This window comes from Malania oleifera, chromosome 1 (genome assembly GCF_029873635.1).
Source record: "Malania oleifera isolate guangnan ecotype guangnan chromosome 1, ASM2987363v1, whole genome shotgun sequence".
Classification (NCBI taxonomy): Eukaryota; Viridiplantae; Streptophyta; class Magnoliopsida; order Santalales; family Ximeniaceae; genus Malania; species Malania oleifera.
The window spans coordinates 31,528,862-31,600,950 of record NC_080417.1 but is presented as its reverse complement, the minus strand read 5'-3'; the positions used below and the strand labels follow the sequence as shown (position 1 = coordinate 31,600,950).

At 35.6% G+C, this 72,089-nt stretch overlaps 2 protein-coding genes across 5 annotated transcripts; one reads left to right on the top strand and one right to left on the bottom strand.

The window, feature by feature from the left end:
* Window positions 1-37,661: 37,661 nt before the first annotated feature.
* LOC131149249 (uncharacterized) lies at window positions 37,662-58,389 on the top strand. 4 transcript variants are annotated; one of them, XM_058099569.1, is made up of 16 exons: window positions 37,662-38,053; window positions 38,218-38,379; window positions 39,076-39,255; window positions 39,465-39,522; window positions 41,968-42,018; window positions 43,894-43,976; window positions 44,441-44,528; window positions 45,035-45,076; window positions 45,174-45,248; window positions 45,406-45,474; window positions 47,158-47,273; window positions 55,674-55,786; window positions 56,492-56,571; window positions 56,867-56,987; window positions 57,691-57,757; window positions 57,880-58,389. In XM_058099569.1, the coding sequence occupies exons 1-16, from the start codon at window positions 37,785-37,787 to the stop codon at window positions 58,013-58,015; spliced, it is 1,710 nt and encodes a 569-aa protein (XP_057955552.1). In that variant the 5' UTR covers window positions 37,662-37,784; the 3' UTR covers window positions 58,016-58,389. The 4 variants fall into 4 exon arrangements, 2 of the variants coding, with proteins under 2 accessions (XP_057955552.1, XP_057955635.1); XR_009135207.1 differs by lacking the exon at window positions 57,691-57,757 and having other exon boundaries at window positions 56,492-56,575; window positions 57,880-58,006; XR_009135206.1 differs by lacking the exon at window positions 57,880-58,389 and having other exon boundaries at window positions 56,492-56,575; window positions 57,691-57,755.
* A 1,104-nt stretch (window positions 58,390-59,493) lies between these two features.
* LOC131149189 (AP-3 complex subunit sigma) lies at window positions 59,494-64,860 on the bottom strand. Its single transcript, XM_058099451.1, has 7 exons — window positions 64,607-64,860; window positions 64,425-64,467; window positions 64,136-64,197; window positions 63,695-63,791; window positions 60,854-60,924; window positions 59,842-59,933; window positions 59,494-59,763 (listed from the first exon to the last, which is right to left on the bottom strand). Exons 1-7 carry the CDS (start codon window positions 64,673-64,675, stop codon window positions 59,700-59,702), a joined length of 498 nt encoding a protein of 165 aa, XP_057955434.1. The 5' UTR covers window positions 64,676-64,860; the 3' UTR covers window positions 59,494-59,699.
* Window positions 64,861-72,089: the final 7,229 nt, after the last annotated feature.

The window sequence follows — 72,089 nt, the reverse complement described above, 5'->3', positions numbered from 1 at the left end:
TACTTGATGGACCTGAAAACATTGTACGTACATTCGGGGTGAGATACCTCTCAGTAAGGAAGAAAGCAGGTTATATCAGTGTGTGGCATACCAGTGTTATTTTATGCAAAACATAACACTATACAATACGATATAGGTCGAAAACATTTTCATACAGCTCTATACAGTTCCAGTATTTTCACAAATGCATTTCAGTACATACGATACCCAAAACATACAATCAGTGTCGCCACACTAATACGCAACTACACTATGAAACCCATAGCTTCACAACGATTATATTGCCAATACGATGTAGCTCACAATAGTACCCAACTACTCCATGAATCCAAAGTTCCACAGCGATTACATTGCCAACACACAACTACTCCATGAAACCCAAACTTCGTAGTGATTTCATTGCCAAAACCGTGTAGCTCACACACCTCGGTAACCAGTCGGGATACGTAGTGATATTTCACACCCTCGGATATCAAGTCGGATACTCTCGCCCACAGTTTTTACACCAGTACATGGCGCAGCGTACGATAATTAGCCGCCACAAAGCTATTTCAGCGTACGGTAATTAACCACCACTAGCCGATTTCATAAAACCTGGAATCATTTTTTAGATCATACTCCTATTCATATTAGTGTATGGTAATAAGCCGCCACATAGTTGTTTTACAACATACCTAGAACAATTACATACAACCATACATACCACACTTATTTGGTTTACGGAAAATCATATCGTTTTCCATTTCAAGTATATAGTTTATGCAAATATGGATAACAGTCATCTTAGTAATAAAATTTAAACAAAATGAATAGTTTTCTAAACAAAGCAGAGATGATACACGAAATCCCCAATTTTCCCGAAAACTGTAACCCGAAAATCCCATATTTTTACCCGATAGATTTCCCCAAATAAGTTACCAAAACATTTGTGACGCCCTGATTTTCGTATAATTTTTTTTCTCAATAATAAATAAATAATCACATGTCATCCATAACATTCACAAATCAGTCAAGTCAACAATCCTACTATCATTCGTACGACTCGACCCGCATTGGGTACCGAGTAAAAAGTTATTTTATTATACAACCTAACAGCGGAAGACAATATATACATATTAGTCAGAATACAATGCCCAGAGTATCAACGTACATAAATACACAATACTATCTTATACCCAAAAATAATACCACCCTAGGAAATTACACCTCCCTATTCCAAACTCACCCTGCATATCAGGGTTCCAGCTCCTTACTATCATGTAGCTCTATCACCCGGTCGATCTCTGTTTCCTGAAAATTTTAGATAAATTGGGTGAGAAAAATCTAAGTAAGAAGGAATAAATTATTTACAATGTGTGGCCATATGAGTTCAATTATAATACACTTTACTTTTCAAATCATCATTTCATCTGAGAAAATACACTGATATACACATTCTTATAATCATATAGATATATAACACAAGCTTTTATAAGCTTTAAAAATCATTTCTCAAAATCAATCATTCCAACACATTTTTACCTGCGAAGTTCCTTAGAATATGGAAGACTACCCGCCCATACAGGTAGCTTCCCTCTGCCCTAACACGTTATGCAGCCGGGTATGGCCACATCTGATACCTATCGAGGCACTCACCTTACTCAGCAAGCCCTCAGGCGAAGAGATTCACTTCGCCTCAAATATGTATATTATCAACTCACATGGTTCCATTTCTCAATTTTATCATTCTTTATTTCTCAATTTTCATTCTTTCTTTCATTTCTCATTTTAGCTAATTTTATCATTCTTTCACTTTCCATTTTCATTTTACTTTCCGGCTCATGAGTATCCTTGGTATTAAATACCAACATCGCATCTGTAACTCATGGCCACCCTGAGGATCTTTCTATCCACGCCTATATGTAGCATATAATACTCTCTACTCATCGATGCAGTGAAGTACTGTCAGAATCTTTTCCACTTCCTGCAACAAATTCTTTGCAACTGCAGGGTCAGCAACTCTAGAGAATGTCGATGGGTTCATCTTCATAAATTTCTCTATGGTGCATCCCTGAGCTGGAGATCGACCTCCCTGCTCCCTAGAGCTCCGCGCTATCTCAGTAATAACTTGTTGAGCCACACTACGTAGCACAGCATCTGAATCCCCACCTTCTATGCCAGAAGGACCCGCTCCATTATCACCACTGGCGTGAACGCTACTACCTCCTGGTTCCATCCTGCAAATATATATAGAACACCGTTTCAGAATCTTATTTCCCATACAGACCTAACTTATCTCATTTAACTAGAATTTCAAATGTTTTATTAATCATCCCTCCTGATCCTAATCCCAAAATCCAATCCTGCAACCCAACTACACAACTCGTTGATAGTTTACTATGGTTTTCCTGAAATCATCACCCCAGGAAAAACACAGAAACCACCACAAAATCTTGTATCCATATCATAAAACAAAACCTCAAATTCTTTTTCCTATATTCTAGTATTGTTTCCCGCTACACTCTAGAGTCTATAAAACCTAGCAACCTAGGCTCTGATAGCAAAATTGTAACGTCCTCAAAATTCATATAATTTTTTTTTTATAATCATACCTATGCAGCAGAAACATAAGTTATACAATCATATTTACTATACAATACCAGAATTCAGTTCATACAGACTATAGTCATAGAACATTTCTTTCTAGTATCATCTACCCTAAAAACACAAAACTCTGTCACAAACTCACCCTATAACCAGGGTAATCAAGAAATCTCTATCCGCGAGCCTCATCCGCTCGCCTAACTGGCTCGCTTGAAAAATGTTAGAATAATAGGGTGAGTTGACACTCAGTAAGTGGAAATATACTATTACTAGTGTGTGGCGACTAAGTTACATATATACTTTGAATAACATCTGAGCTGTAATAAAATGATAAGTCTGTAAAGCATATCTTACATTTTTCGCGGTTTAAAACATAACTGTATCATCTGAATTTTTCTACTTTTCATAATGCTAGTATCACACTATATTTATCAAATACTGTAAAATTGTATACATATACATAATTTTGCTTTTATCCCTGGAAGTCTGTATGTCATGATTTGACTCCTCATGACAGGGTTGTGCGGCCCGTAGGTGGGACTTAACCTAGTCGGCCCTCTAAGAAAGTCACTATACTCTACTCTACCTCAGCCTGACCAAACTGCATACTCTCCTAGGTGCGGGACTGGCTGCTACCTCGTCAAGCTAGCCCCCTCAACCCAGCAAACTGGGGAGCTGCATACTTTCCGAGCACAGTTGACAGTACCCACATACTATCTAAGATATGTGGTTGCACTCTATCTGTATTATATAGAGTATCAGATCCCTGTGAAAAGATTACAAACAGATACATATACAGAATACAGAGCACGGTACCATTGCTAATACAGATAGAGTGCAACCACATATCTTAGATAGTATGTGGGTACTATCAACTGTGCTCGGAAAGTATGCAGCTCCCCAGTTCGCTATACTTTTTTACTGTTTTCATCATGTTTCCAAAATAACCATAACACCATTAATCTGTACTGTAAATACTGTAATATCTATAGCATCTTGATGCTATAACTGTATAATTTGTCTGTACTTTCTATCTGTATAATATGTCTGTACTTTCTATCTGTATAGTCTGACTGTATACTCTGAGTGTTATGGCATTTAGGAAAACATGGCATACTGTAAATACTGTATAAATTGATCTGTATAACTGTAATGTACTAATTCTGAATAAACTGTAATATACTAATTTGAATAACTTCTGTATATGTATACTAATCTAAATAAACATTCATAATAGAATGTTCTGAAATATACTGTGATATACATCATTCTTTATCTATAAATACTGTATAGCATGATATGCTGTAAAAACTATATAGGTTCTATATCAAATAAATATCTACTCAGGTCACACAAGCTTTGAAAACTCTTATTCTATAAATACTGGATAATAACCTAGTATATTTAAAATCTATGCTAATATTATAAATCTCATAGCATAACATATTTCCCTTACCTAGTTTCTGAAAAGCCTTCACTGAACTCTGGCCCTACACCTATACGGTTCTCCACTTAACACCCTGAAAACGACATCCCCCAGAACAAAACATCAGTATTTTCTTGCATACAACATTTCCTATAACTGCAAGGAAAATATATTCTAAATAAAACACCTTATCCTAAGTTTCAGATGAATTCCAAACTAACTCCACCAACGATCAGCTCCAGCAGACTTGTAGACAACTTCGTTAGGAGGGTCGTGGTGGCCTCAGATCTTCAATCCGGCGAGCAACAGACACAAAATCAAAGGGAGAAGGAGTGGGAGACGTTTTAGAGAGAGAGGGAGAGAGAGGAAGTTTTTACGCAAATTTTCTGTTGAAAAAATCGGGTTTCCACTGTTTATAGCCATGGATTCGTCGATGAGACACGTCATCTCATGAACGAGTCCTTAAGGAATTTCGTCAACGAACTTCCTCCCTCATCGACAAATTTTAGACTACCCAAAAACCTCTCTCAATATTTTCTCATTGACGAAACCTGTCCTCGTTGATGAGCCTCTTATATTCTCATCGACGAATCCCCTGTGTTCGTCGACGAGATGCTGAAAAATTCCTTGGGTTATTGCAGAGCTTTAAGGTTCCATACCAGATTGCGCATGCCTATAGATGTTGTGATTAGGAGGACTATCCTAGAGGAGGCTCACAGATCCCTTTACATAGTGCATCCTAGTAGCACTAAAATGTATCAAGAACTTCAAAAATCCTTCTAGTGGAGCGGCATGAAGGGGAAGATAGCTGAGTATGTGGAGCAATGTTTGACGTGCCAGCAAGTAAAGGCTAAGCACCAGAGATCGGCGGGAAAGTTGCAGCCACTTAACATCACTGAGTGGAAGTGGGATCATATATCCATAGATTTTGTTACAGGGTTATCGCCTGCATTGCATGGACAGAATGCTATTTGGGTGGTCGTTGATAGATTAACAAACACTGCTCATTTTTTCCCTATTAAAGTCAACTGCTCTATGAACAGACTAGCAATGTTATATATTCAGAAGATAGTTCAACCCTATGGTGTGCTAGTATCCATAGTTTCATATCGAGACCCACGATTTACATTACGATTTTGGAAGAGTTTATAGGAAATTATGGGATTTCAGTTATCATTTAGCACAACCTTCCATCCTCAAACTGATGGGCAAATAGAGAGGACGATCCAGATATTTGAGGATATGCTACAAGCATGTGTGTTGGATTTCGGGGGCAGTTGGACCCAGTATATGCCTCTGGTAGAGTTCGTGTATAAAAATAGCTACCAAACCATCATCGGGATGGCACCTTACGAGGCATTATATGGTAGGAGGTGTCATTCTCTACTATATTGGGATGAAATGGGTGAAAGGCGAATTTTGGGACCAGAATTGGTACAGCAGGCGTATGATAAAGTCCGACTTATTAAAGACAAAATCAATGCAGCTCAGAGTTGGCAGAAAAGTTACGTAGATATGCGCTGCCAGAAGTTGGAGTTTTATGTGGGTGATCAGGTGTTTTTGAGAATAGCACCGCTGAGCGAGGCTATGAGGCTTGGGAAGAAGGGTACGCTAAGCCCTAGGTTTATTGGCCCATTTGAAATACTTGAAAGAGTGGGTTCAGTAGCCTACAGGCTAGCTTTACCACCAGCTCTATCTAGGATTCATGACGTATTCCATGTTTCCATGTTCAGGAAATACATCCCAGATCCTTCCCATGTAATCAGCTATCAGGAGATAGAGCTTAGAGATACTTTAGTATATAAGGAAACACTAGTGCAGATTCTAGATAAAAAAGAATAGGAGTTGCGCACCAAGAAAATTTAACTAGTAAAAGTCCTATGGAGGAATCATGTGGTGGAGGAGGCCTCGTGGGAGCTAGAGGAGGAGAAAAGATAGAAACACCCACATCTATTCTGTGGGGACCAGCATTAAACAGAAAAAGAAATGATAATAATTCAGGTAAAGTAAATATAGTTTGGTTTTATATTGTGTAGAGTAAGATAATGTATGTATAAGTTGTACTTTAGATTATAGAATAGGTAGAATATTTGGTTTTGAGAGAATTTTCTTTTATGTGTGTACTTGTAATCTCTCAAAGACCGTATGTGTAATCACGGTATTCCTCTGCCATAAGTGAGGGTAATTAATAAAACAAGTAGCAAATATTTCTCAAAGGATGGTATATAGCTCAGATAGCAAATTTCGATGACGAAATTTTTTAAGGAGGGGAGAATGTAGAGACCCAAAAAATATTAGCAATTAAATAATAGAGAGAAAGGGGGATAAATGGGAGCAAAAAAGAAATCCAAAAAGGGACAAAGCAAGGTTTGTCGATGAATGCCTTGGTTTCATCGATGAACGCCATTGTATGATTTGTGGACGAGTCTTAGTGTCTCTTTGACGAAGAGATACCGAGAAGGGGAAATTTCAGACCTTGGTTCGTCGACAAACTCATAACCTTTGTCGACGAACTCCCTTCTTCAGTTCGTCAACAAGTGCACGTGTCTTGTCGATGAAGCCACGTGGACAGTCACCTATAAATACAAAAAAATTGGGTTTTTAGCGAGAAAAACTCTCTCTCTCTCTCTCTCTCTCTCTCTCTCTCTCTCTCTCTCTCTCCATTTTTTCTCTCTAGAATTTGGATCCTCTGCCTTCTCTCTACGATTTCGACTTCGTTTCGACGATAAAAAGTCACCACGATGATCCTAGGGAAATTCTCTACAACTTAGCCAAAGCAAAATTTTTATTTGAGTAGTTCAAGCATCATCCCAAAATCAGGGTAAGTAGGTTATTTTAGGGGTTATATGGTTAGTAGGTTTTTTTGAACCCAGATCTTGTGATAGATGAAAATATACTAAAATTTGAATTGATTAGACTATAGTATTGTGATTTCAAGGTTGGGTTTCCAAACACCACAGGCGCGGGTTGAAGACCCCGGTGGGTGTTTTCTCAGAAACTCAAGTAATATTGATAAATAAGTAGTAGTTTAGAATTTTATGGATAAAAGAGATATGTGAGCCCGGGGAAAAGGTGAGTATAGTTATTATTCTGAGATTGGGTTGATTGAATTAGGAAATGTACATTATTTCAAGGCTTTGGAGTTTGGTACGCTGTAGGCATAAGAATAAAGTGGGAGTCATGCTTCTCAGTCAGTTAGGTAAGGGAAATATACTATGCCAATTAAATCAGAAATTTTTACCAGAAAAGTGTAGTATATATTTATGGGTTCTAGAGGAAGAAATTATATAGTTTTACATATTATAATTAATGAATTTATTTAGTGGCATGGCATGAGAAATATTGGTATAGTACAGTATTCTACACAGATTCTACAAAATTACGATTATATAGTTTTATAGAATTATGTTACATAGAATATACAGTTTTATTTACAGAGCTACGGCTATACAGTGTTTTGCAAAACTATGATTTACATAGTTTATACAAATATTACAGTTTTATTCAAATATATAGTTATATTCAGATATACAACTTTATTTAGATATACAGTTTTCCTAGTACCATGATATATAGATTAAAGAACCATGATATACATATATTATAGAACCATAACATACAGTTATTACATTTTATGCAGATCAGTTTATTACAGCGTTATGGTTAATATAGCTTTACAAAATCATGGTTATCACAGTTGTACAAAATCATGGTAAATCAGTAAGATATATAGTATCAGACCCTGATGGATCATATCAGATTACAGAGCACGGTACCATAGCTATATAGTATAGAATGCAACCACATATCTCAGATAGTGTGTCGATTTATATGAGTAGTTGACCGTGCCTTGAGAGAGATTGCAAGCTCCCCGTTAGTCCGGGTTGAGGCGGTTGATCTGACAATAAAGGTTTCAGTTGACTTATCCTAGTAGGCCAACCAGTGTTAAGTCCCACCTACAGGCCGCACAACCTTGACATGACGGGTCAAATCATGAAATACAGTTATCCATCCAGGGAATTTTTTCACAGTTTTACATATATATATATATATATATATTTATAGAAAACAACAGATATACCTACAGATATTAAAAGTATGATTAAATAGAAAGTTTGGAAACAGTTATATTTTAAGCCACATAGGTGTGAGTTATACTGTATTTTATTTTATATGTTATCTCAGTTTCAGTTGATTACAGATATATATATTTTGGCGAGAAAATCTCTCTCTCTCTCTCTCTCTCTCTCTCTCTCTCTCTCTCTCTCTCTCTCTCTCTCTCTCTCTCTCTCTCTCTCTCTCTATATATATATATATATATATATGTATATATATATATATATTGGATTTTCCTCTTTCTCTCTTCACTTCTCGCTCCGATTCACCCCATTTCGACGATCAAAAGCTACCACGTTGATCCTGCGGTGATTCTCTACAAGATTGTAGGAGCAGAATGTTGATTTGAAGTCCTTGGGTCCCATCCCAAAATTAGGGTAAGTAGGTTATTTTAGGATTTTTATGGTTATCAGGCTTTGCTAAACCTAGATTTTTGTGTTAGATGAAAATATACTGTAGTTTGAGTTGATTAAACTAGGGTGTTGTGAGTTCAGGGTTTGGATTTCCGAACACCATAGGCATGGTTTAAGGATCCCAGCGAGTGTTTCCTCAGGAACTCAGGTAACATTGATAAATAATTAGTAGTTTAGAATTTTATGGATAAAAGAGATATGTGAGCATAAGGAAAAGGCGAGTATAGTTTTGGCCTTACGAGGCTTGACATTTTGTTAGAACTTAACATACTTTGTTTAAGTGATGTATTTTCAGGACTCAATAATGAATGCAAGGTTAAAGAATTCATGAAAGCTTGTACTACAAATAAGGATGATCAATATGAAGCTAAAAGCATGGATTCAAAAATAGATAAATCTTGAAGATCATGAGAGCATGAAAATTAAATAGAACATGATGAAAGCTCAAAGAAAGATGAAGCAAACATAAAGACCTCAAGGAATTCAAGAATTGAAAATTTGAAAGAGTATATAGGAAATTTCATGTAAGTATTTCAAATAATTTCAATATGGATACATGAAACTCTTAGATTAATTTATTGGACCTAGATACCTTTTAACATACTTGGAAAATATTTTTATAAGGTTAAAAATTATTTCAAAAAGGTTAGAATCATTTTTGGAATGAAAAACACCAAAAAGAGGATTTTCCAAATGTTGTTAATTTTTCTACATTCGCATTAAGGTACATTTTTCTCAATCAAACACTCTTTATTTTAAAAGGTGTTCAACATGAAAGTTGTAGTATTTTATCTTAGCTTTCATTGGACACCACGATCATCAAATTTGGAGTTACACATAAAAAGCTATGACCAAAAGATATATGGGTGCTCGAAGTTGACAGTAGCATTGTGTTCCACCAGTAGACTGCCTGAACCATGACAAGCGCCTAGGTGGTCAAGCCAGGCAACCAGCTGTCATGGCAGGCAACTGCCACCCAACTACCCCTTTAAAAATAACATGGCAGGCGACTGCCAAATTGTGGCAGGTGAATTCCACGAACAGAATTTTAAAAAAACCTCAACGAAAACATTTTTTAAATGGTTTGCTTGGGGCTCAAACTTTGTGAAAACTTGGAGAATTCTCCAAGTCACTTGGGGATCAAGTTACATATCTTTTAAATTCTATAACCAAGCCTCAAATACCATTGAATCAATGCACCAAGAATTCAAGCAAAAATTCAAAATCTCTCTCAATTGCTCTCAAATTCTCAAGGCTCTCTTTTGCTCTCAACTTGCATGAATTCAACTAAGTTATTGCTGATCTTCTTCCATAGGAATTGTGCTACAAATTCTGAATCTTTCAATCATTGAAAGAATTAATTGGTGATATAATTCATTGAGCTTCAAGTTAAATTCCATATTGTTATTTACTTTGAAGTATATTAGTTTCTAAATTGTTGTACTAATCAGCTCTTTGTGTAAGCAAGTTCTTGTACACATCTATTTGATTTATTTCTTGTAGATTGACGAATCCAAAGAATGTTTGGATTGTTAGCTAAGTAAGGGGATATTGCTTAGAGAGGCGGGTTTTAGCCTAAAGGAGTGACCGGATGAGGGGATATCGTTTGGAGAGGGCGAGCTTTAGCCTTAATCAAGGAGTGTTGTAAAGGTTTGTTCTGCCCGTAAAAGGAATAGGTTTAGTGAATATTTTGATGGTTTGCCAAAGGCGAGGACGCAGGCTGGGTATAAGCCGAATCTCGTAAAAATCTCCGTCTCACTCTCTCTTTCCCTTACTCTTTATTTTCAGCATATTTAAATTGCGTGGATGGTTTAATTGATAATCATATATACTACGCAATATAGAAATCAAGTAAACTTGAAGTCTAATTTTGATTTGAGTTGCAGAAACCGAAAGGGAGTACGTTGGTTATACCATACCTTGCGGAAACCATATGGGAGTACCTTACTTGGTTAACAGCCCAAGGATAAATTAACTGAGAGTTTAGTTGAGTTCTGAATATTGAGAAGAGTGTAGATATTGTGTTGACTGGATGTTGTATTGCACATCAGATTGAAGAAGCAAAACAATCAATACAGGGCTTTATATCAACAAGTACAAATTTTATATATACAGGGCTTATATAAACAAACAAACTATTTTAAGTGCTACAAGTAACTTGTGCTTGGCAAATCATTTGGTTGTTTGTTTTCAAATTGTGGATGATTAGCTTGGTTACTTGAATGATTGGTTTGGTTGCTTGGTTGTTTACATAGTTGTGTTGATTGATTGAATTAAAAGAGCTAAGTTCTTGAGTGATTAAAGAATTAAACAAACAAGTCAAGAATTAGCTCAAAGAAATAAAAGAAGGTTAAGGATTATTAAAAGAAATTAAAAGAAATTTTTATAATCCAATTCACCGCCCTCTTAGGACTACACCTTGCTTTTCAATTGGTATCAGAGAGGGGTTATAGCAAATCTTAATTAGTAGCTATAAAAAGATCTAAATGGCTCCATTAGGCGTAGCTCCCTTTGGAGAGGGACAATCTTCAACTAGGTCACCAATCTTTTGTAGTTTGAACTATACCTTCTAGAAAAAGAGAAAGCAAATATATCTTCAAACTATGAATTTGAAAGCATGGGGGGTTGTCATGAAAGGTGACCAAATTCCTACTAAGATAGTTGATGGAAAACAAGTCCCTAAGGAGAAAATTGATATGACGGACTTAGACTATAAGATGCTGCAAGTAAATTATAGTGCCATGAATGCTCTATATTGTGCTTTAGATGCCAATGAATTTAATAGAATAATGGCTTGCAAATCAGTTAAGGAGATATGGGACAAATTAGAAGTAACATATGAAGGCACTATAGATGTTAGGGATAATAGGATTGATATGCTTACAAGTGAATATGAAGCGTTTAAAATGAACCCAAATGAATCCATAGCTAATATTTACTAGGTTCACTCACATAATCAATTCCCTAAATGCACTAGGAAAAACTTACACTACTTATGAGATGATAAGGAAAATTCTTAGAGGGCTGCCACCTAAATGGGAACCAAAAGCCACTGCCATAACGGAAGGAAGAAATCTGAAAACCACTTCCTTAGATGAGCTTATAGGTTCTTTACTCACATATGAAATGGCAATGAATGAAAAGAGTGGTAAAACCAAAGCCCAAGACACAATAGTCTTCAAAGCCTCAAAAGAGAACTCAAGTAGTGAAGAAGAAATGAATGAAGATGTAGTAGCCTTTATATCTAAAAAGCTAGAAAAAATTCTGAGAAGGAAAAATAAATTCAAAAGAAAATCCAAATCTGAATCAGATGAAGAAGAAGAAGAAGAAGAAGTTAGCAAGAAATAAAAGAATAAAACTCCTACGTGTTACAATTGCAACAAAGCTAGACATATTAAACCAGAATGTCCACTACTAAAGAAAGAATCTAAGAAGAAAAAGAAAAAAAGCCATGAAAGCCACTACTTGGGACATAATGAGTACAAATAGTTCAGAGAATGAATCAAGTGACCAAGAGGTTGCTTATACGTGCTTTATGGCTTGGGACAATAAGGAAAGCTCTTCATCTAAATCTTTAAATAATTCTTGTAATGATGAATTCGATGATGAGAGCATGTCATCTTATGAAGAACTTCAAAATGATTTATTCAAAGTTCATAAGATGCTAATTAAAGTAACTAAACAAAATACTTCATTGAAAAATAAGAATGAAGATATCATGAAAGAGTTAGAATTCCTTAAAGCTGCAGAAAGAGAAAAGGATTCTAGAATCAAGAAAATAGAAAGTAAGAATGAAGCTATGACAAAGGAGTTAGAAGCTAAAAATCTTGCTAAAAATGAAAAAGATTTAAAAATTAAAGAATTAGAAAGCAAGAATGAAAAGATGATAGAAGACCTTCGATTCTTATCCTCTATAGAATATAAGAAAGATATATATATTTCTAAATTAGAGGATAAGATAAGAAAACTATCTCTAGAATTAGAAAAATCACTAAAGAAGGTTGACAACAAGAAAGAGATAGAATTAAATGATCTCAAAAATCAGATTCAAGATAAAGAAAAGATCATTTATAACTTTACAAAAGGAAAAACAAACTTTGAAAAAATGGTAGGCTCCCAAAGAATGTCTCTAAACAAAGAAGGCATTGGATTTAATGGAATTGAAAATAAAAAGAAAAAAAATAAAAAAATCTTTACATGGGTTATTTCTCAAAAGCCTCCAAAGATAATACAAGCACATCCCTTAATGCTTACACTAACACCATATGTTATCAATGTAAGATAAAGGGGCATATAAAGTTTGAATGTCCATTTAAGAGAAAAGGTGTGAAAGCTAAACAAATATGGAGAGTTAAAGAAACATCCTTTATGAAATCAATCGGACCCAAGAAAGTATGGGTACCGAGATGATAGACTAGTTCATAAATGAAAAACTCCATGGATTAAGTCATTCCCTTTAAAAATTGAGAAAGTAACTTAATTCATGATCAACAAACAGACAAGTTAAAATAGAAAAACTTAAAGAAGAGTTTAAGATAAGTTTGAGAATGAATGACTATATGAGATGTTATATGCTCACATGCCTATATGATATGCTTGACTTATATTGAAAATTTATGGCTCACTATGTTGAAAATTTGAGCATGAGATTATTGATTATAAGCATGAATTTTGATATGAGATTAATTCTTGATCATGCATACTATTGATGAATTACATGGATAGACTTACTGCTTCTTATATTGACATCCATAAGCTATGAGAGATATAATGGTAATATTGGTATCCATGAGCTATGTATAATGTGATAATGACTTTGGTCTCTATAAAATCTTTGGTATCCATGAATATTTTTGGTATCACATTTTAAAAATTTTAATTGGTATCACATTTTTATTTTATTTTTTTAAGAAAAGTGCTCATTTGGTATCACAATCTAAAAGATCAATTGGTTTTTTAAGCATGACAAGAATAATTATATCTATAAGCATGGTATGACATTGATGATATGAGCATAATATTAATATTTGATACATAATGTGAATCAATGTTTTGAAATATAGGATGATGAAAGCAAAATTGAAAACAAAACTGAATGTATTGAATTCAGGGGAAGTGTTATGTCATATTGCTTATATTATGATTGTTTCCCTATTAATCAATTCAGAGAATTTTCAATTGGTATTATGAATTAAATTTTAAATTGGTATCAATTCTCAATTGGTATCATGAATTTTAAATAGATATCATGAATTCAATTTTAAATCGGAGTAATGTCAAAAAAGGAAAAAGTTGTTAGTAAAGATATGATTGTTATAACACACTACACATGCTATATTGAAAAATAATAAATTGATTGTGTTCATATGTTTGATACGCATGTTTGATGATATGCTCAACATGTGATTTTACTTTAAATTAATCATTTTTTTTTCCTTTTTGATGGACGTCAAAAGGGGGAGAAGTTTTAAAGCAAAAATTAAGCATAATTTGCAAATTGCAAAAACTGAGCATGAACATAATTTATATCAAAAGGAGAAGTATTTAATAGTGATGAGCATGATTGTAAAAGAAGTTTTGAAATTGATATTGATCTTACAAATATTGTTAAGATAATGCTTATTGAAAGGTGGAGTCTTTTTAAGGCTCACTCCAATTTTTGCTTCTTGTTTGTCATCATAAAAAAGAGGGAGATTGTTGGTCTTACAAGACTTAACATTTTTTTTTTTATGCTAACAAACAAGTAGAACTTAACATGCTTTGTTTAAGTGATGTATTTTCCGGACTCAATGATGAATGCAAGGTTAAAGAATTCATGAAAGCTTGTACTACAAATAATGATGATCAATATGAAGCTAAAAGCATGGATTCAAAAATGGGTTTAAAGATAAATCTTGAAGATCATGAGAGCATGAAGATTAAAGAGAACTTGATGAAAGTTCAAAGAAAGATGAAGCAAGATAAAGACCTCAAGGAATTCAAGAATTGAAAATTTGAAAGAGTCTATAGGAAATTTCATGTAAGTATTTCAAATAATTTCAATATGGATACATGAAACTCTTAGGTTAATTTATTGGACCTAGATACCTTTTAACATACTTGAAAAATATTTTTCTAAGGTCAAAAATTATTTCAAAAAGGTTAGAATCATTTTTGGAATGAAAAGCACCAAAAAGAGGATTTTCCAAATGCTGTTAATTTTTCTACATCCACATTGAGGTACATTTTTCTTAATCAAAAAATCTTTATTTTAAAATGTGTTCAACATGAAAGTTGTAGTATTTTATCTTAGCTTTCATTTGAAACCACGATCATCAAATTTGAAGTTGCACAGAAAACATTATGACCAAAATACATAAGGGTTCTTGAAGTTGATAGCAGCATTGTGTTCCACCAGTAGACTGCTTGAACCATGACAAGCGCCTGGGTGGTCAAGCTAGGCGACCAGCTATGTCTTGGTAGGCAACTTCCACCCTACTTCCCCTTTAAAAATAACATGGTAGGTGATTTCCAGATTGTGGCAGGCAATTGCCACGAACAGAATTTTAAAAAAACCTCAACGGAAACATTTTTTAAATGGTTTGCTTGGGGTTCAAACTTTGTGAAAACTTAGGGAATACTCCAAGTCACTTGGGGATCAAGTTACATACCTTTTAAAGTCTATAAATAAGCCTCAAATATCATTAAATCAATGCACCAAGAATTCAAATTCAGCAAAAATTCAAAATCTCTCTCAATAGCTCTCAAATTCTCAAGGCTCTCCTTTGCTCTCAACTTGCACGAATTCAACTAATTTTTTGCTAATCTTCTTCCACTAGAATTGTGCTATAAATTCTGAATCTTTCAATCATTGAAAGAATTAATCGGTGATATAATTCATTGAGCTTCAAGTTAAATTCCATATTGTTATTTACTTTGCAGTATATTAGTTTCTAAATTGTTGTACTAATCAGCTCTTTGTGTGAGCAAGTTCTTGTACACATCTATTTGATTTATTTCTTGTAGATTGATGAATCCAAGGATTGTTTGGATCATTGGCTAAGTAAGGGAATATTACTTAGAGAGGCGGGCTCTAGCCTAAAAGAGTAACCGGACGAGGGGATATCGTTTGGAGAAGCCAAGCTCTAGCCTTAACCAAGGAGTGTTGTAAAAGTTTGTTCCGCCCATCAAATGAATAGGTTTAGTGCATCCTTTGGTGGTTTGCAAAAGGCAAGGACGTAGGCTGGGTATAAGCCGAACCTCATAAAAATCTCCATCTCACTCTCTCTTTCCCTTACTGTTGACCTTATAGGTCACGCCCGATTTTGATTATGACAAATACTCATTATATATCTATTAAGTGTTTGAGATTATGTGTAGGAACCAAAATTTTCAAGATCAAGGCGCACATAAAGCAAGTGAAGATTGTAGACCTAACTACTTTGTGTTGTAATATATAATTCATTTATGTAGTTGGTCTGTAATAGTAATTAGGATCTTTGGTTTGTAATAAGCACACACGCATCATATGCATGGTATAATATATAAGCTCAAACCAAGTATAACTAAAATGACCTTAGAAAGACCTTAGGGGTTGGTTGACCGACACCGAATTTTTTTTGTCTTCAAAAGGACTCAGAAATGACCATAAGACACTCACCCGTGCATTTATTTGTGATAGGCACTTGAATAAGGTGTTTGTGAATCAAAATAGGACCGAAATGCACACTTTGTACACCTTCAGTCGACCGACCTAGGCAGTTCATTCTGCCCCGATCGACCGAACCTCCTAGGAGTCAAACATTTGACTATCTGGTCAATCGAGCCAAAATTGCATACCAACTACCCGGTCAACCGAGGGTCCTCGGGAGAAATCCCAACGGTCTGGTCAACCGAGAGGCTCAGTTCATTTTTCTCTAGTCAACCGAACCACGCAAATTGAAAAATTCACCTTCCCCTGGTCGACCGACCGAACAGTTCAAAAATGGCCCAATCGACCGAACCGTATGAACTTCGGTCGACCAAAATGGTTTCTAATCGACCGGACCTCTCAGGTTGCCCTAATTTTTTACTGTGGTTAAAATATTTTAAACAGTGTTAACTTTGCTAAAATGTCATTAAACTTTCCTAATAATTCCCAATAGGTCCCCAATGGTTATATTTCATAGGGTGTCTATATATACCCCTTCATTTCGGAAAATTAGAGAGATGATTAGCAAATCAAAGTGAAAATTTTCTCTTAAGCCAAAAGTTTCCTACTGCTCATATTTTCTCTAAAACCACTCAATCTTACCTTCTACAACTTTCCATAACCTCTGTAAGTGTATTGAATGTTTTGTGCAAAGTGGTTTGCTCTCTCATTATTATGTCTTTGAATCGATTTTCATTAAGAGTTAAACCTAAGTATTTTTAGGGGGCTTTTCTCATAAGCCTATCCTAAGAAGACTTTTCTAAACTTCCCAGTATTGCATTCGTATTACAATATCTTAGGAAGCTTGTATTTTTTTTTGGCTTGCAAAAATATTTTCAAACTTACTCAAATATCTTGTGGGATTTACATTGACATATTTGTGAAAAGATATTTGTGTTTGTGATATTAATCCTTGTGGTAATATTTATTCAAATATACATCATTTGCTGAATACAAAGATTGCATAGTTTTTGCAAACCAAGTATATACACTATATTCGTGATTGAGATATCCTACTGATTGACATACTTGAGACTCACTTGATATTCTGTGTGAGCATGTTTGATTGAACATTTTGAGATACACAGATTGTTGTTTACACTCTCACGTACTCACTACACTGATAGAAAATATTTTGAGAGTTGAAATATTAGACCACACTGAACTTACGTATTAAATCATTTGTGGTGTATGTGATTAAACGTATTTAGGTACAAATCTGCTTTACGTGAAAGCACTTTTCTATTGTACCATTTGATTGTAAAATTTGAATGATTCCAGGCGTGGCCTGAGGGGGCAGTAATCCAACCTGGTAAGGGTTGTTGTAAAAGTTAAGGTCAGCCCTGTGCTAATTGACCTGGTCTGTATCGGTGCCGCTCCACCCGTTTAAGTGAGCAAGTTATTGTGGTAATCCTTGTACTTGTTAGCCAAGGCGGGGACGTAGGCAATTGGCCAAACCTCGATAACATATCTGCGTGTCAACCTCTCTTTATTGTTTTCTGGTACTTGTGTGATTGATTAATTGCAGTATTTACTTTCTGGTATACGTTTACTTTACTTGTCCTAGATTGACCATATGGTTGTGAATATACTGGTGTTAGGAGAATGACCTAGGGATTAAATTTTAAAAAAATACCAATTCACCCCCCCCCCTCTTGGGATCACGGTAAAGCTAACACTTACTCTTTATTTTCAGCATATTTAAATTGCGTGGACGGTTTAATTGATAATCATATATACTACGTAATATAGAAATCAAATAAACGTGAAGTCTAATTTTGATTTGGGTTGCAGAAACCGAAAGGGAGTACGTTGGTTATACCATACCGTGCGGAAACCATATGGGAGTACGTTACTTGGTTAACAGCCCATAGATAAATTAACTGAGAGTTTAGTTAAGTTCTGAATATTGAGAAGAGTGTAGATATTGTGTTGATTGGATGTTGTATTGCACATCATATTGAAGAAGCAAAACAATCAATACAGGGCTTTATATCAGCAAGTACAAATTTTATATATACAGGGCTTATATAAACAAAACAAACTATTTTAAGTGTTGCAGGTAACTTGTGCTTGGCAAATCATTTGGTTGTTTATTTTCAAATTGTGGATGATTGGCTTGGTTACTTGAATGATTGGTTTGGTTGCTTGGTTGTTTGCATAGTGAATTAAAAGAACTAAGTTCTTGAGTGATTAAAGAATTAAACAAACAAGTCAAGAATTAGCTCAAAGAAATAAATGAAGGTTAAGGATTCTTAAAAGGAATTAAAAGAAATTTTTATGATCCAATTCACCCCCCCCCCTCTTGGGACTACACCTTGCTTTTCATATAGTTATTATTTTGAGTTTGGGTTGATTGAATTAGGAAATGTACATTATTTTAGGGTTTTGAGTTTGGTACGTCATGAGCGTGAGGATAGAGTTGGGAGTCAGGCCTCCCAGTCAGTTAGGTAAGGGAAATATGTTATGCCAACTAAATTAGAAATTTTTACGAGTGAAATATAGTATAAGAATAGGGGTTTTCAGAGTAAAAGTTATACAGTTTTACAGATCATAGTACATAGGTCTTATTTATTTAATTGTGTGGCATGAGTAAATATTAGTTCAGTACAGAATTTACACAGCTTTCAAAATATAATGATTTATAGTATATATACAGAAATATGTTTTACAGAATACCATGATATACAGATACAGAACCATAACATTCATATATTACGGTTTATCTTGATATTATAGTTTATTCAGATATTACAATTTATTTAGATATTATAGTTTATTCATATACGTATTTATAATGTTATGATTAATTCAATTGAAACAGAATCATGGTAAACAGTAAAATATATATACAATAGTATTATATAATATTAGACCCTGATGGACCAAATCAGATTTCAAAGCACGATATTGTAGTTATTTCAGTTTTGTGTGCAACCATATATCTCAGATAGTGTGTGGATTTTATACGTAGTCGATCGTGCCTTGGGAGGGATTACAAGCTCCCCAGTAGTCCAGGTTGAGGCGAACGATCTGACAACAGAGGTTTCAGTTGACTTATTCTGATAGGCCAACCAATGTTAAGTCCTGCCTACGAGCCGCACAACCCTGTCATGATGGGTCAAATCATGACTTATAATTATCCATCCAGGGAAGTTTTCACAATTGTGTATTTATATATATATATATATATAGATTTACGGAAAAGAGCAAATATACCTATAGTTATTAAAAGTATGATTAAATAGAAAGTTCAGAAACAGTTGTATTTTAAGCCACATAGGTGTGAGTTATATTGCATTTTATTTTATATGTTATCTTAGCTTCAGTTGAATAAAAGTATATTGTTCATGTAAACTCAATTACCACATACTGGTAATAGCATATTTCGTCTTACTGAGAGTTATCTCATCCCAGTATCTTAACACATTTCAGGTGTTCCAACCAGACGAGCAAATCAGGATCGAAGATAGAGAGGATATTTGTACTGCCCCTATCTGAAGGGTAAGTGATTTTGGGGAGATGTATTTTTGGGTAGATCTTAGGAGGTTTGGTGGATGTTGCTAAGGAGATATGTATACATATATATTTTAGGAAAATATTGAATTCTGGTATTGTAATTATGGTTATGTAATTTTATGCTTTTTGCTGCATAGGTGTGTTGTCTTATGAACAGGGACTTCTCAGTGCCCATTTTGGGATCGAGATGTTATAGTAGATTTTATCAGGGGTATCAGAGTAATATAATTTTACAATCAGTATTTCAAAAAAATATATATGGGTTCAATTTTTAGGTCGTTATAGTTTGGTATCAGAGCCTAGTTTGCTAGGTTCTGTAGACTTTAGTGTACTATGGAAAACAATGCCTGAATATAGGAATAGAATTTTGAGAAGAATAGGAATTGGGATATAACAGAATTTCAGTGAGTTAATGTTGAGAAATTAAGATAAGAATTTAAGGTTCTGTTCTGCAGTCTGGAAGTAGGAACTTCAGGGTGGTTTCTATGATTTTCCTAGGGTGATGATTTTAGGAAAACCATAGTAATCTATTGTCAATTTCTATATCCATATGGTAGGACTAGACCTTAAATTAGTGATAGGTGGTATGAGGATATCTTAGTTAGATTAATGTAAGAATAACATTATGAGATTTGAATTCTCAGAATAATTTAGTATTATTGCAGTATGGACCCTGGAGGTAGTAGTGCTCATGCTAGCGGCGATGATGATGCAACGCCTTCTAGTATCGGCGGCGGGGATTCAGATGCTGTTTTACATAGCGTAGCTCAACTGGTTATGGCTGAGATTGCATGGAGCTCTAGGGAGCAGGGAGGCATGTCTGCAGCCTAGGGTTGTATGATAGAGAAGTTTACCAAGATGAACCTTCCAGCGTTTTCAGGAAGAGTTGATCCTGCAGTTGTTGAGAATTGGATGTAGGAGATCGAGAAAGTATTATTGGTGCGCCATTGCACCGATGAGCAGAGGGTCCTCTATGCCACGTACAAATTGACAAGTGAGGCTGAGAGATGGTGGACAGCTACGAAATTATTGGAGGAGCAGAGACCCATACCAGTGGCTATGACTTGGAGCTGATTCAGGAAGGTATTTTTCGACAGATATTTTCCCGCCACTAACAGAGAGGCTAAAGTGTAGGAGTTTCTAAGTTTGACCCAGAGGCAGATAATAGTTTAGCAGTATGCGGCAAAGTTCATCAAGTTGTCACGATTTGCTCTTTACATAGTACCAGACGAGGCTAAGAAGGCCAGAAAGTTTGAGAGAGGTCTGAGGCGAGAACTCTATGCATAGGTAGCAATTTTAAAGGTACAAGAGTTCTTGGAGCTAGTCGATAAGGTCATTGTTGCAGAGGAGAGTATACCAAGGGATGCTGAGACGCAGAGCCAGAGGAAAAGGCCTACGCCTCCGAGTTTTCAAGCGGGTTCTAGCTAGGGCTCATGGAAAGGAGATCGATACAGTGGAGGCAAAAGGCAGATAACAGGACACCGTGGTTTTTAGGGGGAGCAAACTTATCCCATCTACCCTAGGTGTGGCTAGAGACATATGGAAGAATTTTGGTTGGGAGAGAACTCGTGTTATCGATGTGGGAGACTCGTTCATATGGTATGATCATGTCAGGGACCACCGACCCACGCACCAGCTCCTAGACCATTTTGGGGAGGTTATCAGGAGCCCTGAGGAGACCAACAGAGGAACATAGCTCCGGCGAGGGTTTATTCACTAATGCCGAGAGATGCAGAGACTTTCGGAGACGTTGTGACAGGTATTCTTATCGCTTTACCATATAAAGTTGTTGTTTTGTTTAAGTCAGGTGCCACCCATTCTTTTGTGTTGTTGGCATATGTTAAATTATCTAGGGTTAAGGCACAACTATTAGATGTTGAGTTGTTAGTAGCCTCGCTGACTGGACCAGTAGTAAGGTATAGTAAGGTACTTAAAAACTATTCAGTGGGTATTCAAGAGAAGGTATTACCAGCCGATCTTATGGTATTAGACATGCAAGGGTTTGATGTGATATTGGATATGGACTGGTTGGCAGCTATTACACCAACATTGATTGTCATAAAAAAGAAGTGATTTTCAATCCCCCAAGTGAACATAAATCAGATTCGTGGGATCATGTGTGTGCGCCTTGCCACAATTAGTGTCGGCTATTCAGGTGAGGAGGCTGCTTCAGGGTGGTTGTTGGAGGTATGTTGCTTATATAAAGGTGATGTCAAAGGAATTGAAACAAGTTGATATTCCAGTAGTTAGAGAATTTTCAAATGTTTTTCTAGAAGAGTTACCTGGTTTACCACCATATCGAGAGATAGAATTTGTCGTGGATTTATTACCAGGGTCAGCACTGACATCTAAAGCACCTTACAAAATGGCTCCAATTGAACTGAAAGAATTGAAAGACCAGTTGCTGGAGTTGTTGGATGAAGGATTTATCAGGCCTAATATGTTGCCTTGGGGAGCGCCAATTCTATTCGTAAAGAAGAAATACGGGACTATGAGGATGTGCATTAATTATAAAAAGATAAATAAAGTGACAGTCAAGAATAAATATCCTCTTCCCAGAATTGATGATTTATTTAATCAGCTCCAGGGGACCTAGGTCTACTCCAAGATTAACCTTCGGTCGGGATATTAGCAGGTGAAAGTTAAAGCAAAGGATGTTTCGAAGACAACTTTTCGAACCAGGTATGGGCACTATGAGTTCTTGGTAATGTTGTTTGGATTTACTAATGCACCAACAGCATTTATGGACCTAATGAATCGGGTGTTCCATCAGTACTAGGACCAGTTTGTTGTGGTATTTATTGATGATATACTGGTCTACTTGAAGAGTTTTGAGGAGCACGAGGATCATTTGAGGCTGGTATTGCAGGTATTAAAGGAAAAGAAGTTATACGCCAAATTCAAGAAATGTGAATTTTGGCTAAGGCAAGTCACTTTTTTTGGGCAAGCGATCCCCGGGGATGGTATATCAGTGGATCCAAGCAAGATAGAAGCGGTGGTGAATTGGGTGAGACCAAGAAATGTTCAGGAGATCAGGAGTTTCCTAGGTTTGGCGGGGTACTACAGACGTTTTGTGGATGGTTTTTCCAGATTATCGAGTCCACTAATATGACTCACGAGGGAAAATGTGAGATTTGAATGGACCGATGAGTGTAAGCAGAGTTTCTAAGAGTTAAAACAACGGTTGGTCACTGCACCAATATTATCTATTCCATCAGGAGAGGATGGATTTGTTATATACAATGACGCATCCCAAAAGGGACTTAGGTGTGTGTTGATATAGCATGGGAGGGTTATTGCTTACGCTTCTCGACAGTTTAAGGAGTATGAAAAGAACTACTCGATACATGATTTAGAGTTAGTTGTAGTGGTATATGCTCTAAAGATTTGGAGGCGTTATCTTTATGGTGGGAGATATGAGATCTTCACTGACCATAAAAGTTTGAAGTATTTTTTCACTAAGAAAGTATTGAATAAAAGGCAGAGAAGATGGTTGGAGCTCATTAAAGATTATGATTGCACTATCAACTACCACCCAGGGAAAGTAAACGTGGTGGTTGATGCTCTAAGCAGGGAATCAGTGGGAGCAGCATTATCAACAGTGGAGATTCAACATCTGATTCAGATGGATTTGGAGAGGCTTGGTGTGGAGCTAGTAGAAGATGATCACCGGGCATTTATTGTCAACCTAGTGTTACAGCCTACCTTGCAGGAAAGGATTAAAGCTACTCAGGAGAATGACGCAGAATTAGTAGAGCTAATAGATAAAGTGCAGGAGAAACATGGGGAGGAGTTCAGTATTTTAGATGATGGAGCTCTAAGGTTCCGTACCAAGCAGTGCGTACGTGCATATGCTGAGATTAGGAGGGCTATCCTAGAGGAGGCACACTTATCCCTTTACACAGTGGATACTGGCAGCACTAAAATGTATCGAGACCTTTGGGAGTCATTATGGTGAAGCGGCATGAAGAAGGAGATAGCTGAGTTTGTGGAGCAATGTTTGACGTGCTAGCAGGTGAAGGCTGAGCACAAGAGACCAGCGGGACTGTTGCAGCCACTCCACATCCCTGAGTGGAAATGGGATCACATATCCATGGATTTTGTTATAGGGTTATTGCCGACGTTCTATGGGCAGAACGCTATTTGGATGGTTGTAGACCGATTGACAAAGACTGCTCATTTTCTCCTTATTAAAGTCAATTATTCCATGAACAGGATAGCAAAGTTATACATTCAAAAGGTAGTTCGATCCCATGGTGTGCCAATATCCATAGATTCAGCTCAAGACCCACATTTCACGTCCCGATTTTGGAGGAGTTTGTAGGAAGCCTTGAGGTCTAAATTATCTTTCAACACAGCATTTCATCCTCAAACTAATGGGCAGATGAAGAGGACAATCCAAATACTTGAGGATATGCTATGAGCATGTGTACTGAATTTTGGTGGTAGTTGGACCTAGTTTATGCCGCTGGTCGAGTTTGCAAATAATAACAACTACTAGGCCAACATTGAGACGACACCTTATGAGACATTATATGGTAGGAGGTGTCATTCTCCACGATACTACGATGAGATGGGTGAAAGGCGAGTTTTGGGATCAGAGTTGGTGTAGCAGACATATGATAAAGTCTGACTTATTAAAGAAAAAATCAGTACAGCTCAGAATCGGCAGAAAAGCTATGTAAATACTCGCCATCGAAAGTTGAAGTTTGATGTGGGAGACCAGGTATTTTTTATAGTAGCACTGCTAAGGGGAGCTATGAGATTTGGGAAGAAAGGTAAGTTGAGCCCTAGGTACATAGGCCTATTCAAGATACTTGAGAGAATGGTTTTAGCTGCCTACCGGTTAGCTTTACCACCAACATTATCCAAGATACACGATGTATTCCATATTTCTATGTTGAGGAAACATGTCCCAAATCCCTCCCACGTGATTAGCTATAAGGAGTTGGAGCTTAGAGATACTTTAGCATATAAGGAAATACAAGTGCAGATTCTAGATAGAAAAGAACAGGAGTTGTGCACCAAGAGAATACCACTGGTAAAAGTCTTGTAGAGGAATCACATAGTGGAGGAAGTTTTGTGGGAGATCGAGGAAGAGATACGACAAAAGTACCCATATTTGTTCAGTGGGGATCAACATTAATCAGTTCAGGTAAGGTAAGTATTGTATCAATTGTGTTACATGCAGTGCAGGGTAAGTAATGTATAAGGATGTGTTTTGGATTATAGGAGAGGTAGTGTTTTGTTTTTAGGTTATCCATGGTTTTGGGAGAACTTTATGTTATGTGTATATTTATAATCTCCCAGAACCGTAATTGTAACCACGGTATTCCTCTGCCATAAGTGAGGGTAATTAATAAAATAAGTAGAAATTTTTTCCTTAACTGGATGGTGTGTACCATAAATAGCAAATTTTGAGGACGAAATTTTATAAGAAAGGGAGAATGTAGAGACCCAAAAAATAATAGCAATTAAATAATAGAGAGAAAGAGAGATAAATAGGAGGAAAAGGAAAATTCAAAAAGGGCAAAGTCAAGGTTCGTCGATGAACCACTTGGTTTCATCAACGAACTCGCTAATATGGTTCATGGACGAGCTTCAGTATCTCGTCAACGAAAAGATACCGAGAGGGGAAATTCAGACCCTTTGGTTCATCGACGAACTCATCATCTTCATCGACGAACTCCCTTCATAAGTTCATCGACGAGTCCACATGTCTTGTCGACGAAGTCACGTGACCAGCCATCTATAAATACGCAAAAAGTTAGATTTTGGAGAGAAAATCTCTCTCTCTCTCTCTCTCTCTCTCTCTCTCTGTGTTTTCTCTCTCTATATTTTGGATTTTCCTCTTTCTCTCTTCACTTCTCGCTCCGATTCACCCCATTTCGACGATCAAAAGCTACCACGTTGATCCTGCGGTGATTCTCTACAAGATTGTAGGAGTAGAATGTTGATTTGAAGTCCTTGGGCCCCATCCCAAAATTAGGGTAAGTAGGTTATTTTAGGATTTTTATGGTTATCAGGCCTTGCTAAACCTAGATTTTTGTGTTAGATGAAAATATACTATAGTTTGAGTTGATTAAACTAGGGTGTTGTGAGTTCAGGGTTTGGGTTTCCGAACACCATAGGCATGGTTTAAGGATCCCAGTGAGTGTTTCCTCAGGAACTCATGTAACATTGATAAATAATTAGTAGTTTAGAATTTTATGGATAAAAGAGTATATGAGCCTGAGGAAGAGGAAAAGGTGAGTATAGTTATTATTTTGAGTTTGGGTTGATTGAATTAGGAAATGTACATTATTTTAGGGTTTTAAGCTTGGTAAGTCGTAAGCATGTGGATAGAGTTGGAGTCAGGCCTCCCAATCAGTTAAGTAAGGGAAATATATTATGTTAGCTAAATTAGAAATATTTACCAGTGAAATATAGTATAAGAATAGGGGTTTTCAGAATAAAAATTATACAGTTTTACAGATTATAGTACATGGGTCTTATTTATTTAATTGTGTGGCAGAGGTAAAAATCAATTTAGTACAGAATTTACACGGCTTTCAAAATATCATGATTTACAGCATATATATATATATATATATATATATATATATATATATACAGAAAGATGTTTTACAGACTTTACAGAATACCATGATATACAAATTACAGAACCATAACTTTCAGATATTACAATTTATTCTGATATTATAGTTTATTCAAATTTTACAATTTATTTATATATTACAGTTTATTCAGATCAGTATTTATAGTGTTATGGTTAATTCAATTGAAACAGAATCATGGTAAACAGTAAAATATATATACAATAGTATTATATAGTATTAGACCCTACTGGACCAGATCAGATTTTAGAGCACGGTACCGTAGCTATTTCAGTTTTAAGTGCAACCACATATCTCAAATAGTGTGTGGATTTTATGAGTAGTCGATCATGCCTTAGGAGAGATTGCAGGCTCCTTGGTAGTCTAGGTTGAGGTGATCGATCTGACAACAAAGGTTTCAGTTGATGTATCCTGGTAGGCCAACCATTGTTAAGTCTCGCCTACGGGCCGCACAACCTTGTCATGAGGGGTCAAATCATGACTTACGGTTATCCATCAAGGGAAGTTTTCATAGTTGTGTGTATATATATATATATATATATATATATATATATATATATATAGATTTATAGAAAACAACAAATATACCTATAGTTATTAAAAGTATGATTAAATAGAAAGTTCAAAAATAGTTGTATTTTAAGCCACATAGGTGTGAGTTATATTGCATTTTATTTTATATGTTATCTTAGCTTCAGTTGAATAAAAGTATATTGTTCATGTAAACTCAATTGCCACATACTGGTAATAGCATATTTCGTCTTACTGAGAGTTATCTCATCCCAGTATCTTAACACATTTCAGGTGTTCCAACCAGATGAGCAAATCAGGATCGAAGATAGAGAGGATATTTGTACTGCCCCTATCTGAAGGGTAAGTGATTTTGGGGAGATGTATTTTTGGGTAGATCTTAGGAGGTTTGGTGGATGTTGCTAAGGAGATATGTATACATATATATTTTAGGAAAATATTGAATTCTGGTATTGTAATTATTGTTATGTAATTTTATGCTTTTTGCTGCATAGGTGTGTTATCTTATGAACAGGGACTTCTCGGTCCGCACTTTGCGATCGAGATGTTATAGTAGATTTTATAAAGGATTTTAGAGTAATATAGTTTTATAGTCAGTATTTCAATATATATATATATATATATATATGTATGGCTTGAATTTTTAGGTCGTTACATGGTATATATGTTTTATTCATTTGCTCAGTCAAATATTGTTGCGTAATTGGTACTTTCTTAGACAGACCCTAGGTTGCAAAATACTGATTGTGATTTTGATTAAACCTAGGAAAAAGTTTTAAAATTCCAATTCACACCCCCCCCCCCTTTTAGGAATACGCCAATTCCAACAGATGGTGGCCTAATAATGTCTATGAGCCCATTGTGATGCTGTTGATCTTTTGGGCATAAACTCCTTGCATCATGACCAATGTTATCTCTGCCTTGAGTTTGTAACTCCACCTGCATCACAATCTCCTTTCTACTATAATTTATACTGTGCTACTGCAAGTCTCCTAAGTTAGAACTCCCTACACTTCTGCTTTGAGTCTCCAACTCTACCAGCATAACATGCTCGTTGCTGCTGCAGCTTTTCAGCTCTTGTTTCTCTTCATCTACCTGAGTACACTGTCCCATAGATTTAACACCTAAAACCAGGTTTCCACCAATCGCCACCCTATTTGCCATTGGATCACCCATCTTGAACCCATCTTTCTTATATCCCAGAAAGATGTATCGTTTGTGCATCACACCTAAATCCCACCTCACTAGAAACGTGCATAACTAGACCTTCAAACTCTCTCAAACCAGAGAAGTCTACTACATAACCTATCCAAGCATCTTCTACAACTCTCTCATCTAGTGATACTTTTGGTGATCGATTAATCGAGAAACCCGTCATACTCACTGACTTTACCAAGAAGTTCCTTGCAAGCCCTGCACATACCATGCCTTGCTCACAAAACTCCTTGAACAACAGTGTACTCAGCTCCAATGTCTAACTTAAGGAACTCTCTCCCAGTCTAGTACTCCACCTCAGCCGTAAGTTATACATGGCAAACATCTCCAACTCTTGCCGCATGAGATACCCCCAAACCTTTCGTGATATCCTCATGAAATATCCATGTCCAACCCATGATGCTACCTTCATGGGTCCCCAAATATCCAAAACAATGTAGTTAAGAATACCCTCCATTTTGTGTGTGTTTGTGTTATGCAAAATAGTATTATCTGACTTAGAACTCTCAGATGTAGCTCCACCTACAACTGTGTTACCCTGTAGTGTATAGAGATTCCCTACTATCCTCTGTCCCTCCATCGCCATCAAGGCGCCTTCACACACCTTCAGTGTCCCGCCTTCATACTTGTAACTATACCCGTTACAATCCAAAGTGCCTAATGATATCACATTCTTCTATAGATCAGGTACATACCTTACCCCACATAACGTCCTTACCACACCATCATACATCTTGATTTTGATATCCCTCATTCCGACAACTTTGTAGACCGCATTGTTTCCCATCTGAATGGAACCATAACTAACCAATTTGTAAGTGGTGAACCAAGCTTTAATGGGCGTCATGTGAAAAGAACATCCCTAGTCTAGGACCCAAGAATTTGTGAGGCGTTCTAAACCTAATGAAATAGAAAGCATCTTAAAATAATTGCTCCCTGAATCTCCTTCTTCCACTACATTCATGGATTTTGACGAACCCTTTTGAGTTTTTACTTTCCCCTTCTCCCACTCCGGACACTCCGGTTTTATGTGTCCTATTTTCACACACTTACAATAGTGAACATCCTTCATCATCCTAAACTGCTATTAAATCTTATTACCACTCTATCCAATCCAGGACTTGCCTCTCCCACCATCCTGATTACCCTTCGCCACGAGCCCTTCACCATGTGAATCCTCATCGCTGGCCTTCTTCCTCTTATGGAACCCTAGCAATGCACTCGTGATGTTCTCTAACTCCAGGGTTTCTTTTTCCCAAGTCAGCGTCATAACCAGATTCTCGTATGTAGGCAATGTAGGTAGGGAATTCAGTAGCATCAATGCTTTGTTCTCTTCTTCAAACTTTACATTAACTTGTCACATATCACTAATGATCTGATTAAATATGTTGATGGACTGATTCAAGTTTGAACCTTCTACCATCTTAAGCCAATCTAATTTTTATTTAGGATACAACTTGTTCGTTAATGACTTAGACATCTATCGGCGCTCCAGTTTCAACCAAATCACTATAGGCGATTCCTCATCCATGACGCGATACAACATGTCATCAGCCAGACATAACCTGATAATTTACATAACTTTCGCTTCCAACACCTTCCAACTTGCGTCGTCCATGCCTTCCGGCTTCTTTCGGTATAGATCTTTCACCATCCCTTGCTGCATTAGCAAGTCCTTCACCCTCCTATGCCAAAGCCCAAAGTTCGATGTTCCATCAAAATTACCAACCTCGAACCTCGTAGAAGAAATCCTAGCCATTGTGAACCAATAACTCTGATACCAATTGTTTTATGCGGAAACAAACAATCAGCGCACTAATACCAATTTTTGTTGTCGAGTGTTCATAGCGGAAGACCTCACACAAACTCACTAAACAATCAATAGAACAAGCAAGGCAAGCACTCAATGATGAACTATACTAAACAAGCAATCACTCAACAATGAGAATAAAAGAAAGCAACAATCAACGACACAAAAAATTAAGTGGTTCAACAATTTGCCTACGTCCATGGGAACAGTGACTGTTTTTCACTATCAATAATGTGAAGCTTATAGAGATTTTTGAAGCTTGCATCAAGCTTACCAAACTAGGGTTACATAATATGATTATATACTAATCCTATGCATACAAAAGACTTCAATTATATCTAAAACACTTCTGTAGCAATCCCTCGAAGGAAAATTCTCCAAAATTTCTCAATCTACTGATCTCCAATTCAAAAATCCGTGACATCCGTGAGTGTAACCATCGATGATTTGAAGCTGAGAAGAATACCCCACAGCACTGCTTGAAACTGTCAATGGTTACACTTAAACCGTCAACAGTTTAGCTCTTGCATCTTTCTCTCTTTATTCATCGCTTCACGATGCTTTCCCCCAGTGCATGTGTTCCACCCAAAATATGAGCCACATGCCCAACAATGATGATTATTTGAATGATGATAAATTTGTTATACCAACTCCAGTCATAAGTGTTGGGATAAATACCATATCTCATAAGGGTTACCATTATGTGAATAAGAAATTATATAAGGAGAGTCATAGAAATTATAATAATTCATAGAAAGAGGGAGAAATGGAGAGAGGTGATCAAACATAGATAGAAGAAGGGAAAAAGAGATTGAAGAAAAAAGATCAAATGTAAAGAAAATTGAGAGAGAGAGAGAGAGAGAGAGAGAGAGAGAGAGAGAGAGTGTTGGGTCATCAATATTGAGTTAATTGTATTGATATGTGAAATTGGTTTAGGGTCCTCATATAATAGAAATTACACATATTTATACCCTTTTTTTGCAAGTGAAATCTTTCAGTCACAAATAATTGCCAAAAACATGCCCTAGATGAGACAAACTTTTGTCCACCAACTTATTGACAAATACTCTTTCTTAGCATAAATAAGATCTTTTTGCTTATTGACACTTTATTGCAATTGATATTTTTCTTTTTTACTTCCTTCTATGCAAACTTTATTTGGAATGTCTCTATAGCTAATATAAGTCATGAGTGAGGTGTTTTGCTACATGCTTGAGGCAACACATGCCTTGTTTGCTTGAGTTGTCTTCTTCAAATTGACGCTTCATTAGGTTAAGGATGCACCTCCATTGACCATAAGTTAGATTTTCTTTGGGTGATGCTAAACTCGCCTCTTCGTGGGTAACTAGGTGAGGTGACGATAGCCCAATTATTTTTGACATGTCCTCATGTTCTTTGCCTAATGCAAGTCATTGCTTATCCCTTGCTAGTCAACAAGGTGCAGCTTGGTAAGATGATTTTTGGCAAGCGAATAATGTTCATTCTCCATGCTCTTCGCCTCACTTTTGGTATATTACTTTGATAGTCGCCTTCTTTTGGACAAGTGCACAAAAATTGCATAATCACTTATATTTTCTCCAAATACTTGTATGCCACCTTTTAGAACTCTTATAAGAATTTTAAAATATTTTTAAGACACATGATAATAATATAATAACAAAAGAAGAGGAATATATATATAATTTGCAATACATTTATTGATCTTTTCAATGAAAAAAATCATATGCTAAAAGTTTTTACATAATAAACAAGAAAAAATATCTTATCTTGGATTTAATTTTGCATGAGAGACAATTCTTGATTTATTAGGACTTAGGATAGAGTTATGGAATTAATCACGTCATTCCTCGATTTGGTGTTGCCTAGGGGTGGGAAGGGTTTGTTTGAATTGAAATTTCAAATAGAATATATATATTAGTACATTCTAATTATATCTTATTTTATTTTCTTAAATTTTTTTCATGTTTTTATATTCAACTCATAAGCTTTCTTTATATTTTTCCATATTTTTTTTCAAAAATAATTTTTTAATAAATATTTAAATTATGTTTAAAACATCTCTATACATTAATCAAAACTATATTTACAACTTAATAAATTTGGTCAACTAGTATTTGGATATATGAATTTTTATAATTTAAATTTAAATTTATATAAATTTAAGTAAAATTTAATCAATTTTATAATATATTTTGTATAAATTTATACAAGTTTAAATATAAAATTTAAAATCCAAGCTAGTAAAAATAGGCTAAGAAATTAAAAATTCGTAATAAAATGCCGAAAAGGAGTTCGTACTATTATAAAATATGCAAAAAAATAAATAGAGAAGAGACAGAAATTACGTGGTTTGGCTATACCTACTCCATGGGTGGATGGGATCAAAACTTCACTATCTTAGGAGGAATTATAAGATGATTTGGAACCAACCTTGTACAAAATATTTTCGACCTTGTACAAAATATCTCTCTTCTTTTTATTTTTCATCTTCTTTCGTCCTTTCTATATGCCTACTTTTTTAAATATTTTTTATCTACCTTACAAAATGAGAGGGAGAGGGTGTCCTTTTATAGGGCAATACATGGTGATGATCTGGAAGATGAAGGGGTGAAAGATGAAAGAGTGGAAGATGAAGGGGTGACATTTATATTTTTCATAACACTCCCCCTTGGATGTAACCCATATATTAACTTCTTCTACTAAGATCTTTAAAATGTCTCATTCTGATGAGATGAATCAATTTCTTGAATGTTGTAGTAGGCAAAGTTTTGGTGAACAAATTTGCTAGATTATCCTTTGATCGGATTTGCTGAATATCTATATTACCATTCTTTTAGAGTTCATGTGTATAGAAGAATTTTGGAGAGATATGTTTTGTTCTGTCACGCTTTATGTATCCTCCTCTCAATTAAACTATATATGTAGCATTGTCTTCATATGTATTTGATTGATTGAAGACCACAATTTTCTTGAATATAAGAAATAATTGATCTAAACCATATGCATTCTTTACTAACTTCATGGATAGCTAGTATTTCAGAATGATTGAAGAATGTTGTTGTAATCATTTGTTTTACTGATTTCCAAGATATAGTAGTTTTTCCATAAATAAATACATATCCAGTTTGAGATTTAGCATTGTGAAGATCATATAAATATCCAGCATCTACATATCATACTAGTTGAGATTTGGAATCAAATGAGTAGAATAGACCCAAATCAAAATGTACCTCTCAAATAGCATAGAATGTGCTTAATTCCATTCTAGTGTCATTGAGTAGGAGTTGAGTTATATCTTACTAGTAGATTTATAGTAAATGCAATGTCGGGTCTTATACAATTGGTTAGATATATTAGAGAACCGATAGCACTTAAATATGGTACTTCAGGACCAAGTAATCCCTCCTTCTCATCATGAGGTCGAAATGAATCTTTCTTAACATCAAGTGACCGCACATTCATTGGAGATCCCAAATGATGAACTTTGTCCATATAGAATCATCTTAATACCTTTTCAGTATATTTAGATTGATGAACAAGAATTCCACCATTTACATGTTCAATCTATATGCCAAGACAATATTTTGTCTTTCCTAAATCTTTCATCTCAAATTTCATCATTAAATAATTAGTAGCTTTAGTGAGCTCTTCAGGAGTCCCAACAAAATTCAAATCATCAACATAAACAGCAATTATAGTAAATCTGGATTCTGATCTTTTTAATAAAAACACATGGACAAATCAAATCATTTATGAATCCTTCTTTCACAAGGTATTCACTTAATTGATTGTACCACATGCGCCCAGATTGCTTTAATTCATATAAAGAACTTTGGAGTTTAACTGAATATAAATTTTTGGATTTTGCTTTAGCCAATTTAAATCCTCCAGGGACTTTTATATAAATTTCACTATCCAATAATCCATATAGGTATGTTGTTACTACATCCATAAGACACATGCTTAGTTGTTCATCAACTACTAACCTAATTAAAAATCTGAAAGTGATTCCATCTATTACGGGAGAATATGTCTCCTCATAATCAATTCTAGGTTTCTACAAAAAACCTTGTGCCACAAGTCTTGCTTTATATCGAGCAATTTCATTATTTTCATTTCGCTTGGCACAAATATCCTTTTGTATCCAACAGGTTGGACATCTTTTGGTGTCTAAACTATAGGTTCAAAAACTTCTCTTTTAATAAAAAGTTTATTTTTGTTGTGATAGTCTCTTTTCATTTTGACCACTCACTTCTATATCAACATTTATTAACAGATTTAGGTTCAGGATCCTCATTACTTCTAGTAATGTTATTACTTATGGTAATGCATCATTACTTTTGGTAATATCATTACTTCTGATGAAGTCATCATTACTTCTAGTAATGTCAGTAGCTACAGCATATGCAATGTATTGTTGACAACAACTTTATTTCTATCATACATTTATCTTGTGCAATGAATTGAGATCTCATTATTATTTCTAGGAACTTGTCCTTTTTCGAGGGATATCTCTTCTGGAGTTTTCTCTTTAGGAGATTCTTCTTCAGGAGATTTCACAATAGGAATTTCATTTTCAGAAGAAATGGGTTTATGAATGTTGAATGGATTATTCACCTTTGGTATCTCTTCTCGAATGTTTACAAATTTCAATTTTCTCCTTCTCAAAGTTTTTTCTTTTGCACCAACAGGCCTTCCACTTTTAACTTGCGGTTTAGGTTTATTAGCCAGTTGTTGTGCTTCAAGGACATCAATACGTGCTGAAATATTTGCAGCAAGTATATGAGATTTCAGTATGACCTTTGTATATGTAAAAGAATCTAGTAACTGATTTGCAATCTCTTGCAAATGTATACTCTTTTGAACTTCAAGTTCACTATGATTCGTGTAAGAATCTAAATAAGATAAACTCATGACATTCCATGTTATTTCATAAGGTGCTTCAGGCTGATTTTGCTCCCCGTAATGTAGGGAATACTGCTTCATTAAAATGACAATTAATTTCCTTTAAGAGCAAGCAGTACACATGAAATCTCTTGGTAAAATAATCTTCTGGTTCTTTAGTGGATGATCATGTAAATTTTCAATGATTCTTTGCATCATTACATCTCTAGGATGTTCAAGACGATCATGCTAAAATGTAAATAACTCTGGGTCATTGCACTTCTAGTACAAGATATTATATGATTCTACTGCTTTATTTTTGTATAATATAGTCCAGAAGATAAAGTTCACAGTTTTTCTAAAATTTATTTCTTCTAAAAAACAATACAAGTAATATAAATGATTTTTTTAGTGCCTTCATTTTTAATTTCAATGTAATATCCATTGAGTCTTAAATCTTTAAAGCTTAACAAATTTTTTCTAAATCTACTAGAATATAAAGATTCATCAATTTGTAATAAAGTACCATTAGGTAAGTTTATATTAGTTCTACCAGAGCCTTCAATCAAATTTGTAAAACCAGATATTGTATTAACATTTGTTGAAGATATATCCAATAATGAAAATATTTTCTATCTTGAAGAATTGTGTGTGTTGTAGCACTCACTTTCATGATGCCTAACTCATTGATTTTGATCATTAACCTGCTTATGAGGTCATCCTTATTATGGGGGATCGTAACCTCACGTCAATGCTAGTGTTTATTTCAATCACGGCCACGACCATGCCCACAACTATACCTATGGCCTTGTCCTCAACCACGAGATGTGTTCATATTCATTTCAGAGAATGGGGTTGAACCAGTTGAACGAGTTTAGTGGTTTTTCATCAAAAGCTTGTTATTTTATTCAGCAACAAGAAAACATGATATATGTTCAGAAAATTTAATAAATTTTCTCTCCCTATATTACTACTACAGGAGTACATTAGTGGGATAAAAAGTAGTAAAAGTTTTTTTTTTTTTCAAGTATGTCTTCGTCAGTAATATTTTTATTACATAATTTTAATTTCAAGCTAATCTTATACAGAGTTGAATTATATTTACTAAATGTTTTTAAATCTTGCAACCTTAGGTACAACCAATCATATCGAACTTTTGGTAAAATCACAATTTTTTGATAGTCAAATCTATCCTTTAAATTTTTTGATAAGATAAGTGGTATTTAATAGTAAGGTACTCAATTTTTAATTCTTCATCTATCATAATAATAATAATAATAATAATAATAATAATAATAAAAAATCAATTATATGACAACCCTTGCTCCCATCAATTATACAATCTCCTCCCAATCAATTATTTTATATAATAATAATAATAATATATATGTGATGAATGGTGCCGCCCATGCCTTGCTATATATATATATATATATGTGTGTGTGTGTGTGTGTGTATGTGTGTAATATATAATACAATAGAAAGCCGCTCATGCATGATTATATATATAATGATATATAATATTTTCTTAATAAGTCACTCACTCCATGCTTCCACGTACCATTATACATATATGCATGAGAAAGAGCATGATTTTTGTGCAATCTTACGGGATGAAATATTTCCATTAGATGGATTTCAATATCAAGAATTCATGATAAATAATTATTACCTTTAATGTCAAAGGAAATAAATAAAATTTTTGCTTATGCTTGACATTTAAATAAATTTACAATAATAAAGTAATTTATAAAAACAGGAAGTAAAAGCTAAAATAAAACTAAGATAATAATATAATATTATTTCCACCCTTCCGGGATACTTAAATATATTTATTCAGAAATATTATTTTATTTTTCTTAATTTGTACTTTTCAGGAGTTTGAATCCAATTTACAATATTAAATTGAGTAATAATTTATCATCTCTTCCGAAAGTTAAATATATTATCTCATCTGAAGGATAAACGTTTCATCTCCTCAGGAAGTTGATTTTAACATTTCTTTGAGAGGTTAAAAATATACCCTCTTTAAGAAGTATATATTTATCATCTCTTCTTGAAATTAGAAATATAACCTCTTCAGGAGGTTTATCTTTTCGGGAAATTAAATATATAACATTTTCACGAGAACTATCTTTTCGAGATATTAAATATGTAAATGAGAGATTTAAATATATAGTCTCTCTTCTTGAGATTAGATATATAGCTTCTTCAGGAGACCCATCTTTTCGAGTGATTAAATATATAATTTTTTTAGGAGGACTATCTCTTCGAGAAATTTAAAATATATATATATATATATATATATATATATATATATATTCAAAGGACTATCTTACTATCTTTTTTAGAGATCAGTACTCTTTAAACTTTAAATGATATATTTTCTTTCTGATAATATTATAGTCTCGTGGAGTAAAGTTTACAAGAAATAAGAAGGAATTAAAGAAATATTTCAGTTGACTAGAGTTTCGATAACATATTATGAAATATTTAGAAAAATAAATAGAGGTGCGATAAAAATTTATATGATTCGACTATACCTATTTCACGGACAGAGATCAAAACTTTACTATTTCAAGAGAAATTATATGATAATTTAAAGTTAGACTTATACAAAATATTCTCGATCTTGTACAAAATAACTTACTTTCCCTTTATCTCTTATCTTTATAATATGTCCACTTTTTTAAATATTTTTATGTACCTTATAAAATGAGAGGAAGAGGGTATTATATCGTGCTGGCTTAAAAAATAGAGTAGAAGATGTTGAAAGATGAAAGGGTGACATTAATATTTTTCACGTACAAGATTATTGTTTTTTTTTTAAAATAATTTTCTTATACTATCTTTCCCCATTTCCCGAATCAGACAAGACGATACGAGTCATCCGATAAACTCAAAAGTCGGTGAGGAGTGAGGATCACGCGCAGGCTTTGCGACGAGCCAGCGAAACCACTGCAAGCTCAACAGCCGGCGCGAGAGTGAGCGAGAGAGAGGAATGTGGCGAAGGAGCTGTTGTACCAGCAGCAACAGTGCCTGTGTTGCCACACGCACCTTGAAGGAGAAGAAATGGGACGCTTTGGTGATCGGCGGTGGTCACAACGGCCTAACGGCCGCCGCCTACTTGGCCCGCTCCGGCCTCTCTGTGGCCGTCCTGGAGCGCCGTCACGTCATCGGTGGCGCGGCCGTCACTGAAGAACTCATTCCTGGCTTCAAGTTCTCCCGCTGTAGCTACCTCCAGAGCCTCCTTCGCCCTTCTGTCATCAGGTTCCTATCATTTAATCTTGTTTTCTAACACTTTCTTTTCACTCGAGAGCAAAGAAAAGAAAATGTCGGGAAAATGCCCGAGAAAGGAAGCCGTTTTTCTGTTGATGTTTGAATGTTTCTGTTTGTTGCTTTATGTTTTCTTTTCGTTGTTTTTATATTCACAGGGAGCTAGAATTAGCGAGGCATGGATTAAAGTTGCTCAAGAGGAATCCTTCATCATTTACGCCTTGTCTCGATGGACGTCATCTGCTTCTAGGGCCTGATAAAGACCTTACTTGTTCCGAGATTTCAAAGTTCTCTAAACTCGACGCCGATGCTTATCCCAGGTGCTATTGTTCGGAAGAGAGCTTTAACTGTTCATTCTATATCTCAATCTTCTTTGACAATTTCATTCCATCCATGGGAATTGAAAGGCATGTTTATTGCATAGCTAGCAACAATTGATCGAGACGTCTAAATTTTCTGCCGATAGCAATTATGTTGGCATTTCGCCGAGTAGTAGTACACTCTGATCAGAAGCCAAAACCAACTTATTCGGGCTAAATGCATTAGATGGTCTTTCGTTTGCTTTGGATGTCTTAACTTTGTGATATGGTGATCAAGATTTTTGTTTGTTGAATAAACATATTTAGATTTGAGGCCTACTTGATCTTGATGCTTCCTGAAGCATGAATGACAGAACATTAGCAATTACTGGCAGAAATAAATAATTGTCAATTTGCATAGCTAGTTTCTAATAGCGAGCGTTCTAGTACAGGGTACAACATTTTTTTTCCAGCTATTTTAAAGGTTCCATTATATGCTCTACTTAGCTTCAAACTCTGTATCTATTTGAATGATTGACCTTCAGAAAATAAGCTCAATGATGTGTTGAATCCTCAGTTCAAAATTATTAGATAGGAGCTTTGAGATTTCCAACCAAATGCCATGACATCTTTAAGGTTCCTTAATCTTTATTTTGTTATGTGGGATTTTTATTTCTTTGCTTATTAGTCTAAAATGTGCTGCTTCCTGATGTATAGATATGAGAATCAGCTTGAGAACTTTTGTAAATTCATGGACTCACTTTTGGATTCACCTCCTCCTGAAATATTGCAAGACATTTATTCATTTAGTGATCGGCTAATGAATAAATTACAGAGATCAGCTTATTGGGCTCATTGTCTGCGACAAGCTTTCTCCTTGGGGCAGAAAGACATGGTGTAAGTTTTCTTATTCTTTCCTACCCCAAAATTAAGCCCTTTCCATGTTAGCATGTCAATGTTTTGTTTTTTAAATTGTTATGATAAACAGAAAGTGTACAAAATTTAATCATTTGCTAGAGTCAAGTCCATGTTAAATAGCTATGGGAACTTATGATTCTTCAGCTGTGGTATTAACTGTTGTTAATAGTTATTGATGATCTTGGCAGGGACTTTATGGACCTTCTATTTTCCCCAGCATCGAAGGTTTTGAATAACTGGTTTGAGGTGGTTATGAAATCTTGACTGTTTGTGATTTATTTGTATCATTTTTAAAATCCATTTACTTTATGTGCTATATCAACAATTTCAGGATGGTATCCTATTATCATCTATGAAAAAAAAAAGATTCAAAGAGTTTTTTTTTTATAAATTATTTAATTATTTTTACAAAGAAAGCACACTTTTCACTAATGTACTCATAGATTTCACTATAGTTTTTTTTCTTGTGATGCTCATCCATATTAATATATCCCATTCCTTATTCAGTTATTGAGTTGCACTCCTTTATGTAAAATATGCCTTTTGACAGTCAAATTAAGTACACATCACTCGAAATATCTTTTCATCTAGCCCATCACCTTGTAACGTTATGTGGAAGTTCCTTAAGATCCTTTCTTTTGGCGAAATTTTGAACTAATTCTGGATGATCCCTTAGTCTTGAGTATTTCCTATAATCGTATCTAATTTATCTTTCATTTCTATTCACTATTCTTGTTGCCCCCTTTCATCCTTTCTAGTCTTTCCACTTTCTCGCTAACATTCTCAGTTCGTGATTTATAAGTGCATGTCAATTTAGTTCATAGCAATTTTTTTTTGCAATAAAAAATGGTAGCTTTCATGACTGAAGTAGAATATTTTCCATTGGATAATAGTTGTATATTAACCAGACAAACACAGTACTCTGGCAGCACCTATTTGTTTAATACACTCTATTTGATTCCATGAACAATCCCCTCTGCTGTCTTCTCCTTCTTTAAAATGTTTAAACCAAGGCACACAAATGCTTATCTCTAGACTTTAGCTTTGTTGTCTCCTATTTTCAACGTAACTTTCCTTAGTGTTTACTCTTATTATCATTTTTTTTTTTTTTGGAAACTCACATTCCAGTACATGCAGGTACTTAGATTTTGATTTCAACTGAAATTTTGAAGCTTCAAAAGTACAAAAATATTGATTTCGATGTCAGTTTTGATTTAATTTCTAGAAAATTATAGAAATCAGTGATAAAGTGTGGAATTATTCTATGAAACTTCATAAATGATTAATAGACACGTAATGCCTGTTTTAAAGCTAATGTATTATAAATTAAATAGTTCAATGGCAGGTATGCTATGTATGGGGTGCAGTAGCTAAAATTAATATTTGTATTAAATATATTTGGTTAATATGAATGAAATTTGTAAATCAATCAAATGTTATTTGCTAGACAAATAAAGATAATTTAAACATAAATGGTTAATTTTCATATAAATTTTAAAAGCCCTTGTGATTATCTTTGGTTTCAATAAATAAAATGTGATAAGAAATAAATTTCAGTTTGAACACAAGGAAATTTCATTGTTAAAATTTTGACAAGTTTCTAAAATTTTGAGATTTCTATTAATTTTGGATGATTCGTTGAAATTTTGATAGAAATTTTTTAAGATGAAAATCAACTACCATTTCAATTTTAAGGGTGAGAGAAAGCGGAAATTTTAACAATTTTGTGGAAACTTAAGATCATGCATGCATGTATAATTTTTTTATATATCCAAAATTTTTTTGAAAGGGTCTGTTTGTGATTCACTCTTGGCATAGAGATCATTTTCCTTGGGGTGACATATACTAATGTTACTGTGGTTCTTTGGTCCTTGTTAATGAAAATACCATACATGGTGGTAACTGTTGGAACTTTGTGGTAGGTCTTGTGAGGCAGGAAAAAAACGGATGAAACATGCATTCCTTTGTTTTATTTTATTTTAATTGTTAAAAAAAACACCTAGTGCACTAGACTTTTAGACTATACAAGGGTTTGGGGTGGGTATGATATATGTACTGTTTCCTCCACATTTTTAGAGGCTGTTTTGGTGACTTGAATGTATGACTTTTCAAATTTAAGTGTAAATGCTTACCATTACCATTTGGGTCAAGTGTTTGATAATCGTTAGTTCATATTGTAAGTCTTGGCATAGCATTACACATTTGCAAGCAAAAGGTGTTAATTGGACTAGTGATATCATGGGGAAAAATTTGCACGTAGAATTGCTATTGAAGTGCTAATTTTATGAAGAATGAAATAGCTCCCATATCTGTTGGTTGGATTTGTACATATATTGGTTGGATCTGTACATGTATTAGTTTTAAAAGACTTGTTCCAACTGATATTTAATCAAGTAGATGATGTTTATTGACACACGGGGTAGTCCAATGGTAAAGGCGAGCTCTGGATGAGCTGTCAAATCGGATGCCCTGGGTCTGATTCTTCAGAGGATCAAACCTGTATTTTAGTGCACAGCCGTGGCACAGGAAGAAAAGGGGGGGTGCGTGGTTGTCCCAGACGTAGCTGCTCAATTTTTGGGCAGAACCCTCTGTTATTAAAAAACTGTTTATTGACATACTTGGATTGAAACCTTTAGAAGTTTAAATGGTGTTGGCTTATTGATTTCCTGTCACTGAGATTGATGTTTGCAGACAGATGTTCTCAAAGCAACTCTTGCAACAGATGCTGTGATTGGTACAATGGTAAGAAATACTTTGAACAGTGTGGAAATGTATTAGTTTCAACTTTCTGTATAAATAATTGTGTATGTAAGTACATATACGTAAGAATTGTAGCGCCCTGGTTCTGCATTAATGTTTTATGAATGTTGATTTGGTGAATCTGGTGACGGCTGGTCTTGTGGAGTTTCCATGATACCAAAATAAAATCAATGCTTATTAAATTAGAGGCTAGTAACAGTAGTATTTGCTCTATGTTTGTTGTCTTGGTTTTTTGAAATGGAACTGTTTCGTTTTCTTAATTTCATCTGTTTTTCTTGCAGTGCAAAGGAACTGCATGAAAGTTATGGAGTGTGCAAACCATTTTCTTTATTCTTATTTAGATTTTCCTCTCATTATATTTTATCCTACTCCCCCCTTTTATTTTATTTCCCTTGTCCAAGAATTAGATAATTATTATTATTATTATTATTTAAAAAACCTCAAGCATCCATTGCACAAATGTCCTGGGGAGTCTTGTTCTGTCCAGCATTTGTGTCCATAGAATGAGTCTTTGAGAGTTTGAAATTGACAATTCATGTAATTAACCCATGTCTAATGGGTAAAGTATTAGATTTGATTGGAGAACAATACAAGTGGTTGGTCTGTTTGAATGTGGAGCTAGGCCTTTTAATGATTAGGTCTGTTGTAAGTTTGGGAATCTAAATGGTTTACTTGTAGAAATCTGTTTTACAGTTTTACTCTTTAACATTTATTCAATAAATGAAATTTAATATCTAAAATTTTTTCTCTTTCTTTGAATGGAATCTGTTTCCCTCTTTTTGGAGGGAACAGGTGCACTGTAATGTTTGTTTTCCCGTAATGTGAAATATTGATTAAAATTCTGATTAAAGTTCTTGATATGTATGCATACATATATATATATATATATATTTTGGGGTGAGCCATGGCTGCCATGTGACCACTTACTCTACCTACACTTCTATATTTCTTTGCTCTAGTATTGTTTTTTGATTGCTTTTGCTATTTTGGTTTATGAGAATCATAATTGGTTCTTTGCTTACTTCTTTTTTAACATACTTTTACTGGTTTATGAATCTATGATAAAACTAGTCACAATATTGTGGCTTACTTCTTTTTTAGCATACTTTTATTGATTTATGAATCTATGATAAAACCAGTCACAATATTGTGTCTAAGTGGCAACCTGCCAATGCTTCCATGCTTCAATGGTAAAAATGATATTCGGTCTGATAATTATTCATTACCCTTATAATGGTAAAAAAATAGAAATTTTCTTGTTATAATTTACCTTACTATAATGTTGTGATAAGAAATTACTAAAATTTTTTGCCTATTGTCTGTGCACTGGAAGGCGCTTTTTGTCAGTGTACCAGTCTGCAATAGATACAGGGTGTTTTTTCTGTAGCTGACGGTTGTGCAGCTTTTATGCATTCTGAAAGCTTGTCTCTCTCTTCTATCTCTCTCTCTCTCTCTCTCTCTCTCTCTCTCACACACACACACACACAGACCAGCAGACGCACGCATGCAAGATTGAATCAGTGATGTTGCGTCTCATCTTAACTTTATTAGTCATTTACTGCTCCTCAATGCTTTGTTTTTTAGGCTATAATAAAAACTGTGTCAGAAGTGGATAATTTGCATCTGCTTCAACTCATTGCTCACCAACAATTGCTTGAGAATTTTGTTCCTCATTTCTATTTACAAAAATTGCAGCAAGCATTACCAGCAGTTGCCTATAAAAGAAATGTTACACATGGACAATTGAATTTGGGCATCTGGGGCAGGACTTTTTAAGGACGGGATTTTATTAAATATTGGACATGTTCTGCTAATATTTAAGTATTAATAAATCAATTCGTCAATTTTATCTTGTAGGCTAGTGTCCACACGTCGGGGAGTGGATATGTTCTGCTACACCATGTGATGGGAGAAACTGATGGGGATCGTGGTATTTGGTCGTATGTATTCAGTTGTTGAATTTCTATGGACAATATATTCCTTTTTTTTATTACAGGGATGACAAGTTACGAAATGCATATTTTAAATTTATCTTTGCCTTGTAAAGTCTCCTGTTCAAAAGAAATTTGGAAATCATCGTAGCAGAACTTCTAGCCTTGGACCAGTTTACCAGTAACCACCCTTTTCTTTTCATGTAGGAAATATTAAGGAATGACATATAGTGGGGACCTATCATGATTCTTGTTTTATCTTTGTTGGCAGAGAAAAAAATTGGATAGCGTGTAAACTATGAAGCAGTACTAATCAGAATTTAGCCTGTATTCTTAATTTAAAATAGGCCATGGTTTTAAATGTTTTACTTGGCCTCCTTATTCCAGTTACAGATGACACTGGTTTCTTGAATGATTCACTATCCAGTATCTATTGGAAATAGTTAAGATTAATGAGTGATGTTCCCCTGTAGGTATGTTGAAGGTGGGATGGGTTCAGTATCTTTGGCTATTTCCAATGCTGCTAGTGAAGCTGGGGCCAATATTGTAACAAATGCAGAGGTATTTTCATTGAGATTCTCTCTGTTTGCCGTTTTACTAGCTTTTCCTTATTAAGAAGCAAATCTATTGCATTTGCATCAATATTTCGTTTTCGTCACCTTTAAAATGTTACTGTTGATTTTAGAGTTTGCTTGAAATTCTGGAAGGATTTTTTTTGGAAAATGTTCATATCAGTTGAGATTACGGAATACGTTGCAATTGACAGTACATCCCGTCATATTGAATATTTTGTCAAGCCTAAAGTGAATTTGTGATTTAGGCATCCCAAAGCGTCATGCTTCTAGTGGTCTACTTATGATCTTGGGTGCCTAGATCTTATATGTTGTTAGTGACTGCCACAGAGCTCGTGAAATTGAGCCATCGAACTGTTCACATATTTGGAACTGTTATGAAGTGTTTTTGTCCAACACATGATTGGATTTCAGTTTTTAATTTGATCAACTGTTTGTGTTGGTAGTTTCTGGCCTTTTTCCTCGATGACATCAAACAATTATTGTTTTGTTTAGGTTTCACAGTTGATGATTGAGAACTTTGGAACTGTTAATGGGGTTAGTTCAACTTCTTGGATTACGTCAATCATGAGGTTTTTCAATCTAACTTAGATCAAACTAATTAGATATTGGGAACATGACTGGAGTTGTTTAGGTATTGCTGGCTGATGGGACATGGGTGCATTCTTCGGTTGTTTTGTCAAATGCAACCCCTTATAGAACTTTCATGGTAAATCGTTTACTGTCCTGATATTTTTCAATTAGCTTAAAGAACCACAGAAAAATATTGATATGATAATGAGAAGGTATATAGGTCAGGATTTTTTTTGGCTTGCTGTTATTTTTGGCTCATTATTTTGATAATTAGTGATGTTTTCATGAATCAGGAGCTGGTGCCTGAGAGTGCTCTTCCTGATGATTTTCTTCGTGCTATTAAGCACTCTGACTATGGATCTGTAAGCCCCTCACATTGGATAACTTTTTATTTTCATATAACTGTGTGTCAGCTATTTGTTTCAATTAACATGCAATATGTTGCTTGTATGAATAGAATGTGACAGCTTCATCTGTATATTGACTATTGATTTAATCATTTATTTACAATGGTAGGAGAAAGGATGTGGGAATGTGGTTGTATTTAACAAATTGTTTTATTTTTGTTCCCTGGATGACTTTATGGTGCTTGGACATTCTGTACCATTCATTAGGGAGAACAGTTATACGATTTACTCTAATAAATTGATCAATCAACCTGAATAGAAGATAAGAAAATGATTCCAAAAAAATGTGGTTATGTTATGAACATGATATTCTGAAGCATGTGCAAGCCATATTTCTTTTACTTCTCTCTGGATGCAAACACAATGTTATCTTTTTAAAATGGTGCGATTGGAATGCTGGAAACTCATTAGCTGCTACAACTTTGGGGGGAAAGCAGCAATTTCTGTAATGTTTTGGCTATGTCCTGTAATTCACATTGACAAAAACGAGTACAAACTACAAAGACAGGATAAAAGTCGCAATTGGCAGCATTCATGTATGTTCTCTTTGGCTACCTGACCGTTCTGTAATTTCCGGCACTCTATGGGCTTGCGGCTTGTAAGGTTGCCTTCCTACTTCCTACTCTTCATTGCTCCTAGTTTTTTAAATCCATGTTTATATTCAGAAAAAAGAAAAGAAAAAGGGTTTACCTTACACTAGCAAGAACAATGAATTATGTTATTTAAGTCTTCAAATTTCTAATCTTCAACTATGGCCCCTCTGCACTGGAGTTCTTTTTTTCAAAAGTGAATTCAACTTTCTTTAACCAGTGTTACTTTGTTGTTCATGTGAGGTCTCTAATAGATGATTTTCCCACTTCAATTAAAAAAAAAAAGAAAACGAAAAAGAAACAGTGCCTTCTGTTTCTCAGATACCACTGCGAATCTTTGAGCATTGCTCTGTTTCTAACTTGAGTTGGTTATAAATAGACATTTGAAGAATAATGGACAATGGAAACATATTTAAGTAGAACCACGAGATCTTATAAGGTTCATTATAATTTCCTAGCATGGAAATAATTACTAGTTTTTGGGGCTTCATGAGTTTTTCTGATCATTTCTAGCCAATAGTAGATGCAAATAATGCAGCAAGAGTTTTTATACTAAACACAGACCCTTGTTGTGTTCCCACTAGATTAACTGCTTTTTCTTTTTAAAAAAAAATTAGTAGAGTTGAAAACATCTGTTCATCTGTAGTCATCTATTTTTCATGTCCGGAATTCAATGTTTTAATTCTCTAGTTCCTATTGAATTGTCATCACTATTAAAGAGGATGCCATTATAGGATTACTGAATAGCAAATCCAAAAGCATCATTTTCAGTTTAATCTAGAAAAGTTTAAGTTCAGTTGGTTTTGGTTTATATGGAAACTAGATGGAAGTTTTGTACACTAATTTGTAAATTTTATGAACATTTATGTTGTTTATAACCTTGCTGTTGCTGTCATCATGACCCATACTTGTTCAAAATTACCAAATGAGATCAGGAAACAGAAGTTGCAAGCTCCACATAGTGAATTAGTAATTATGCCGGACTAGTTTCTGGTTCTGGAGGTTGCGTAGATTAATCTTTGTACATGACTATCATCTCCTGAAACAGGGAACTACAAAAATTAACCTAGCGGTTGACAAATTGCCACAGTTTCAGTGCTGCAAGTTTAGTCATCCTGAGGCAGGTCCTCAGCATATGGGTACCATTCACATTGGTTCTGAGAGGTATGTTTTTAGTTTAGTGCTACTTTAGCAAGGATCTGTGAGTTTTCCTGGTCTGAATATCCTGACAAGCTTGAAAAAAGGGTGAAAAAGCTACACTTTTTCTTGGGAAAAAAAAATTTGTTTTAAGATTGCACTATGAGCCAAGTGCAAATTAAATGCAGTGCTGCATCAAGTTGAAGTGCAAAGAAAATTCTGATAATTCTCCTTCCTGTTATTTTTCAAGTCTAGTGAAACAGCTTGGTAAAACTTGCATAACTGATTTAAAAAATTCAGTGCAAAACTGCAAGAAAAATTTTCTGCATATGTTTTAAATGCTTTTCCCCCAGACCAGGTCATATAAATGGTTTCAAGATGCTGGTCAAAAGATCTTGGATATAGGAGAAGTATGCATCTTCTGACTAGGTGGATAAAAGTTCTTAAAACTTGTACTGCAGCATCATGCATATTAGAATTGCTTTGGAAAAATTGCAGGGATGAGGCTGTGTTGATGATGAGTGATGACCATAGTGATGGCATAGTTAGGTGGTTGTAGTGGTACGGTCAGTAGGACACTTATTCACATTTTTAATACATAAGACCATGATATTTTACATCACCAGCTTGTGTAATCTAATGCAGTTTATAAAAAATCAGAGTGCATTTTCTTGGAGCTCTGAACTGTTTAATTGTATATTTAATAATAGAACAGAAACTCCAAATTCTGAATTATCCTGATACTCTCAGAAGTTAACTATTTCTGACTAGCATTAATTTTTTCCACACACAGCCGGTCCCAAGCCCGGGTAAAAGAGGAGTGTTGCGTTAGGTAGCTGATAGCCAGCGTAAAATTTGTCAGATCACTATGATATGAATCCTTACCGAATATTTGCTAGGGCGTCCCTTATGAGCGATGTGTTGCACTTGTACCACCTGAGTGTAGCAAAAAGTGGGCAGGGGTGGGCTAGGTTGTCACCCCGAAGCAACGCGCGGTGTCGGTGCCAGGGTACGATGTCAAATATACGAGGATTTTTGCATCATTCTGGATGTAGGCAGGTAAAGAAGTTAGTTAGGAAACTAGGGTTAGATTAACAACTTGGAATATAGGGACACTTACGGGTAAAAGCATTGAAATTGTGGACACAATGATTAGAAGAAGAATTAATATAATTTGCCTTTAAGAAACTAAGTGAGTGGGAGAGAAAGCTAGAGAAATTGATAAATCAAGATTTAAACTTTGGTACACTAGAAAAGAAAAACATAAGAATGAAGTAGGAATTATTATAGATAAAAACTTAAAAGATAGCGTTGTCGATGTAAAAAGAGCAGGAGATAGAATTATAAAAATCAAGATGTTGTTAGGACAAGAGATAATAAATATCATTAGTGCTTATGCTCCTCAAGTCGGCTTAGTAGAAAATCTTAAGAAATAATTTTGGGAAGGTATGGATAGCATTATACAAGCCATACGAGGGACTGAGAAAATATTTATAGGAGGAGATTTGAATGGACATGTTGGAAGGGATAATAAAAGGTATGAGAGGATACATAAACGATATGGATTTGGAGATAAAAATGAGTCTGAGGAGATAATCTTAGACTTTGCTATGTCATGATTTTAGTATAATGAATACTTGCTTTAAGAAGAGAAAAGAACAGTAATAACCTTTAAAAGTGAACAAAATAGAAGTCAAATAGGTTTTTTTTTTTTTCTTTACCTGGGAGGGTAGATCGTTTATCATGCAAGGATTGTAAAGTTATTTTAGGTGAAAGCCTAACCACACAACATAGAGTCTTAGTATTCGATATATAAATACTAAAAAAATGGAAGAAAAAGGATAAAATAAACTAGTCTAAGAGAAGTAGGTGGCGGAACCTAAAGGGAGAAAATATAATAAAATTTAAAGATAAAATGATCAAAGATGGCTATTGGACTATAGAGGATGGGATAGATGCAAATACTCTTTGGAGTAGATTAGCTAGCTCTATTAAAAAGATAGCAAAAGAGATCTTAGGTGAATCAAGGGGAAGATTCTCGAATAGCAAAGAAAGTTGGTAGTGGGATAAAGATATCTAAAAAGTTGTAAAGATAAAAAGAATTTGGTATAAAATGTGGCAAAATTATAGAAACGGGGATAACTTTAAAAAGTATAAGGTGGCGAGAAAAGATGTAAAAAAGGCCGTTAGTGAAGCTAAATACATATCATTTAATAGTTTGTATGATCGATTAGATACAAAAGAAGGGGAAAGAGATATATTTAAACTTGCTAAAGTTAAAGAAAGGAAGAGTAAGGACATAGGAAATGTAAAATGTATAAAAAGTGAGGATGATATTGTCTTGGTTAAGGACGAAGACATTAAAGAAAGATGACAAAGTTACTTTAGTAAGTTATTTAATGAAAACCAAATGGAAGGTTTAAACTTAGATTTGACAAATGAGGAAAAGATTAAAAATATGAAATTTATTCACAAAATTAGAGTTAACGAAATTAAGTTTGCACTAAAAAAGATGAAAAATGAGAAAGTTATAGGACCGGATAATATCCCAATTGAAGTTCGGAAATGCTTAGGTGATAACAGAATTATATGGTTAACTAATTTATTTAATAAAATTATAAAAGCTAAGAAATGTTTGATGAATGGAGGAAAAACACTTTAATACCTATGTACAAAAATAAAGAAGATATTCAAAATTGTAGTAACTATTCTGGACTTAAACTTATGAGTCATACGATAAAATTATGGGAAAGGGTAGTTGAACAAAGATTAAGGTTAGAAATGAAGGTTGCAGAAAATTAATTTGGTTTTATGCCTAGGAGATCTACCACAGAAGTTACATATCTTTTAAGAAGTTTAATGGAAAAGCTTAAGGGGAAAAAGAGGGACTTGCATATGGTATTTATTGACTTAAAGAAAGCATATGATAGGATACTAGGGAAGTTCTATGGTGGGTTTTAGAAAAAAAGATGGTGTATGTAGTAGGTATACTAATGTCATTAAGGATATGTACGATGGGGTAATGACTAGTGTAAGGATTATAAATGGAGAAACTAGAAAATTTTCAATCACCATAGGTGTACATCAAGGATCTGCTTTGAGCCATTATCTTTTTGTTTTAGTGATGGACCAATTGACTAAGAGTATTCAAAAGGAGGTTCCATGGTATATGTTGTTTGCAGATGATATTGTGTTAATTGATGAAATTAGGGAAGAAGTAGAGACTGAGTTAGAATTATGGAGAGAAACTTTGGAAACTAGAGGCTTTAGGATAAGTAGAAATAAGACAGAATATATGAAATGTAATTTCAGTAATGGTAGGAGGAATATTGGAGACAAAGTTAAACTTGATGATGAAGAAATAAATAGTACTTGTAGATTTCGATACCTTGGATCTATTATGCAAGCTGAAGGAGAAATTGAAGATGATATGCACAGAGTTAAAGCAAGTTGGGTAAAATGAAGAAGTGCTTCAAGTGTGTTTTGTGATCATAGAATACCCTTAAAATTAAAAGGGAAGTTTTATAGGACATCTAAAAGACTAGCTATGCTATATGGATTAGAATGTTGGGCGACAAAGAAACAGAATATCCAAAATGTAAAAATTGCCAAGATGAGGATGCTTAGATGGATGAGTGATATAATACTGAAAGATAAATTAAGGAATGAGCATATTCGTGATAAGTTGGGTGTAGTTCCTATAGAAGATAATATAAGGGAGGGACGACTCAAATGGTATTGACACTTGCAACATAGGCCACATAATGCGCTAGTGAGGAAGAGAGTTAGTTACTGTGGGGGGGCAATAGAAGGGGTAGGGGTAGACTTAAAATAACTTAGAAAGAGATAATGAATAAAGATTTAATATCCCTAAATCTGTCAAAAGGAATGATCTATGATCGAAAATTGGTGAAAAAGGATTCATATAGCCTATTGTGATTCAATGTTCTCCTACAAGCACCCGGTTCAAATACCGATTGTTGTGACAAGCAACTAGAACCTGAAACGACTTGCTGATGTTCGCGGATGCGCAGCGGAAGCATACTCTCACTCACTCATGAATCAAATAAACAACTAATGCAAGCACTCAATGATGAACTATACGAACCTAGCAATCACTCAATCAATGAGAATCAATGAAAGCAACAATCAAAATACAAGAATTTACGTGGTTCGGCAAATTGCCTACATTCACGGGGAGCAGCAACTATTTTCACTATCAATGACGAAGCTTACAAGCTTAATCCCATCTAGGATTACATAATAATGTTTATATAACTATCTAATGCGTGCAGAAGATCTATAGTTGATCTAAAACAATTCTGTAGCAATCCCCTGAAGGAAATCCCTCCGATTAGCCCAATCTACTGATCTCGAATTTGAAAATCCGTTACTTGCGCCGACTGAACCGTCGACGATTTGGAGCAGAAAGAAACACCTCGCAGCTACTGCTTGAAACCGTTGACGGTTACACCCCAAACCGTCTATGGTTTGCCCTCCATGGCTGCACCTTGCATCTCTCTCTTAGTCCCTCGATTCACGATGCTTTCTTTTGGTACATGTGTTCCACTCAGAATATGAGCCAAATTCCCAACAATCTCCACCTTCATGAATATTAACCAGTTAGGAGAAATCTAAAAGCATAATCCCCTCACTGCTCCACCCGATTTAGTAGATTGAGACCCGCCTCCCCTCTAACACCTGGAGACGTAAGCCAAGTCCAAGCCACGCTTGAACTTGACCATGGTAACAGGAACTCCACCTAGCTGAACATTCAGCTCCTTGAACGATCCTTTAAACCATAATGCTACCTTGGCACCCTCAGTTTCTGCCAAGAACTTTGATCCAGTTGTAACTAGCGCACCCTAAGACTGTATCCTAGACTCCCAACAATTAGGCCTTCCCACAATATACTCCATTGCAAGCCTCCTGTCATCCAAGTCCCCTGTGTAATCCCCATCTACGAACCTCACAGCTAACGGAACCCTCTATTGCCCACCGAACTACCCAACTGCACTGGCGTAGGAAACTTTTGACACGACCTAAACATCACTGTTCGTCCCCGAGTACTAAGCGATAGACTGGTTACTTGAATTTGTCAACAGTGTACCGATGATCGGTTAGCATTAACCATGCTAAACCTCACCAATACCTAATCCCCAAGACCACCTTGAGATAACCACAATCTCCATGTAGTTTTGTCCACACAGCCGCCCTGAGATAACACCAATCTCCTCGCAGCTATGACTACAAAGTCATCTCAAGATAATCGCAATCTCTCTATAACCTTACTCTTGCGAATGTCCAACCCAAGAACACTCTTGGCAGCACTTAGCACCTTATGTCAACTTCCTTTCTCAACAAAGTCCCTGACTGATTTACCTTAGTCGAAACCTTCTCAACAATCGGCACGTCACTCCCACAAAACAACATAATACTTGCCCACTTGCAACCGATCTCCCTCTGTTCCCCTGGGAGCACCACTAACCCCCCATGTCTGATTCTTATACAGTATCTCCATCTTCTTCACCATGGCACCTATCCACATACCCGTCTCCTGACCGTGCACTGTCTCCTGAAAGGTAGTAGGATCCTTCCTGGTAGTAATGGTTGCATAAGACATCAAATTATACTTGGGCGGTGACGTGATTGTGCCTCTGAGCCCATTGTGATTCTGCTGGTCTTCCGAGCTTGAACTCTTTGCATCATGACCAATGTCATCTCTTCCCTAGGTCTGAAACTCCACCTGCATCACAATCTCCTTTCTGCTCCAGTTTGTCCTGTGATATTGCAAGTCTCCTGGGTTAGAACTCCCTGCACTTCTGCCCTGAGTCTCCAACTCCACCTGAACAACATGCTCATTGCTACTACTGCAACTTTTTGGCACCCGTTTCTCTTCATCTACCTGAGTATGTTGTCCCATGGTTTTAACCTAAAATCATGTCTTACCAATCGCCACCCTATTTGTCATTGGATCACCCAACTTGAACCCATCTTTCTTATATACCAGAAAGATGCACTGTCTGGACATAACACCAATCCTAGATCCCACCTCACTAGAAACGTGCATAGCTAGACCTTCAAAGTCTACCGCATAGCCAATCCAAGCCTCTCCTACAACTCTCTCATCTAATGATTCCTTTGGTAATCAATTAACCGAGAAACATGCCATACTCACTGACTACACCAAGAAGTCCCTTGCAAACCCCATACAACTTGCCTTGCTCACAAAACTTCTTAAACACCAATGTACTTAGAACCAATATCCAACCCGTGATGCTGCCCTCACCAGTTCCCAAACATCCATAACAATGTAGTTAAGAATGCCCACCGTTTTGTGTGTGGTTGTATTACACAAAACGGTATTACCTGACTCAGAACTCTTAGCTACAGCTCCACCTACAACTGTATTACCTTGTAGTGTATATATATTCTCTGTTATCCTCTGTCCCTTCATCACCATCAATACGCCATCACACACCATCATCGTTCCACCTTTGGACTTGTAACTATACCCGTTACAATCCAAAGCATTCAATGATATCACGTTCTTCCGTAGATCAGGGACATGCCTTACCCCACACAACGTCCTTACCACACCATTATACATCTTGATATTCCCCATTCCGAAAACTTTGCAAACCGCATCGTTTCCTATCAAAACGGAACCAGGACTCACCAATCTGTAAGTTATGAACCAGGCTTTGTTGGGCGTCATGTGGAAAAAACATCCCGAGTCTAGGATCCAAGAACCCGTGAGGCATTCTGAACCAGATGAAACAGGAAAGCATCACACAATCACTGCTCCCCGAGTCCACTTCTTCCACTACATTCGCAAATTTTGAAGAACCCTCTTGAGCTTTTGTCTTCCCCTTCTCCCACTCCAGACATTCCGGTTTTATGTGCCCTAGTTTCTTGCACTTAAAACAACGAACATCCTTCCTCCTCTTGGATTGAGTTTTATTACTACTCAATCCGCTCCAGGATTTGCCTCTCCCATGATCTTGATTACCCTTCGCCACGAGCCCTTCATCATGTGAACCCTCATCGCTAGCCTTTTTCCTTTGGTGGAACCCCAACAATGCGCTCATGATGGCCTCCAAGTACAAGGTTTCTTTCCCCCAAGTCAGCGTCTTAACCAGATTCTGGTATGTAGGCGACGTAGGTTGGGAATTCAGCAGCATCAACGCTTTGTCCTCTTCCTCGAACTTCACATCAACTCGCCCCAGATTATCAATGATCTTATTAAATGTGTTGATGTGTTGAGTCAAGTCCGAACCCTTTGCCATCTTAAGCCAATAAAGTTTTTTCTTAAGACACAACTTGTTCGTCAATGACTTGGACATGTACTGGTGCTCTAATCTCAGTCAAACCGCTGCCGGGGAGTCCTCATCCATGACGTGATACAACACATCATTGGCCAGACATAATTTGATAGTGGACACATTTTTTGCTTCTAGCTCCTTCCAACTTGCATCATCCATGCTTTCCAACTTCTTTTCGTATAGACCCTTCACCATCCCTTGCTTGACTAGCAAGTCCTTCACCCTCCTCTTCCACGGCCCGAAGTTCCCCGTTCCATCGAAATACCAACCTCGAACCTTGCAAAAGAAATCCCAGCCATTGAGAACTAATAGCTTTGATACCAATTGTTGTGATTCAATGCCCACCAATAAGCACCTGATTCAAATACCGATTGCTGTGACAAACAACTAGAACCTGAAACCGCTCGCGGATGCGCAGCAGAAGCACACTCTCACTCACTCATCAAACAAACAACTAAAGCACGCACTCGATGATGAACTATACAAACCTAGCAATCACTCGATCAATGAGAATCAATGAAAGTAACAATCAAAACATAAGAATTTACGTGGTTTGGCAATTTGCCTACGTCCACGGGAGCAGCAACTATTTTCACTATCAATGATGAAGCTTACAAGCTTAATCCCATCTAAGGGTTACATAATAATGTTTATAGAACAATCTAATACGTACAGAAGACCTATAGTTGATCTAAAACACTATTGTAGTAATCCCCCGGAGGAAATCCCTTCGATTAGCCCAATCTACTGATCTCGGATTCAAAAATCTGTTACTTGCGTCAACTGAAACACCTCGCAGCTACTGCCTGTAATCATCGACGGTTACACCCCAAACCGTCGACAGCTTGCCCTCCATGGCTGCACCCCGCATCTCTCTCTTGTTCCCTTGTCACGGTGCTTTCTCTTGGTACATGCGTTCCACTCGGAATATGAGCCACATCCCCAACATAGTCAACCCCACCTAGTGGGACTTAAGGCTTGGTTTTTTTGTTGTTATTTTTTATTTGATTCATTCCTATATTTCATGTAAATTTCATATTTTTAGATAGATATGAATTGAAGATGTTCCTATGCCTTTTGTGTCTATCTGTCACTTCTTTAGTATGGAGGAGATTGATTCAGCTTGCCAAGATGCTTTGAATGGGTTACCATCACGAAGACCAATTATTGAGATGACAATTCCTTCTGTATTGGACAAGACCATTTCCCCACCAGGTAGTCAAAGCCTGTCATCCTGACAATTTTGTAATATATATTCTCTCATGGCATTTAATATGACCTTTCATATAGTTTTTTGGGTATTTTATTCTTTTTAGCGGTATAAGAAAAGGAAATAGCCCACAAAAAGTGTAGCCTATTTAGAAACTTATAATTTATGTGCTTCCACTGCCTTTGGTTTGTTAGTTTTCATCTTCCATTGGCAACAGTTTCTTTTAGCAGTGATTGCTAGTCATATTCTCTTTGTTGTTACTAGTGTATGGTATTTTTGTTCTATGTGTGTGTTCTGCACCGGGGGAGGGGGCGGGGGAATTGGGTTCAGCACACGTCCTGGATACTTGAAACCCTTTCATATAGGTCAGCTGTATCTGTTTTTTGAAGTTGCCTTAAGATATTGTGGTGATTCAGACTTGCTTTAGATGGATTCTGCTGCCAGTTTTCAGAAGAAATTAACATTTTAACAAAACCAGATGTTTCTATTCTAAGGTCATTTGTGCTTTGTTCTTGTGCTTTTCCTTTCTCTTCTTATTTATTTGCTGATTTATGTTAACCACCTCCCCCACCCCCCACCCAAATCTCACCCATCACCCAATGGTTCACCGTAGCATTTATCCAACTCTATTGCGTTAGCATGTAGGGCACTACATATACGAGCATTCATTGTTGTGTTGTATTTCATTGAACGTTTCTGTTTCTTTGTAGGCAAGCATGTGATTAACCTGTTTATTCAGTACACCCCTTACAAACCCTCTGGAGGTAGCTGGGAGGATACTGCATATCGAGTGAGTAAGCCCTTAAAACTGAACTTGTATGTTCTTCTTCATGCTGAAGAAGTATTAGATCACTACACCTAAAAGCTTAAGCTCTTGGTGGTGGGCTGACAATGTTAATCAAGCTATCCAACAAGTGGTTTCTAACGCATAGTGGTCTTGTTGCAGCTAATTCTTTAAATGATTTGAACTTCTATTTTCTTGGTGAACTTATATTTTACTGAAGTAGAATTTATGTGGGCAGCTTGTCCTTTCTTTTTTCTTTTCTTGGGTATGGAATCTTTGATGATTGAAAATGGGCTTGTAGGAATCATTTGCAGAAAGATGTTTCAGCCTGATCGATGAATATGCCCCAGGCTTTAGTTCATCAATCATTGGCTACGACATGCTGGCTCCACCAGATCTTGAGAGGGAGTTTGGTCTCACAGGTATTACAAATTTCTCAGGGACTCTGAACGTGATGGTGAATTTATATAAAAAAATTGCAGGTGTAGTCTAAGTATTTGTTTAATCATGTGTTGAAGAATTATTAATTTTGGCATGAGCAAAGATAAATATAACTATGTTGTGAAATGCACATATTATTGTCAAATGAAGGAAGAAGTTTCCATTACTTGGACCAATTCCCTGGAAACAATGCTCAACCAGCTGATATTACCCAATTTATTCTTTTTTTTTATAGAAAAATCATTGAGATAGGACACAGATATAAAGTGGATGGTATCCTCCTGAACCAGAAGAGCAAGAAAATTAAAAAATTAAAAAAAAAAATGAAGAAGGAGAAGAAGAGAAGATAAGACATCAAGTCAGCTGTGTCAGCTGTATGAAAAAACATATCCCCCTAAGCAACGGGAGAAGAAAGCTCAAAAGAGAAATTTATTCCTGAGGACTCTTGCTAGAAGAATGGATATAAAAAATGAGTGGTTTTTCTTCTCTTTAAATGTTCAAGTTGTGGGATTTGTGTCGGTTTTTCTTCTTCCTTTTCCTTTAGAGAAGCTACTCATCTATAATCTAGCCCATGTGTGGAAGTCCAGCAGGTTGTTGGCTCTATAATGCTGCTAGTGCTAGTGTTTTATGGAAATAGGCTGTGCTTCTGTTCATAAGATTCTGTGGTTGAATCAATTGTGACAGGGGGGAATATCTTTCACGGTGCTATGGGATTGGATTCTCTCTTCCTCATGCGACCTGTAAAAGGATGGTAATTCTCACGACATGTAGATGTTATCCTGTGGTCGATAGACTGTTAGATATGCCATGATTTCCAACACTGATCATGTGTGGAACAATTTATTGTGTGATACTTTTCATTTCTGGAAGCAGGTCAAATTATAGAACACCACTGCAAGGGCTTTATTTGTGCGGGAGCGGTGCTCATCCAGGTGGTGGCGTGATGGGTGCGCCTGGACGCAACGCTGCTCAAGTGGTTCTGCAGGATCTTAAGAAGAAATTGAGCTGATTGGCATAGTTTTACAGGTCCTAAATTCAGTTCAACACCAGTTTTAAGTGCTTTTGTTGACTCTGCGTGTGCTGTTCCTCCAAAAAAGTTTGTGCCAAGGGATTGTGAAAATTCATCAGGAAGACATGCAGGCTACCGTTGGGCTGCCCAGTGGCCTGAGTTCCAATTGCTAGGCTGGCTTTCCGGGACAAACAAAATATGTTGGGGATGCCCCATTATTAGTCCACAAGGCATTTTAAGAAAGAACAGAACTGACTCGGCCTTGGCATGAAACATATTGGCCATGACCCTACATCTTATTTCTCTTCTTCTTTCCACTCTTAAACCAAACAATATAGATTTTATTTTTAATTTGATTTCATTTTGTCCTTCAATTTCGCTTTGAGAACCAAGCAGCAAGCCGATAGTGGAAGAACGAAAGCCGTGGATGTACTTGTGCCCTTTAGATTGAAAGGCTTTGCAAACTAAATGCCCAGGAGATGCTCAACCCTGCCATTGAATATATGCTTTAAAATTTCATTACGTCAAAGAGCCCAGCTACGCGCCTCTTCAGGAAAACTGTGCAAAGTAACATCGCCATTTTTTCAAGTGCATTCTTGGCCCACGTCCATCAGCCTGTTGGGCAAGTTGAGCTGAGTTAAAATTCCGAACTCCAGTTCCACCTATTATTCTCCGACGAATTTGAGTGTCTCAGAATAAAAAAAATATGATGTTGACTTAAAACCTAAGTCGATTTAATTTAAAACTTAAATTTGACATTAGATGCTAAACAGGAGGTTGATTGTTAAGCTCATTTACTTTTAAAACAAATTTAAGAAGCCATGAGTTAAATATGTTAAAAGAAATAAAAGTCGCACAGGCCTGTCAAACTCACATTTAGGTGACCTGTCAAACTCAAATTGAGCGAGGCTAGCTTAGGTTCTACACTTCCACTCATACTCGAATTTCAAGGTGTATGAGAATCATTCTGGTTTTCAGCAAATGGCAGAAAAATAAGCCTGGTGAGCATTAAAGGAACTGCAAAGAATCAAATAATCAATCGTATTTGTTGGCCAGTAGTATTTGCTTGTATTTGTCGGTCAGATGTATAAATACTATTGTCTTGCAACAATTGCACATAAAAATAAGCCAAAAGACATTGACCTCCCTGAGTTAGATAAATAAAACGACACAGACCTCTTCTAAGAAATAAAAAATTGCAAGAACCTTTCTTGAGATTTCAAGAATTTTAGAAACCTAAGTTTGTTGAAAAGATATAATCCTCTCCTTGCATTTTGAAAAAAACAAGTCTTTTTTTGAGCAGAAATTTGTATCTTTTTGACAAACCTTAAGGGAAGTCTATCATTTTTGAAACTATATGAGAGGTCAATGAAATTTTTGAAACCTTAGGAAGATTCTTGTCTTTTGACAAATCTTAGGGAAGGTAAATGTCTTTTACCCTAAAAAATAAAACTCTACAAGCACGGAAGATGCCACAATTCCAAATAAAAAGTATATTTAATTGATAACACACCCAGGTCACCATTACATGTTGAGGGAGCTTGATTTTTCACAATCTTTGAGCCGTGGATCACCAAGAAGCCAACATTTTAACAAGGCATCTGGAAAGATATAAAATGCATGCTTGGGCCGGTATCAAAGTCAAATTATAACCAGACAAGCATTCGAAGTAACAGCAGATTAATCAACTCCGCCAGCTAGACACAGACTTGGGAAGAAGTGAGAGAGAATTTGAGGCAGCCTCTAATCTGCGCCAGCGGGGTAAACAACATCATTAAAAATTCTATTACATGAGAGAGAGAGAGAGAGAGAGAGAGAGAGAGAACCTTGAAATCTCTTCAACAGCTTTTATTACTTCTGTTGAACTTGTTTCCAGCACCTGACCTCCAAAAATTATTTCATCTAATATGGTATGCATCTGTTGAAATTAACTACTCATTAGTTCAATGAATATGCATTAACATGCCACTGAGGAACAAAAGAGTAACAAGAACAAACGAATTAATTAAACGGGTTGAAACAATTTCCTAGTTGAGTTAGAACCTAGCCGAGTCTTGACCAAGTTTGGCTGGGCCTGTACACCCAAGCTAGTGCGATTTCATATTAAAGATATCCAGGAAATATTTTCGTCCCAGATTGAAAAGAAATGATGTCCTCCTTCGAATGGAATGGCAGAAAAAGATGCGCTACCCAATCTCACCTAGTGGACTTGCAGTTTGGAAGTTTAATGTTGTATAATTGTCCCAGGTTGACTGTTTGAGATCATGAATCATCAAAGAGAACCCTGTCATATCAGCTACTCATCAACTTGGAAAGTGAATGATCGAACTTCAAGTTGACTCATGTTCCAAAAGTCATTATTCCACAAGCATAGAGCCAGACTGGCAGTGTATTTAATTGTAAGTGGAGTACCTTTATCGATTCTAAATAATGTGCTAATTTTCAACTAGTTCAAAGCCCAACAAAGTTCAAATTTTGTATATTGAAATATATTATAGTCCTGTTCAATAACATCTCTTAAAAGGAAAACACTTATTTATGCAGTGTCACAGTCCCACATGGAATGTGAACTAAGGAGATCATAGTTTTATAAGAATGGTTTGAGCTCAAATTATGTGAGGCATCTTTATAGGACAAAGCTGTGAGACCAATAGACCAAAACGGACAATACTTCTCTAGAATTGAACCAGCCTGAAGTCCATTGACGTTCACATAAAAGAAGATATGCGTTAGCTATCTATTTTGCTAAGCTCTACTTTCAAAGCATTAAGAATTAAGCATATTTTACAAAATAAATGAACAGAAAAAAAAAAAAGAAAAAAAAAAAGCAACAACAACCTTGCTAAAATTGAATACTATGTCAAGCTCGCATACATTTTTGAAGCATTTGTCCAATGTTTCCACGAAAACTGAAGGCACGAGGGTTAAGGTAAGAAAATTATCCAATCATAGCAAATTTAATGACAGAAATTTCTGTATATGTATTAACAATTTTTTTCAAAAAATAAAAGAAAAAAAAACAGTTACTGCCAGTGTGCCACATGTAGCTTACTTGAAGGCAGAGAATATGCATAGTGAACCCAGTCTATCATCCTCATAAGAAATTTCAGATTGAGCAATTAAGCTGCAGACCAAACCCAAACCACCCCACAACTCCACTATCCCAAAATAAATAAATAAATAAATAAAGCTATAAGAATAAACTCTCTTCAATGTGGAAAAATGAAGTTAAAATAGTTCATGACAACATTTATTTTTTGTAATCTAATTGGTGACTGATTCTGCCATTCCCACCTATGAGGTCATAAAATGTACCATATGCTTGAGAAGGATTCAGCATCTAACTGCACAATAATTGGATGAACAAATGCATAATTTGGGTCAAACATGGAGCATGTTCTAAGTTTGCAAAGCCTAGTAACATAACAACAAATATTGAAATGCATGACATATGCCAAAATCATATTCAACAAAACTCCCAGAATCGGGTTAAATTCCTCCTCACAGCTCCTCCACAAGCAATGTTTGAAATGTACAACACTTTAAAATTTCAAATCATTTAATAACATAAAGCTCAAATAATTTGACTCAGTTTTAAAAATTGGCTGTTAAAAGAATTTACAGGCCAATATCTTGGATGTCCTCGGATTCACAACCATATTGGCCACGATGGTTAACAGCCGTTATGGACTGTTATGGGCTGCTACAGGTGACCCAGTTACCTTATCAGATTGGCTGTGAATGATCAAAATAATTTTCTTTGAGCTTTTTTTTTGGGCACTTTTTTACTCTTTTCCCTCTATTGAAGCTTATAAACTCAATAATAAGTTGGTTTGTTTTAGTTAGTAATAAAAAATTTAAAAAAAAAAAAAACATTTTTGATTTTTTTTTTTTTTTACATTTAGTATGAATTTATTTAATGATTAGCACACTAATAAAACCTAACCTTTTGTGGTCATTAAAATTGCATATTTACATATTGTAAGTTCTTTCAGTTTCATTTCCTCGCGTTTTGCTTACACCTAATTTTGAGTCAAAAAATAGGTTTTATTACTATGCATTTTTGTTCTTGTTTAACAAATGAACATTTTACATTTTATATTTCTTAGTTTAAAGTTTAAACTTCACTTATATTAATAAATTAGTGAAAGGAGCAAATGAATGCTTGTTCTCGCCAATAGCAATTAAAGCAACCAAGGTGATATCCAAGACTTTTAGTATATGTTATATTTAAATTAAATAAATATACTAAAAATCACAAAACATTAGTATATAGGATTCTGAGATCAAAACATGTAAGTCAATATGTTTTTAACAAGTTCCTAATTCATGGGCACGCGTCCATTGCCCGTTACATAACGTCTGAAACATTATGTGGAGTTGTGGACTGCTACCATTTTTTAAACCATGAAGAATGAAGTTAATTATTCTTGTTCTTTCAGCTAACAACTTACAATATCTTTAGAAGTTAATTATATAACAAGTCCTGAAAAATAGAATCAAAAATGAAAAGGTACAAATGATAGACAGCATTTCCCCAGAAAGCATAAGCATCGAATTCTTGCGTATTTTCTCTCTGTTTATCTAAGGCAGAAAGAGATATTTTGCTGTTTTTGGTGGAATTCAAGGACAACCTATTCCATCATGGGCACGTAACCTAATTCTGCTAAAAATTAGCAGATTCAGTTGAAAAAAATTCTAAAAAGAAAATGTTGCTAAAATGAGAATACTAACGTGATGAGTGGTATAACATTAAAATAAAAATTGAGAAATGAACATATTTGTGGTAGCTTAGAAATAGCACCCATAGAAGATAATGGAGGGGCGACTTAGATGGTTTAGACAATTGCAACGTAGGCCAAGTAGAGAACTGAGCTAGTTATGTTAGATTGTTAATGATAGTAGAAATGGTAGAAGTAGACCTAAAAAACTTGAAATGAGATAGTGCATAAGGATCTAATAGCTCTTAAGTTGTCAAAAAAAATTCCATAATGTAAATTGGCGGAAAATGATTTAAGTAACCAACTCCACTTAGTGAGACTCAAGGCTTGGTTTGTTAAAATGTGTTGCACCTGAATTTTATTTCCATAAAATTCATATAAAGACGAAACCTTGAATTTTTCTTTTGATAAACAAGCCATTGCAATAACTTGCATCCAAATTCAATCCTGTCTACAAATTTTAAATGATTTGCACATTTTCCCTCAAATTTAGCTTGGCATAAGGAAACATGAATTCAAGGTTCATATAATTTTTTAAGGAATTTTGGAAATTTCAAAAATTAATACTTTCCGCAATAATTTTAAGGCTCTAATAGAATTGACTATGGACCTCATGTTTAGCTAACTATTGATGCACATCATCAACAAAATTATTTGCTTAGTGAACTCTTCTTGCCACAAATTCTTATTTCTTTTATCCTCCCGAATTGCATTCAAACTAGTGTATTCTTCATGATTACTTTAACTTCCACCGGGAACTTTCACAAGTGATTTGATTTTTTCAACAATCCTGCACAATATACGCTCAAACTTCTACATTCCCCCCCCCCCCCCCTGAATTCATTTTTCAGGGACACTGCATTGCACAAGAACAATGTTTAAACTATTGCTTAGCAGCATAAATAGTTCGCCGACAACTAATAACTTCTTAAAGGCAATGAATTGTTAGGAAGTGTACCTTGTATCAGATCAAGCATGGCTAGCTCGTTTTCAGAACTATCAAACACAAAGACGAAGTACAAAGTTGCATAGTGCTTGTAAACAAGCCGAGTATCCTGCATTAAAAGAAAAAGTAACCATATGCAGTTCTAGCTCAAAAATCCACCAAGGATAACAAAGCAAAGAACTAATGATCCAAAACAAGCGTCACTTCACTGATGTCAAACTTCTATCAAATTACTGGATGATGATAATATTGAATCTTCAAAGGTAATGACATGCCCCGAAGAGAAGTCTAGATTACAATGTTCTATTAATTACATTAGATTTCTCTGGAATGATAAAAAAAAAAAGAGGCTTTTTCGCGCAAATATTTAGGGTACCTATTTTTTTTTTTGCCCTATTTTGCATCGTCAGAAGATTTTAATCGCAAAAAGGAATTATAGATAGAAGAAAATACCGGACCGAAGATTGAATCAGCCGCCATGAAATTGCTCACGCTGTCAGCTCTACTCGATAAGACTGTATGGAATCCAAAAATCAGTGAAATGGAGGCTCAAACTTAAAATTATTAAAACTAAAAATTAAATAAAGGAATAACACAATGGATTCCTATAAGCATCGCATAAATATATATACAGAATCTGATAACCAGATCCAAAACCACATTAACATGGCAGTTTGAGATCAGTTAGAAATATGTGGGTGCGCGTGCCACAAAGAGAGACAGAAAGAGTAATGATTGCGACCTCCATAGACGCCACGAATAAGCTCCTGCTGCTTCTCCACAGGCTGACCTCACAATATTAAACTCAAAAATCAATTGCTAATGCTAAATTATTTTTAAAAAAAATTGCAATTCAAATTATAATCACCAAAAAGCATACATAAACAGAGTACAGAAAGTGTTGAAAAGGAGGAGATAGCATACCAGAAAATCGTAAAATTTGGAAAGGCGAGGCTTGCCCTGGGTGTTCATCACTATCACCGCCCGAATCATTTTGGCTCTCTCTCTCTCTCTCTCTCTCTCTCCTTCGCTGTGGCGTCCCCCTTTCCCCTTCACCCCTTCTGAGTTCTGAACATTCCTCAACTCAGAGTTGCGCAAATTACGACGTCGTTTGCAAACTTTGCATCGCGTTAATTCTTGCCACTAAAATTGCAAATTAATTGACGATTAATTTTCTCATGTTGGATTCTACCCCCCTTATAATAAAATGTGTTTGGCGTCACAATCCTAAATTTAATTACTAATATAGATTATATATATTCTATGTCAAAAATAAAATTCATTTTACATAACAAAATATTTACAAAACAACCATATGCAAAAGGCTTACAATAAATTTCATTCAACTCAAAACAACATTCAAATAGTGGTTGAAGCATGAATTTTGAATTTAAATTTGAGTGAATTTATATAAATTTTAATATAATTATATATTGTATCTCATCCAAATTCAAGATTACTGTAAACATAGAATTAAAAAATAAATGGGTGATATTAAAAATGGACTTACAATCGATCCTATTTCAACTAAAAAACGTTCAGGAAATGAACCAAATAAAATTCATGAACTACTATAATAATAATTGGTCATTAAAAAAAATAAATTGCTACAAATATAATGGTGTTAGAAATTAACTTTTGGTGAAGTATTTTTATTTTTTTTTAGCAAAATAGCAAGTTGTTGTGATCACACCGAGCTAGGGGTGGTAAAACTGGTTGAAACCCGACAAGTGACTCGTGACCCAACTATTAAAATCAGGTTTCAGTTTAATACAAGCTAACCTATTTTCATTCAATACAATGCAATGACTTTGCTGGCTATAATCTATACTTCTATTGAATTAAATAGTTTCCTACATTCCCCATATTGTTTTCATTCAAACAATATGAATCTAAGCCCATATGATTACTGACCGAACCTTTTCTACTTGTCATATTTTCCAAAAAAAGGATACGTTTTGAAAATCTCAATGGGATATAGGTTTTGAGCGCAAACCTTGAATTAATGGTAAAATTGTTCTTTTATATCCAATTGGTCATGAGTTCGACCTCAAATAAATAGTTTTTTTTTTCTATAAAAGTAGAGGTAAAGTTGCATATACTGCGGTAACTCTTTATATACACTGGCAAAGCCAAGAGTCTTGTGGTTTAGGGAGCTCTTCATATACATAAAGTCTTTATTCATTATGTCATTTACATTTATTGTATATGAACTACTCAAAAAAAGTAAAATAATCCTCAAAACAAATCAAGACTTGTTAAAAGAGTACAAACACTTGAAATCGAATTTAAAACATATTTTAACTAAGTCATACCTGAGAGATTGGGAACCTTAAATACAAATTTGGAATCAATTTAGAAAATGAATTAGACTCGAGAGATTAGAGACATTGAAATAGAATTCAAAATATTTTATTCAAAACAAAATTGAATTGAAATAAGCTTACCAATCGAGATTGAAGAACAACAAAGTAAGTAAGAGGAATTAGAACTGAAAGATGTTGGCATTATTTTTATTTTTATTTTATCTTTAAATGATAAATTATATTGATCAAATGGATATGTACAGAAACTCTGGGCATACCCGAGAGGAAAGAAGCCAAATAAGACTTCCATCAAAAGTTTATCACTATTACATCAAACCTGGGCATTCCTAGGGGCAATAAGTCATCAAACCAAAACCAAAAATTAACTAAATACCATAATTCAATCAAAAAGCAAATAAGATACCTTAGAACTCAAGTCATCACCAGAAAGAATGTCATGAGATGATGGATATTCACTCCAGAATGAATCAAGGCGTAGCACCCTCCAACAGCAAGCCGTAGGATGATGAAAGCAGAAGGATTCCCAAATAATCAACAACTTAGCCCGGGAACACCATCCACAAGAAAGAAGACCGAGGCGAAGCTAAAGAACATCACACAACCACCTCCATAAGGTTAACCATGCCGATACTTGAAGACCAAATTGCCACCTGGACACTCAAACCAACACCAGTACAAACCTTAACAAAGGTTCAAACCACCTTCCATAGATAAACAACTCAAAACCTTGCTGAAAAGTACCATCCCATCAAAAAAGCTGCATCAAAACGTATCTTATATCTCATTCCATCTCCATAACGCGCATCAAAAGAAATCAATCAAAAGCCTGGATAAGCCACCAGAGAGAACTCCAAGATGATATCTCAAGAACCCAAGAATCTCCGAACCATAGAATAGTCTAAAAAGCATTGAGAGAAAAGAAGGAGACAAAAACAAAGAGACTCCTGCCTCAGAAAAGGCCAGATACCCATTGAAAGGAAAGAAGGTAACAAAGAGAATAAGTTGGTTGTATTTTTTTTTTTTTGCACACTACCCTCCAGGAAAAAGGAGAGTAAAAGCTCTTAAACTTAAGCAACAATCCTCAACTTAGGTCGGGTACACAATCCACAATCAGAAGGAAGACCAAGACCAGCTGAAGATTAGCAACTCGATTACCTCTAAGAAAAAGTCACAAACCATAACACAGGATCAATCTACCTTCTAAAGAGAATCATAACATGAAGCCTTGATGGAAAAACCATCTAAACATAAAATCTGCATCATTCCATCTCCTGTAGATGTACTAGAAGAAAATCAATCAAAAGCCAGGATAAGCCATCAGAGGGAATTCCAGTATCCAAGTGCAACACCTCACTTAGACCCCAACACTTCATCTTACATTCTGACCCTCACTTCTCACACCAGAAGTCTAGCAGCTCTATACAGATCTGAAAGTCGTAACAGATCACAAACTTCCATCGCAGAAGTACCAATCCTACAGGATAATTAAAACACCAACACAATACCTTCCATATTAAACCTGAGACACTTCTTCACTAACACACTCCACTAGTTAAAACTCAGGTTTGAATTATGAACCACCCGCAACCATACACAATGATCACAATCTGAAGTCCAAAGCACATTGCACCAGCATCAAAAACAAATCACAAAAGATCCAGCAGCACAATGCAAGATCGGAAAACACAAACAGATCACAATTTTCCAACACACATGAGCCTATCCTGAAGGAAACTGAAATTAAATAAACTGCTGTCAAACAAAACAGTCCTCACTGCACACTCACAACATTCAAGCCTCCAAACTTCAAACCTGAGCCACCAGTAATGAATCACACCAGGTACATCTTCCAGCACTACCAGGTTAAGTCTGCAGCCCAAATGAACTAACAGCCACCAGATCACAAGCAACCAGCACAAATACCAAACCTGCAAGAACCTGAGAAGACTCTGCACTTCAGAACATAACAACCACCACCCTCATCAACTCCAATCTCCTGAAATTCTCCCATAGAGCCTAAGACACCTAACTTCAAGCCTCAGACCACCATTTGTAGTTCAATGCACAATGCAGCATCATCAACAGAGGGTATTACGGTTCAGACATGCAGATATAGTGTATCAATCCTGATTTTAGAATCTTGAGAACCCTACTTCACTACCCCCAAAGATACAACAGCCATATCAACATAAGCTCAGACAAATAGTCAATCATCAACAGCAAAGCTGAATCAATAAGAAGGATGTGTCATCAAATGTAACCCTACAACTACCCAAGGGGAACCACTGAAGAACCAGGAGCTAAAAACTATTACTCCAGCCCCCATAGTAGGCCAACTTTAGAAGAATCCTACCACTACAACTCAAAACCATGCCTGTAATCAGGAAAATACATTTCAGATTCATATCTTATTTCCTTCTTTGTAACTGTTATAGCATGATCACTCACATCCTGCCGGTTCCCAAGTTTTTACAAACCTGGGAAATCTGTCAAATACAGTTCTGTATGTATGCATTTGAATGACTCGAACGATGGCTTCTAAAGGAGTGACCTTACCTTCAAATATCTTCTTGTTTCTGAAGTGCCATAAATAATACATTGTGGCAGCGAAACAAACTTTTTTAGCCACTAATTGAACCCTCGTACCTCTAACTTCTTTATGCATCCATTTTAGAGAAGCCTTGAGTGTGGTTAAGCTCTTGTGATGCCCAACCAACTCCTCAGGTGACCCCAAACTGAAGTTGTAAAAGTACAATTAAAAAAGAGATGTTCTATTGTTTCCTCATCCGTATTACAAAAGCAACAAGAATGATTAATCTCTTCCACATGTATATTATCAGTATTAGCTAGTCTACCTTTTGTACTAAGCTAGAGAATAAAGGACTGTTTAGGAGTGCAACCATTCATCCATACAACATTAAACCACGGAACCTTACTTCCTTTCCTTCTCCAGAAATGATAGAGTTCTGAACATGAGATTTTGTCACCAATCACCCATTTTCTTAACTGGTAATCAGCTTCTCGTTGGTCTCTACAATGCAGCAGTATGTTAATATTAATTTCAATGATCATCTTAAACAAAGGAGAGTCATCATGTTTAGAAGAAGCCTCCCAGATGTTACAGCCTCTCAAATAATTCTGATTTATCCATTTCACCCATAAAGAATCTTTTTTATCATGAATATTCCACAAAGCTTTAATGAGGATAGCTTTATTCCATATTTTGAGATCAAAAACTCCCAATCCCCCTTCTTCTTTTGGTAAACACACATCCTTCTAGGCCACCAAGGGTTTCTTCCTATCACCCTATAAAAACATCCTACACAGCTAAATAATATACTCTCTGACAGAGCTGGGAATGGGAAAAATTAAAAGCCAAAAGCACTCTGAACCTTGAATAACTGAGTTGATTAATTCTAATTTCCCTGCATAGGAGATAGTATTCTTCAGCCAAGCACCAATATTATTGGATATCTTACTAATTAGTGGAGAGTAGTGCATTGCATTCAACCTAGTCAATGCTAGAGGGATGCCTAAATAATGAAAGGGGAATTCACCACGAGAAAAACCAGTTAACTCCATAATTTCATTAAGATCATTATCTCTAATACCTACAGTAAAGATATTAGATTTAAGTTTATTAGCTTCAAGACCAGAACACTCTAAGAATTTCCTCAAACACTCCATAATCAACCAAACCGAGGAAATATCCCCCCTCGAAAATAAGATCAAATCATCTGCAAAAGCTAAGTGAGAAATCTTCAATTCCCCACATTTTGGGTGGAAGAGAAAGTCAGGATAAGCTTCAAGAGACTTTAACAATCTAGAAAGGTATTCCATGCAAATTACAAATAAAATAGGGGAAATAGGATCCCCTTATCTGAGTCCTTTTTTGCCTTCAAAAAATCCATAGTAGCTCCCATTTAGAGCTATAGAGAAGGATGTTGAAGTAACGCACTGCATAACCCAATTAATCATTCTTCCATGAAAGTTTAGTTGTTCAAGCATCTCCTTGAGAAATTTCCAAGAAATAGAGTCATAAGCTTTCTTTAAATCTATCTTCAGCATGCATCTAGGGGATATTCTCTTCCGAGCATATTTCCTAACCAATTCCTACACTAAGTAAATGTTCTCAATCATGCTCCTTTGTCTCACAAATGCAAACTGAGCAGGGTTCATAATTCGGTCAAGGCAAGGAGATATTATATTGGCAATGATTTTAGATATAGCTTTGAAAATTACATTGCAACATGATATATGTCTGAAATCCTAGATTGAGGAGGCATGAGAAGATTTTGGAATAAGAGAAATAGTTGTATGATTTAATTGTTTAAACAACTTTCCATTTCTGAAAAATTCTTGCATTGCATGTGTGACCTCCTTACCAATAATACCCCAAGATTTCTTAAAGAAACACAAATTAAATCCATCCAGACCTAGAGATTTTTCATTTCCAATACCGAAAATGGCATTTTTAACCTCTTCATTTGTAATAGGAAGAATCATCTGCTAAGCTTGTTCATTACTTAGGATTCGGCCTTGGCCAATTATTTGGGGATTCATAGGAGTGCAAACAACCTCGGTCCCAAGGAGTTTCTTATAATAATTAAGGAATTCCTCTGCCACTTGATCCTGGGAAGTTGTAGGATCCCCATTATCTTTAATAACTGAAACAATATGATTCCTTTTTGCGTGCCTCCTCATCAAAGAATGAAAAAAGGAGGTATTTCTATCACTGTTCATTTGATACTTAACTTTAGCCTGTTGACTTAAGAAACTCCTATTTGCTTCAGCTAGCTTCATGGTCATGTCCCTCTTTATCGCAACTTGCAGTTGAATCCCCAAATCATCATGAGAGTTGTGTAATTTTTCTTGAAGATCCAACAGCTCTTCATTAGCTTTTTCTGCTCTTGTAGAAATATGAGAAAAGTGTAGTGCATTCAAATTCTTTAGTGGGGCCTTCATAGCCTACAATTTCTTTACCAGCCGAAACATTTTACATCCACTGAATTTAATTCCTCACCCTTTTTTAACAGTCTCCTGAGAGTCACAGTGATCTGTCCATATGTTGAAGAATTTAAACGGCCTTCTCCCCATGTCATTACTATCAAACAATGAAATCAGACAGGTAGAGTGATCTGAAAATATACCCAAAAGCTGAAAGTTTGCATGAACTCCCAAATTAGTTTGATTCCATTCATTATTAACCAACACTCTATCGATCTTGCACCAAGTCTTCCCATTTGACCAAGTTAGAAAGCAGCCAGAAGAATTAATATCAATTAATCCAGTTTCCATAAAGCACTCTCTGATATCCTTAATTTCATATGCTGTAACAGGAACACCATTCAACTTCTCATCTGAGTTTAGCACATTATTAAAATCTCCCATGACTATCCAAGGTTGACAACAATCCATACCAGTCTGAACAAGGTTCCTCCAAGACTCTCTTCTATTGACAATAGTGTGAAAGCCATACACAAAACTAGCTCAAAATTCATTTAAAGTAGTTAAACATTTAACATTGCAGTGAATTACCTGAGCACTATACTCGATAGCTTGAAGTTGAATCTTCTGAGGATTCCATAGCACCAAAATTCTCCCTGCTCTATGATGACTGAAGTTATTTATTTGATTCCAATGCTAAAATTTCCTCTTCATCAGATTATCAAGGATATTCAACTCAGTTTGGTTTCCAATAGACCTAAAACATCTATTTTATTCTTCCGAATGAAGTCCAGTACTCCATTTTGCTTCAGAGGCTCATTAAAGCCTCTGATATTCCAAAATGCCATCTTCATTTTCCACAGTGGGGAATAAGGTCCTCGTCCCTTTTCGGCTTCCAAACTTGCTCTCCTCTTTTTCTTATGGTGGCCCCTACACTCTTAGATCTTTTTTTAATTCCCCTTACAAAACCTGAACCGCCTGAATTTTGTGTCTTGGATAGAGTTCTTTGGTCCTCTGTCCTAGATAGATTAGCATGTTGTCCCTCAAGTCCAGAGCTTTGATCTTGGGCTATTTCCTTTCCTTTATTCTTTTTGTTGTCCCTCAAATTAGCTTCAGTATCAACCAATTTTTCT

What these genes read in the sequence shown, in the direction of transcription:
- LOC131149249 (XM_058099569.1), top strand. Translation starts at nt 37,785, where the DNA reads ATGTGGCGAAGGAGCTGTTGTACCAGCAGCAACAGTGCCTGTGTTGCC. An exon ending in CTTCGCCCTTCTGTCATCAG is followed by an intron (nt 38,054 to 38,217) that starts GTTCCTATCATT and finishes TTATATTCACAG; the next exon opens with GGAGCTAGAATTAGCGAGGC. An exon ending in GAGGGAGTTTGGTCTCACAG is followed by an intron (nt 56,988 to 57,690) that starts GTATTACAAATT and finishes CAATTGTGACAG; the next exon opens with GGGGGAATATCTTTCACGGT.
- LOC131149189 (XM_058099451.1), bottom strand. Translation starts at nt 64,675, where the DNA reads ATGATTCGGGCGGTGATAGTGATGAACACCCAGGGCAAGCCTCGCCTT. An exon ending in TATTCGTGGCGTCTATGGAG is followed by an intron (nt 64,198 to 64,424) that starts GTCGCAATCATT and finishes GATTCCATACAG; the next exon opens with TCTTATCGAGTAGAGCTGAC. An exon ending in GCTGTTGAAGAGATTTCAAG is followed by an intron (nt 59,764 to 59,841) that starts GTTCTCTCTCTC and finishes CCGCTGGCGCAG; the next exon opens with ATTAGAGGCTGCCTCAAATT.